We start from the raw sequence: 58168 nt of genomic DNA on the forward strand, positions 1-58168 counted from the left end.
TCTGTACAGGTGGAGGAGGGGCGTGCCGGTCAGGGTTGTAGGATGCCCAAGCCCAGGCGGATGATCCGGTGCTGCAACGCATTATCATTGTTAAGAAGTCTGGGGGGTCCTGTAGCCCAGCTGAGGAGGAATGTCTGCAGCCATTCGCCAATGTGTGGGATCAGCTTAAGCTTCAGGGGTCCAGGCTCGTGCGTGTTGCTCCGGCTTACTCTGATGCTGCCTCCCATGTGCAGGTTGTCCTGCCACAGTCTATGGTGCCTGATGTCCTGAGGCAGTTGCATAATGTCCCCACTGGAGGACATTTGGGAATACAGAAAGGAAGGTGTGGCGTAAAGTACCCTGAAGTGGCTGGAAACGACACTGCAGCTTTAACATGAACTCGTGACAGGAACCTCACCAGGGTTAGGTTAGCAGCACAATGTTCCTCATTTTACATAAACTCACTGATCAAAATCCGACTCAGCCCGCCGAACTTACTGAGTCTCAGGTCTCAGGTTAGAAGTCCAGCGCTCAGCCCTGCAACGCCACATGAAGGCGGACCAATATTTCCTACTCTGGAAGTGGAGAGGGCACGCCTCACCCTGCCATGATGGACGCAACGGCGGCGCCGTGGTTAAGACATTCCACTATTATCTATATCCGGGGCGACGGTGACACAGGAGCTAAGTGCTCACCCCATAATCAGAAGGTTGCAGGTTCGAGTCCTGCTCATTCTGTTGCTGTTGATGTGTCCTTGGGCAAGACACTTAACCCCCCAGTGGTCGGAGGGACCGGTGGCGCCTGTGTACGGCAGCCTCAGTCGATATGGCTGTGGCTTTATCGTAGCTCATCACCACCAGCATGTAAATGTGAGTGAATGACCGATTGTGTTGTAAAGCGCCTTGGGGGGTTCCAGGACTCTAGACGGCGCTATATCAAATACAGGCCATTTACCGTCGAGCTGTACTGTTTCTGTTTACAGAGTGTGCTAAAGCAGTAACATGATGGTAAGATGGATGGTCCGGGTTTTGTTCTGATGCAGTCAGGTGGATCTGAAGTCTTACACAAAAACAGGAAGTGATGTCATGAAGGGTTGGTAAATGGTTCCAGGTTTAAGGCACACCCTCTCTGGTTAGTCTCTGCAGTCTAAATAAAAAAAAGAATAAGCTGGTTTAAAATCAAACGTAAGGAAATAAAAGGTTTGTGAAGTTTCGATATAAAAATCCAAAACGATCCTTTATTTTCTTCTCCGGACAAGTAGAGTCGTTTCATCACAGCAATACATGAATAAATAAACACAATTCAACATGGATGCACCGTCTGCAGCTCACGGTTTCCATCAGCTTGTTTCCTGTTTTAGAAACAAAACCTTAAAACGGGTATGAGTGGGCGGGGCATCAGTCGCACAGTATTACAGTAAAAACACTCCCAGAACACAACACATCAAAACCAAGATGTTCAAGTGAAACAGCAGAACAGCACCCCCTATGGGCCAAACCTCCAGAAAAATAAGGCACAGAAGACCATCAGTGGACAAACGCCGACATATCAACAATAAAAAACATCACAATAACAAAGATGATGAATCCAGCCAATGAGACAGCAGCAGGATGTGTCACAACCAACCAGGTAGCTGTTCCAGAGAGCAAGATTTTCCCAAATCAGGCTTTCTTGTGAGATTCCCGATGTAACCGCCCCAAATCGGTTCGACCAATGTGGCTAGCCTGAAGCCCCTCCCAGTCACCATGGTAACGCATGCTGGCTGGAGAACAAACGTGCTCCGTGGCAGCTAGGCTAGCTAACACTTTGTGAATAAGATTGGATGAGGCAAGTGACGCCACCTTTTTCTTGCCGTGGCTGGCAGCTACGAGGTGGTGAATTAGCGCCGCCACTGGCCCACAGCAGCAGCTGCAGCTTTGTTCTTGATGGATGAGTTATTAATAAATGTGGAGTTTAAACATGAGCTGTAACTGGATTTACATCTTTGTTGTATTTAATGTTCATTTGCAGCGTCTGATTCCACTGATGTCAGCATTATTAATAATTATACATCAGCTTTAGTCTGGAATGGACCCATATCATTAACACGCTGTCCTCTTTATGTTAAATAGCCTTAGACTAGCTTACAGCTGCTAACATAACACATGTAAGCTACTTTACTGGTGTGACTATATATGTGGTCACACATGTCAAATGTCTGATTTTAATGACCTATGTGATGTTTTATCCTCAGCGTGTAATAAGAGAGCTAAACGGTTTCCAGCGCTAACTTTAGGGTCACATGACCACAAACGTATATTCTTAGAGCTCACAGCTGCTCAGCAGAAACCTCCAGACTCTGGAGCAGAACATGAAAACCACATAAATGATGAAACTAACAAAGCAGGTGGAGAAATGAGCTGAAGTGGACTTCTGGCGTTGCCATGGAGACATGTAAACTCTGCAGGCTCTGACTAAACAGCTCCAGCTGCACGTGTCAGATCTTCAGGTATCTACGCCCAGCAACGCTCTGAGGACCTGAGGAAGCAGTCACCTGGTAGAACCGGGTCAGAACTGAACAGGTGAAGCTGCTTTTAGCTACGATGCTGCTCACAGATGGAATCAGCTTCCTCATGACCTCAGACGTCCCGACTCTAGAAACCTTTAATAAAAGTTGTTGTGCTGCACCTTCTGCGCCATAGCTGCTCACCTTTAACTTTTGTTTCTTTTTCATCTGAAACTGTTTTCTGTCACGTTAATGTAAATGTTCCTGCTAGTGGAAGGCACACTGACTTGCCTCTGTGAAGGAAATGTGCTCCAAAAACAGCGCTGCCCTGCCTACACAGCTTTAACCAAGCAGCTCATGGTCTCTGTTCTAGTTCTGATGTCTCCGTAGTCCTCGTAGTCATGAATGCACAATTACTGCTCCATCTGGATGAAGAACGAGGCTCTGTCCTTTCCTTCCATCGTCATTTATCTGCAGTCGATTAACGGGGCTGCCTGTGGACGCGCGTGAGCCTCGCTTCCATTAGAGGGGATTGAATCCACCTGAGAATCTTTCGTGGAACTGACAGTAGGGGTTTATCTGGAGAGCCTCGAAGTTCTAAACTCGCTTCGTGGAACACCCCCTGGTCCGTGACTGCTGACGTTACCACACACTCACATCAGCAGTCACACTCCATTACCCAAAATGCACTGCTACTCAGTCTTCTCAGGAATGTGCTAACAAGCTCTGGCTGTGTCTCAGTCACGGTTGCAAGCCGATTGGTGGTCCCCGTGCTCTGATTGGCTGCTGAGCTCTGAAGGCAGCTGTCAGATGATGGACTTGGAGAAGGAGACCCGAAGGTGCTGGTTGTGGTCCAGTTGGTGGTCATGTAGCTCAATCAGAGCCTCAATGGCCTCCTCCACTGAGGCCACCTGCATCAGAGCCATCCTCCTGTCCTTCCTGTGACATCAAAGGAAGTGACATCATCACACAGGACCACAGAAAACAGCTGTTTTCAAAAGTGTAGTCTGGTTGTTGACCAGCAGGGGGAGACCTAGCTTACAATTTGATTGACTAATACACACACACACACACACACAGACACAGACACACACAGACACACACACAGACACACACACACACACACACACACACACACACTAAGAACTGAGCTGGATGCTGTTAGTCATAATTCTTCATAACTGATGCTTAAGTGGTTCCACGTCTCCATGGTAACATTACTGTCTTCCCAAAGCTCGCACCTCCTTTGGCCGCTCCTCATTCCAGTTTTTCTGCTTCCAATGACTGGAAGTAGCTGCAGGAACCACTGAAGCGCACTGCCTACGTTCATTATCTACCGTCAGTAATCCATGGTGATCATTAGTTTCTGATCGATGTTCTTCTGAGTGTCAAAGACTGTTTCGTCTGTTCTGGTTGCTCGTACATGTTATAAATGAGAACAGTCCTTATATCTAACAGTTTTGTTTTTATCTTGCATGTTTATAACTCACTCACTGCCAATGACGACAAAAGTCGTCATTTTAAATCCACGTGTTAGCTCGTTTTGGGCCGCTGCTGTAAAAAAAGTGGGGCGCGAACCGGAGAAGCTTCTGCCGATAACAAATCGACAACGGATTATGAAAGAATTGATAACGCTCGAGAGGCACGGATCCTTCCTGATGTAAGAGGTGAGTCTCTGCTTTGTTTTGCTAATTTTGGCATTGACATCATCCTAGCACGCAACGTTCTGTGACTCTTAAACACACGCTGGCAGCGAATGAGTTAACCTGCTTTTGATGTCAGTCTAACGATGTGTCTTTGCTGGCAAAGGTTCTCGGTCATCCAGGTCATGGTAATCAGGGAGACGCTTCGCTGCTCATCTGAGGAGCTCCGTCACTTCTGACTGGAATATGGAAATCAGAATCAGAAATCAGAAAAGCTTTATTTGTCCCAGAGGGACATTAGAGTTTCAGTACACACAATTCAACAAGAATTGGTGACTGTGGTCATTCCAGAGTATCTACAGGTTTAAGGGAGCCAAATTTAAGACTTTTTAAGACCTTTTTTAAGGCCACTTTGACCAAATTTAAGCTAATTTTTTTAATTAAATTTCTGCTATAATTTCCAGCTATTGCCTGGAACCGGTGCTAACCTCGTCGTGAACGTGGGATTAGCAATCCATTTACCATTAAACTTGCACTTCCCCATGGCGCAAGCTCCCACTAGCTTAACCAGCTAATGTGCTCATCTAAAAATAGCCCCCTTTCACAACCAACTGAATGTGTACGGTTCTGTTTACGCCAATATCGTACACAAAAAAGCTGAACACTAACTAAAAATTAACAAAAATTTCATAGAAATAAAATAATCTAGTTTATTGGGTCTTTAGTCATTTAAGACCTTTGGAAACTGTATTTAAGGATTATTTGTCATTTTTAAGGATTTTCAAGGCCTTATATTTGGAAAAGTAAATTTAAGACTTTTTAAGACTATTCAAGGACCCGCGGATGTCATTCGCAACCCGAGTCGCACTACCTATGGGAGAGTCTCGCTTATAAGCTGTAGCGGTCTGTTCTCACAGACCCATATTCCCATATTCCAGTCAGAAGTGACAAAGGTCCACAGATGAGCAGCAAAACGTCTTCAAGAAAGCGAAGAAGTCCAGCTGCTTCATGTGCCCCTCTCTCTGGACTAACCGTGTCTGCTGCTGCTGCCTCTGGGCCAGCGAACGAGCTCTCAACTGACGCTTCTGCTTCAATAAATGTTAAAATAAAGAAAAAATAAAACACACACAGAGGCTCACAGCGGCATTGTGACATCATAATGTACCAGCTGACGTCATCGGGTGCCTCTTAGCCAATAGCGATGGCAGATTTAAACTCAAATGCAGTGAAGAAGAAGAAGAAAATATCATTTCTCAAGCGCCTCTCAAGATAAAAATCACGAGGCGCTTCACAAAAACAAAAAACGTAAAAATATAAAAATAATTTAGAAAATGATTGAAAACATACTTAAAATGAGCAAAAAATAGACATTTGTGATTAAAAATGTTAAGAAAGAGAGAGAGTGAATAGGAAAGAGGGAAATCAGTGGATCCTGAGGAAGGTGGGGTAGGTGGGGAGAGCAGAATAAAGAGAGAGTGGTGAAGAAGGTGCAGTGAACGGTGCAGAGTTTGTACCTGAAGATGCAACACTGGCAGTTTCAGGCAGAAATGTAAACTTTTACTAAGATGCACTAAATAATAACTACTCATGTCTACGGCACGATTAGACACTCATTTATTTAGTTTATCAGTAAAACTGTTGATTTGGGGGACTTGCTCTTTAAGCTTGTCCTTCAGAAGTAGGTTTCAGTGATTTTTGAGGTAAAAACTTAACCAAACTCAGATGTGACAGCACTATGCTGACCAGAATCCACGGGTTTGTGGGACTGGTAAGTTCAGTAGGTGGAGCTTCATGACTGTTAGCTGTTTACTCAGCCAATAACTTACGTAAATGCAAGTTGTTAGTTTTTCAGCTCATCAACAAAAAACACAGGAAGAAGTTTTCTGTTGGTAACATGGCAAAGACTGGAAGTAAAAGTAATAAAGTTATGTCCTAGATGTCTGAGACGAAGCAAAGAGCTAAAACCAGAGCGAACATCAGCGCGGACTACACTAGGCTACAAAATCACAGACTGATGGTGACCTGGCTTTGTTGCTGCGGGACTTGTAAGTAATTATAGTCTTGGTACAACAGTATGAACCTTTCACCTCATGGCTTATTTAGTATCAGTTGGCTTGTGTTAGCATTAGTTCGTTGTTAGCATTAGCCACAGCAGGCTGCTGCAGGGTTGTTTACAACAGTTGAAAGTAGGGTGGAAGAGCAGGAAACTCAGTGTGACTTTACAGATACTCAGAGACAAAAACAGCTGTCTCAGGTTTGATGCTTGACCTGAACAACGGTGTTCCTTACCTGAGAATTCCTGTTTAGAAACGTCTGACCTGACCAGTTACCACGCAGTCCAAATTGCCCTAAAGTCCAGGTCCAGGTCCCATTAGCTGAAAACTCAGTTCTAAACTCGTTTTAGTCATTGAGCCACCGAACACGTTGCTGTTCTGAAACTAAAAAAGTCCAAGAGATCCCAAAAGCGGAACGCCGCCTGTACTTACTGGAAAAACTTGAAGGCTTTGACAGTGTACCCTCTGGAGGAGAATAAATCCTTCAGCGCCTCTTCACTGACGGAGGAGCTAGGAGACATGGACAGAAGGACACAGAGACAGTAAGACACAAACCAACAGCCAGCGCAGTGCGACAGGCAGGAAGTGGGCGGTCTTACGAGATGTTGGACAAGTGCAGCGTTGGTGATGGAGGGAAGATGTTGTTGAAGTTTTTCGATCCAGGTTTTTTGAAGCGATGGAGGGCGGAGCCTGAGAAATCCTGAGTCAGCACCTGCTCCTCTTGCCCCGCCCCCCCACGAGGCAGCTGCACCATGGGGTGTTTGGACAGCGTGACGCGGATCACGTTGCCATGGAGACGCTGACCATTCAGGTGACTCATTGCTGCCAGAACATGAACAAAAGATGACATGTTCTAAAATATCACAAAAAAAGTTCCTGTTTTTAAGTGATAAAAGCTGCCCAGGGACATGCTGACACAGGCTGACCACCAGCAGCAGCGGCAGGGGGGTAGTGCCTACCCAAGGACACAGCGACTATGACGGACTGAGCGGGGATCGAACCTGCAACCCGCCGGTCATTGGGCGGGGCCTTAGCTCCTATGCCACCATTACCCTGGGATGACGTGTGAGTGAATAAAGACGTGATTCTGACCGAGCTGGGCTTGCGTGGCGTCGCTCATCTGGACCAGAGCGTTCTCATTCTTGTTGAACAGGATCTTCACTCGCTGCACGTCTCCATAAACACCTGAGAACAAAAACAACAGGTGAAGAACACCAGAGGCCATCTGCAGGAAAACATGCAATTCTGACAGGAATCTTACCAAACAGGATGAAGAGGCACAGTGGTGAAACTCTCTGCAATCAGCAAACACAAGGGATCAAAAGATGCACTCTGATTGGTCAAAAGCTGTCTGAAAGTGTGTGCTTGTGCCCTCTGACCTCTGGGTTCAGGTTGGACACCAGCAGCACTGATTGGACAACAGGGGATGCAACCTGTAGAGCAACACGAGGGGGAGAAACCAAGGAGCCAGGAACAGCTGCCACAGGCACACCTGGGAACGGAAACACCTGTATTTATAACACACCCTTGAATGGAAACAACTGTATTTATAACACACCCAGGAACAGAAACACCTGTATTTATAACACACCAGTGAATGGAAACACCTGTATTTATAACACACCCTTGAATGGAAACACCTGTATTTATAACACACCCAGGAACAGAAACACCTGTATTTATAACACACCCAGGAACAGAAACACCTGTATTTATAACACACCAGTGAATGGAAACACCTGTATTTATAACACACCCTTGAATGGAAACACCTGTATTTATAACACACCAGTGAATGGAAACAACTGTATTTATAACACACCCAGGAACAGAAACACCTGTATTTATAACACACCCTTGAATGGAAACACCTGTATTTATAACACACCCAGGAACAGAAACACCTGTATTTATAACACACCCAGTAAGAGAAACACCTGTATTTATAACACACCCGTGAATGGAAACAACTGTATTTATAACACACCAGGAACAGAAACACCTGTATTTATAACACACCCTTGAATGGAAACACCTGTATTTATAACACACCCAGGAACAGAAACACCTGTATTTATAACACACCCAGTAAGAGAAACACCTGTATTTATAACACACCCGTGAATGGAAACAACTGTATTTATAACACACCAGGAACAGAAACACCTGTATTTATAACACACCAGTGAATGGAAACATCTCTATTTATAACACACCCAGGAACAGAAACACCTGTATTTATAACACACCCTTGAATGGAAACACCTGTATTTATAACACACCCAGGAACAGAAACACCTGTATTTATAACACACCCAGTAAGAGAAACACCTGTATTTATAACACACCAGTGAATGGAAACAACTGTATTTATAACACATCCAGGAACAGAAACACCTGTATTTATAACACACCCAGGAAAAGAAACACCTGTACTTATAACACACCCTTGAATGGAAACACCTGTATTTATAACACACCCTTGAATAGAAAAACCTGTATTTATTTCACACCCCGGAACAGAAACACCTGTATTTATAACACACCAGTGAATGGAAACAACTGTATTTATAACACACCCAGGAACAGAAACACCTGTATTTATAACACACCAGTGAATGGAAACACCTGTATTTATAACACACCCTTGAATGGAAACACCTGTATTTATAACACACACAGGAACAGAAACACCTGTATTTATAACACACCCTTGAATGGAAACACCTGTATTTATAACACACCCAGGAACAGAAACACCTGTATTTATAACACACCAGTGAATGGAAACAACTGTATTTATAACACACCCAGGAACAGAAACACCTGTATTTATAACACACCAGTGAATGGAAACACCTGTATTTATAACACACCAGTGAATGGAAACACCTGTATTTATACCACACCCTTGAATGGAAACACCTGTATTTATAACACACCCAGGAACAGAAACACCTGTATTTATAACACACCAGTGAATGGAAACACCTGTATTTATAACACACCCTTGAATGGAAACACCTGTATTTATAACACACCCAGGAACAGAAACACCTGTATTTATAACACACCCTTGAACAGAAACACCTGTATTTATAACACACCCGTGAATGGAAACACCTGTATTTATAACACACCCAGTAAGAGAAACACCTGTATTTATAACACACCCAGTAAGAGAAACACCTGTATTTATAACACACCCAGTAAGAGAAACACCTGTATTTATAACACACCCGGGAACGGAAACACATACACAAGAATGTGTGTAATGGCCTCTAATTATTGTTGAAATCTACCAGCGATATAATCAATCATTAGTGTAAGCGTATAACCAAAGATACTACAACATGGAACGGAAACACCTTTACTGGTAACACACCTGGAGCACCTATAGTGGCTGTGATCACAAACTTCAGCTGACTGTCAAGCGTCAGACCAGGAAACAGCTGACATGTGGATGGAGTCTTGTGAAGAGAACAGCTGATAACACACCTGTGTGTGTCACACTGGCACCAGCAGAAGCATTCACACTCTGACTCACCTGTGTGTTGGTGGAAAGTGGGTGGAAAAGCTGCTGCTCCATAGGGTGGAAGGGCTACACCTGAAGCGCACACAAGTAACCAGATAAGCTCCACCCCCTCACAATATTACCACAATGCCTGCAGCCATAAGCACCGCCCCTTAGCATACCAAAGGCGGCGGGCTCCAGCTCGCCGGTCGGCAGGTCGGCCCTGGTGAAGTCACGGCTCTTGTCGTTGTTGTATTTGACGTTAAGCGCTGTGAGCTTAGAGAAGTCCACTCGGAGCATGCAGCAGCCGTTGTAGATGTTCTGGCCATCCAGAGTCTGAAAGATGCAACCATCTGATTGGTCTAGACACCTGTCTGTCTGTCTGTCTGTCTGTGTGTGTGTGTGTGTGTGTGTGTGTGTGTGTGTGTGTGTGTGTGTGTGTGTGTGTGTGTGTGTGTGTGTGTGTGTGTGTGTGTGTGTGTGTTGCGTGCGTGCGTGCGTGCGTGTGAGAGAGAAACTCACTGCCTTGGCATGCTGAGCGTGAGCGGTGTCGCTGAACTGCAGCAGAGCCTGAAACTGATTGTTTCTTGTAAAGGTGATGATCTTTAACACAGAGCCAAACTTACTGAAGATCTGAAACAAACAAGTAAACAACAAATAAACAACTAATGTACAATAAAGCCAGAGCTTAATACCAAGTAAACAATAACATGAAAATAAAAATATGTCAGTTACAGACAACATATCAACAAATAAACAAGAGGTTAGCATGTAAACAACAACTAGGGTTGCAACTGACAATGAAATTTCATTCAATTTATTTACATGTTTGTTTATATAATCACAACAATCACTTTGATCATTATATTGCAAAGTTTCTTCAATTCTGCAAAGGCTGTTGGTAAGAAAGATGAACTTGCTGTACCCGTCCCGACAGTTATGGCTTCTCGCTTGAAGCCTTCCTCGTGGGTTTTCATCTGTGGGCGCGGCTCATATCCAGAATCCTCGGTGCACGTCGTGTGGGAGGGATGAGCACATCTGTCCTGCACCACGGATTCCAGATGGCAGCCATGTCCACTGTCGGGGCGGGTACTACAGCACGTTCATCTTTATTAACAACAATACTTCCCGAATAGAAGAAACTTTGCAATAAAAATGTGGAGAAAATACTAGTCTGACCAGCCAGAAGCGCGGGGTCTGGGAACGCTCCTATTCCAATAACCCCACCCTCCGAGAATTCTAACCGGCCCAATCAGCGCTGAGTACGGGTTAGGGTCACACACAACAACGCCAAGTTTGTTATAAACATGGTGTCTGAAGCGGAGCTCGCTGCGGCTCTTTCCTCTGGTCTAAATGACCTGGATGTCTTTAAAACAACAAGTAGAAGCTCTAAAAGCCTTTCTTATAAAGAAAGACGTCCACGCCGTCGCCAGACGCCTGTTTTGACTACAGCTATAAACGACAGCGTCGCGCAGTACGGTCGGCATTTCCGTCTTTTTTTCTGATTGGTTATTTTTGAGCTGCCTAGTCCCGCCCCTCATGTGCCTCTCTGCCTGTGAGGATCCAGACTCGTTCTCTGTGTAGAGGACGAGTCTGGCAGGCCAGGCTAGAGCCACTTCCTGTGGGTTCACCTGCTTCAGGGCTTCAGCCCCACCTGAGCATGTCCACCTGCAGATGCAACCGTTTGTGCTTTCAGAAACAGTCCAGAGGGTTTTACAGAAGAAAAGCCGCGTGTTGAAGTCCACTTAACATTTTTATTCCAGCGAATCTGGGTTAGGGGTTGGGGTCCCTGTGCTCTGGGACAGCTCCTGGATCTCTGGGACTTGGAGCTCCCTCTGTCTCCTACACATCTATGGGGGGCAGATCTGTGGCCCCTCACACTCTCTATTGGACGCTCCTATAGAGAAACCTTACATAAACAAGCGCGTGTACGCTCACAGGTGCTCACATGGTGCTCTCATAAGTATGGACTTGGGCACGTTCAACACATCTTAAGGCTGTGGTTGGCACTAAATGCACTGTGAGTTATTATCGTGATTCTCAGCATAAATAGTTACTTTTATATATCATGATGTTGTTTGCAAAGTGATATTCAGGTTTTGTTGTATTTTTGTCTCCTTTTTCTTTTTTTCTGCAGGCCTAGAAGCAGATTCTTCTTCATCATTTATTGTTTATTTTAGTAAACAATCGTTCAGCCCTAGTTGTCGATTATATCAACAAAACGTGTAAACCATGATGTCAGCAACAACAAGAAGTGGAAACAGCAGAGCTGCTGACCTGCTGGAGAACCTCCAGAGTCACCGGATAAAACAAGTTTTCGACAATGACTCTCAGAACCGGACTTGGAGCAAGAACCAGGCCCCACCCATCTCCTGAAGACATGTTCCCAGGAAGCACTGCTGCTGTGCTGACGGCCTGCAGCGCCGCCTGAGCCCTCTGTCAACAAAGAGACAGAATAACTCAGAGGAGCAGGAAGCTGTAAAGGGTTAGGGTTGGATAACAATGTCATTACAACTGCAGCTCAACCAATTAAAACCTTTGCTAAATGATTATTATAATACTAATAAACTTTATTTATATAGCACAATTAAAATGACCCCACATACCCTGGAATGTAAAAGCATTTTAACAAAACAACAATACCCCCTCATTACACTCGTGTTCCCACACACACACACACACACACACACACACACACACACACACACACACACACACACACACACACACACACACACACACACACACACACACACACACACACACACACACACACACACACACACACACACACACACAGAAAGAATAAAAGAAACATTTCAGAATAATTCTAAGGTGGATTTACCCTGTGAAAACAGAAATTATTCTTTTGAGAGCATTTTGAAACTGTTCCAGGAGTAAGTCTGATATGGGCAGTTTGAAAATGCTTTTATTTTTTAAAGCAAAATCAGAATAACTTGATATTGATACAGTATCACTGTGGGGCTGTATACTGTTGATCTAAAGTGGAATTACCCTGTGGAAACAGCGATTTTCTATTTTAGAGCATTTTGAAATCACTGAAAATTAGGTCAATTGTGGAAAATTTAAAAAGGCCTTTATTTTGGAAGGCAACATCAGAATGACTTGATATTTATATGGTATCACTGTGGAGTTGTATGTTGTTGATCTAAAGTAGATTTACCCTGTGGAAATGGCAATTTGCTATTTTAGAGCATTTTGAAATCGTTAAAAGTAGGTCAAATATGGACAATTTGAAAGGCCTTTATTTTGGAAGGCAACATCAGAATGACTTGATATTGGGGATCCTTGGGATGCAAACAAGCATTCCAGCTCCTGTTGCGACTTGGAGATATCTCTAGACCGGACGGGTCATATCGGAGCTAATCTACGGCTTTGGATACCTTGAGGTCACCTGACTTCCGACAGTCCTGGATCTGCACTGAGGGTCTCCACACGGGTAGTAGACACAACAGATCAGTCGGATGAATTTTATAAATAAACAACTCTCTAATTTATAACAAACAAATTATTTTACACCAGATTTCACAATTTCTCTCAGATACAAAGAACGGTTGCTACAACACCTCACATCCACCACACCACACACATTATTCACACATCTGTCATGTATAAATTATTAGTTTAGGAAAAAGAATTAAACTCATTTTATAAACTACATACTGACTTTCTGCATTAATACGAAGTGTGTTTCTGATCCCTGAAGAAGCAAAGAACCCAAGAATCTTCTGATTAAACATTCAAAGATCAGGTTGATATTTCATATTTATATGGAACCATCACATCTTATTGGTCATAATTAACTTGTAGTTTCACACTACATATCCTATGAATGTTTTCCAATATGAAATCTAATATATTCTTGCACAAAAGCCAATTTGGCTCATCACCTCTAATCGGTTTACTTTCTACTTTTGTGTTTGATTTCTTGGTTTGACACATTGTCTTGAAATAACTTGATTCAATGTTACACCCTAGTGTTATTTTTCACAATGTTGCAAAATTAATGTTGGAAAATGTTTTAAAAAGGTATTCTTAGATTAACTATTTGTTAAATCGAGAATTAACTGGATCATACATATACATCCTTATAAAATGACACAAGACCACTTTATATTTTAACAGGTTTATTGTAATAATGCGGAGCACGAACAACAGATAAAGGTAGAGCAGATGTGTTATAGTCCAGATTATTTGAAAAAGGAGACAACACAAGTCCTGTCTGGCAGTGTGGGTGACCACCCATCTCTCTACTGGTGTCTGAGCCACAGGTACAAGCCCAGCAGAATTACTAGAAGAATGATCAAAAACTCTCAAACACAGGTATCAAAACACAAACCAAGATGTGGGGAACCTCACTACAACCAAGGTGGTGTGTTTGTGGGGGTGAACAGAGCAGACACATCAACATTTGGCTGTAAAAGTGGCTGCAGCAGCCTGGGTGCACCTCCTCTGAGTAAAATGCCCTTAGTTGTCCTCTTTTCCCAGTGCCAACATACCCTGCAATAAGAAATAATTAAATGAAATCAGAGAGAAGAATAGGCTCCAAGCTCATTGCTTACGTTTATTAATAGGCAGACGATACGTTCAAACCAAGCACACCATTGTTTTTCTTGTGGAATTCCCAATCAGTCTGATGTGTCACATGACCCTCTTCCTACTGAAAAAAAACAAAAAATGGATCCACGTTGGCTGACTTCAAAATGGCCACCATGGTGACCACCCATCTAGAAAAGTTTGCCCCCTCACGTATCCTAATGTGCCACAAACAGGACGTTAATGCCAACCATTATTAAGGTGTTTCCATAGAAACGGCCCACGCCTCATGATTCTTATGTTGAGAGGCGCTATATAAAAGATTGAGTATCGGTTCAAGGTATCAGTTAACTAAACTATACGGATACAAGTTCATCAGGACAGTATCGGCCCAGATATCGGTGCATCCCTATCATGAAGTAGCCTAAGAACGAGGCTGCTTATAGACGATCTGGCTGAAGAACACACTAGGCCATTGAATCAGGCCAGAAGAAGTTTTCATTTCTTTAGTGTCAACCTCAATTTGGTTCAGTACTGATCATCTCCAAAACCATCAGGGAGAAGTGAGTCCAAGAGTAGCTGCCTCTCAGCTGCCAATATAGCCTGAAGCAGACATGTTTGCATCATCGACGAAAACATGACGTGTCAACCTGTTCTTTTCTATCAGAGGAAGAAACACAGAGCAAGAAAGACTAAAGCTTGGTTTATGCTTGACGCATTCACTTTCCGCTTGGTGATGCGGCTCGAGGCTGGAACGCGCTTCACAACTCGCAGCGTTTATGGTTCATGCGGCTCGTCTCTGCGGTGAGCCAATATTCTCCCAAACTGTAGGGGGCAGCATGGAGCTCTACGGCATGCATCCAACACTACACCATAGTAGAAGTAGAAATTACTGTTTACAACATGGCATTTCAGCATTTTTAACAGCGTCCTTGTCTTTTCCGACAGCGCGAGTTATTTCTCTCCAAGAATTATTAACAACATGTTGATCACGGTGATCTTTGAGAGCTGAATCATACAAATGTCTGTATTTACGAACCTCTGCCATACTAGTTCTTGCCGGTCCGCCATGTTTTTCCGCGTCCGACCGTCCGCGTGGTTAGAAAATTTCCTAGGTGCGCGTTGCGGAAATTTTGAGCCGTGCGGAGACGCGGTGGAGGGGCGTGGTTGTTAAAATGACGCAATTTCGCCGCGCGGAACCGTGCAGACCTCGCGGATGCGTCAAGCATAAACCAACCTTAAGGCCACTCACACAGAGCAGATGATGTCAGCCTCACATGCCTGCTGACTCCATGCTGGAAAAAGCAGGATGTCCTTGGACCTAAAGCTTCCCTACGGGTATTGGCACCAATTAGTAAACATGCACACGCAGGAGTAAAACCAACAAGAACGTACCAGCAGGCGAGGCCTTTCAGGCGGCCACGACGTAGAGGTCAGCAATGTGAACGTCGTTTCCCTACAGAAAACACACCAAAAACCCAAAATCAACACACAACCACTCACAGCTATAACCAAAGGAAAGGTGTACCAGTATGACACGTCCGTGCAGCTTCCCCCACGATCTTCAGACAAGCGTTTCCTATGGCGTTTAAAGCGTGCCACAACCCGTGCACGCGCATTGGGTCCACAGCGCGCGTGTGAACGGGACTCGCGAGCGAAAATATACATGGCAGCGCGCGTGTGAACGGGACTCGCGAGCGGAAATATACATGGCGAGAGGTCATTTGTGCACTGAGAGGGAGCAAACTGTGTCTGTGAGCGCACAAGGATGTGCACAAGTGACAAACCTGCGTGCGCGCGTTGTCAACGAGCACACGGCAGAGGAAAACGTGCGCGCGCGGCAGCCTCTCTGCGCGCTCGGTTTCTGACTCCTGCTCGCTCGGCTGTAAGGGCTTTTGGCACTCTGGAGGCGTGGCCTGTGGCAGATCTTCTCTGTCCTCTGATTGGTTAGTGTACCCCGCACTTTACCCTCTACCCATCTATATAAAAAAGTCTGATATTCAGTAGTTGCTGGCATAGCTCAGCTGGGAGAGCGGGTGACTCTCGCCCCGGAGGATCCAGGTTCGAGTCCGGGCAAGGAAAATGCAGTAGATGTCATGCTAATTTTTCTTAATTTCAGGTATTTTACAGTTGTGACCGTTCAACTGTTATTAAACGTCCGAATGTTTGCTGGGCAGTGTTTTAAAAAGTGCACATAAGCTAGATGGTTTTAACCATATAAAATTACATTTTTTGTGATACTGGAAAAATACATACTGAAATAAAACTACTGATTGAAAACTTTATGACTGTGGTTGTACAATATATGACTCACTAATACACTTCAAACTCCCTTAGAGTGGGGCTTCCAGAGAGAGAGAGAGAGAGAGAAAGAGAGAAAGAGAGAAAGAGAGAAAGAGAGAAAGAGAGAGAGAGTGAGAGAGAGAGAGAGAGAGAGAGAGAGAGAGAGAGAGAGAGAAAGAAAAGTTCTTGCCTCATTAATGAATTGTTTATTTTTTTTCAGTATTTAATTGACAAATTATCCTTTCAAATAATTAATTGATGAGTTACATTAATGTCCATTTAGAATTGTTGAATGGACTGAGTCAAGTTTGGTGCACTTTATATATTTCAAAACATGTTTTTTTTATTTTAATGATGCATATAAATAATTTAAATGTTAATTTAATGAAATATTTCTATTTTTTCATTACCTCACCCTTGTTTTGACAAAAACGGGACCTTGCTGGATAATATCATGGAGAAACTATTTGTTCACAGTACATGGCTCAGTGAGGATCTGTGTACCAAAGGAGGAGATACTCAGAAATCTGTCTGCAGATTGTTACAACCCAGACTGGAAGTGGTGGGCTGTAATAAGAAAGGAGACCAAACAGAGGAGTGGGGGGTTCAACAACTGATTTATTTAACAAAAGTAAGGATTTACTAAAGCAAGTTAGTGAACAGAAAATGGCCATCTCAAGGTTTTACTCGGATGTCCCTCAGCAGGGACCTCACTTACTTTGGTTAAATAAATCAGTTGTTGAACCCCCCACTCCTCTGTTTGGTCTCCTTTCTTATTACAGCCCACCACTTCCAGTCTGGGTTGTAACAATCTGCAGACAGATTTCTGAGTATCTCCTCCTTTGGTATACAGTTCCTCACTGAGCCATGTACTGTGAACAAATAGTTTCTCCGTGATATTATCCAGCAAGGTCTTGTTTTTGTCAAAACAAGGGTGAGGTAATGAAAAAATAGAAATATTTCAATAAATTAACATTAAAATTATTTATATGCATAATTAAAATAAAAAAACATGTTTTGAAATATATAAAGTGCACCAAACTTGACTCAGTCCATTCAACAATTCTAAATGGACAATTATGTAACTCATCAATTAATTATTTGAAAGGATAATTTGTCAATTAAATGCTGAAAAAAATAAACAATTCATTAATGAGGCAAGAACTTTTTAAACTTGAGCATACCTACACCCACAAGTCTATTTTTACCTGGTTAAAACCATCTAGCTTATGTGCACTTTTTAAAACACTGCCCAGCAAACATTCGGACGTTTAATGACAGTTGAACGGTCACAACTGTAAAATAATATCACAGGAATTAGGAAAGAATAATGACATCAACTCTATGTTCCTTGGCCGGACTCGAACCTGAATCCTCCAGAGTGAGAGTCACCCGCTCTCGCAGCCGAGCTATGACAGCAACAGCTGAATCTCAGATTTTTTTATATAGATAGGTAGAGAGTAAAGTGCGGGGTAAACTAACCAATCAGAGGACAGGGAAGATCTGCCACAGGCCACGCCTCCAGAGTGCCAAAAGCCCTCACAGCCGAGCGAGCGGAATTAGAAACCGAGCGCGCAGAGGCTGCCGAGCGCGCAGAGAGGCTGCCGCGCGCGCACGTTTTCCTCTGCCGTGTGCTCGTTGGCAACGCGCGCACGCAGGTTTGTCACTTGTGCACATTCTTGTGCGCTCACAGACACAGTTTGCTCCCTCTCAGTGCACAAATGACCTCTCGCCATGTATATTTTCGCTCGCGAGTCCCGTTCACGCGCGCGCTGCCATGTATATTTTCGCTCGCGAGTCCCGTTCACACGCGCGCTGTGGACCCAATGCGCGTGCACGGATTGTGGCACGGGTCTGACGCGATAGTTTCCAATCAGAAACAGCAACAAGCAACAGAATACAGTTTCAGTTATAATATTAAAGTCTTAAATTCTATTATATTTTTTTGCCGTGCGTTAGACTAAATACGATATATTTACAGATCTGGGTCTAGGAAATTAATCGCAATAAAATAAATGGAAGTGACTGAAATGATATAGCCAACAGATGTTTTAGAAAACAATTATGAAGGCTCTGACTTATCTTCTTAACTCCAATAAGGCCTTACCCATTCACTGGTGTCCTGGTTGAATGTTGGCCAGTAACAGCCCTGTTCAGGTACGACATCACTGTGGTGACCGGTAACGGGTCATTGTGGTATTCCATTAAAACGGACCTCTCCCCCTCTGACATGACTACCAGGCACATGCTCTGCATACTGGGGCCAGTGTAGAAGAGTCTGTCCGGTACGAGATGAAAATTAGACAAGGTGAGAGTTGCTGACTGAAGTCAATTAAAATGTCTGCCAGATGATAATAAAGTCTGGGATGATAAATCTGCACCAATATGGCACATTTACCTTAAATTGCAATCATCTCTAAAAATAAATAGGCTATAGTGTATTTACGACTGTATTCAACTAAAAGAAGCCCACACACCAAGGTATAGATCTATCTGTCATTGTCAGGAATAAACTTCTGAGGGAAGCTAGAGTAGTACCGTAATTTCCGGACCATAGAGCGCACCTCGATATAAGCCGCACCGGGCTTAAAGCCGCAGATATCTACTGAATTTAAAACGTAGTTTAACTGGACGTAACTGATCAGTATCAAACAAAACAGAAAAGTTATTGATTAGTTTATTCATCGTCCTCCTGCGCACTGAAACCACTGCAGTCCTCTTCTTCAGTGTCGGAGTTGAACAGCCTCAGAAGAGCTTCGCCACACACCTTTTCTGTGGCGATGTCGGTGTCGCTGTCCGTGTTGCTGTCGTCATCCCCGGGTGAAGCCGGGAAAACAAGCAGCGCCGTTTTACGGTGAAAAAAATCCTCCTGGGCGCTTGTCGTAGCGCTCCTTTAACCATTCCTTCATTAGACTTTCCAGCATCCATCCTTTCTGGCCGACTAAAGCCGCACCTCATTATAAGCCGCATGGTTCAAAGCGTGGGAAAAATTAGCGGCTTATAGTCCGGAAAATACGGCATTCACTTTTTTGCCATCTTGTGAGGATAGCATGGCAGCCCTTCAAACAGCAGGAGTGGACCATTTTCTGCAGGTTATAAGCTCACGACACACAAAGCAACCGGTGCGTCCTTTGTTTATACACCTAGCTATCCCAGCATGCAACGCGCTAAGCACCCGATACGCCACCTGACAGGGACCGATAAGGAGAGAGAGCGTCGATATTAAAAATAAAAGATCAACATTAATTTTCGTACTTACCTCTTAGGCTGTGATTAGAAGCCATGCTTCTCATTTTACGGTGCTGTTGTTCGGTCGGGGGGAGCTCTTCGTTGAGGAGACAAGTGTGGATTTGTTGGTATGTGGAGGTTTCCATTGTTCAAATGTCCCGGACAGTCAAAAAGAAGGCAGATTGGCACATGCATGGTACAGACTGGGTAGCGACCCGCTCTGTTGGGAAGTCAAAAGGCGGATCCAGGGGTTTGTGAAGCAGTTTGATACTACCTGCACACTCAGAACCTGTACAGGTCCAGGTTCCACCTGGGTCAGATCTGTGCTGTTCGCATCCGGGTCACGTTTGGACAAAAAGTTGTATCTGATGTGCTTTTGCCTGCCGTGCGCACGTCGCCATTGACTTCTATATCCACCTGTTCTATGGATCCGCCCACTTGTCATCTTGATACTGGATTAAGCATCAACCAAAGGAAAGTGTGGGGCTTGAATGGCTCCTAACCTGATTATTCATGTTGTCGGTTTTCAGCTCTCGGTGGGTGGAATACTGAATGAAGACTGGCTGGTTCCTGACGGTGGGCGGGACCGAGGCGTAGAAGTTCACCATGGTAACAGCAGCTTCTTCTGACGCCATCTCTAAAAATGCCTGAACACAAACAAGAAAGCTAAAAGTAAGATTAGGAGTGTACACCCACTGTCCCTTTAGGCGGGGCTCAGCCACGGCCAGAACCTAAGCCACGCCCATCTCCTTCTGAACAATAGGTACTGCCAAAAAATAATAGCAATGAATGTCTACAGCCCTTTTTACAAGAAACACCGTGCCGGCAAATCAGCGTGATATTACTGCAATGGTGTGTCTCATTAACACGCCATGCCGGTGTTGTAACAAACTAGTTAACCCGGTAGAATTTGTTTCCCCTGAGTCAGGCGCCAGTTTTATGTCTGTTTGAGCTCCCCCGCTCCCAAAAACTAACCCTCACTCTAACGCTTACGCTAACCGTAACCACCACTAAAAATGTTTGATTTGCAGAGTCATATTTTATAAATAACGCTGTTGGGGATGATTTTTATGTTTGTTATAGGGTTAGGGTCATTGCCATGACAATGTTCAGCTAAACAGTGGCCCCAAATGGATCAGGGTGGGACCATGTCCCCTACTCTGGCATTCGCTCATCCAGAATTTTTTATACATTTTGGCCATTTGGCGTTCTGCTTTCAATGACCTCAAAATACTCTGGGGGGCGCTGTAGATCACATTTTCCCCCAATGTCCAACTACTTTAATGGCAGTGGGCAAACATTTTGACCAAAGTAAAAGTATTGCAAATTCCTATTTTAGCATGCTCCTCATATACACCTAGCCTTATCAGCTAGTGGCCGTCGCCCACTGGACTCACTCTGTCAGTGCCTAGAACAAGTAAACGACTGGATGCAGTCAAACTTCCTTCAGCTAAACAAAGACGAGACTGAAGTTATTGTCTTTGGCAACAAGAAGGATAGGATGGATGTTAATGCTCAGCAGGACTCCAGAGGAATGAAGACAAAAACCCAGATTAGAAGTTAAATTGAAGTACAACTTATGTGCGATTCAGGGCGTGAGTGTAGCCCCGTTAGGGGACCCATGAGCCGACCAAAAGGGGAGGAGCCTTAGACTCCACATAGAGGTTGCTACTGGTTCATACCTGGTGTTTGGTCCTAACTGTGACCAGTTTGGTGACTCTGCCAAAGGGAAGTGCCAGAGCGAGGAGTTCCTGTTCAGAGACATCCACGGGTAGCTGGCGCAGGTGAAGGACCTGGGACGGAATGTGCTGAGCACACCCAGAAACACACAGCCTTTCAGGGCCATCCACTGCACACAGGAAACACACAGGTGGGATCCAGGCAACAACCAACACCTTGACTGCGCCTGTACATGCGATCAGCCAGTAGACACCACTGTGGGTGGGACTTCAACACTGTGACACTTCAGACACTGGGTCGAACTGAACAGAAATGTGCAAGTGTAGAGGTGGGACTCACCTGTAGACAGGTGGGCGGAGCTCATGTTTGTACAGCAGCTGCCTGGCTATCTGAAGACCTGCAGAATAAAAGGATCAGTTCCCACAGTCAGCTGATCATATTGTGATGGAGATAAAAAAAAAGTCTGACTTGATGGGCAGGTGCACCCTGTGCACGGCCACAGTAACATTCTCAAAGTGTCACCACCCCGAAAACAAATAACACGATCATTTATGTCGGCCCATTTTCTTTGGTGCTTTCCGTCTTTTTTTTTTTTTTTTTTTTTGCAGTCCGTAGATTCGAAGTCCCGTAATCAGGAGAGGATTTCAAAATAAAAGAATAACTGTACGTCCAACAGAATGTGTTCCTGTATGGAATCAGCCACAACATGAACCACGGAGATGAGTGGAAAACGTGACCAACAGGAATCATATTCCTCTTCTTCACTCTGGGGAAAAGATTCCCACGCCGGACCTAGATTGGAAACAATTTACCAACGCGGAGCTGAACTTCCTATTTCGCTGAAAGGGACTATAGGGATCTTAAGCCACGCCCATCTACTTCCGGACCACGGGTCCCCAGAAGAACCAAAAAATGAATGCAAGCCAACGGGGCTAAAAACGCTATTTTCTAATCCCACTTGTTATGTGCCATGAATTTCACATATGATGTCCGTGAATTTTAAAGACATATTTAAAACCAAGAACGCGCTTATTTTCGAAGAGGAACGATATTTTAGGTTTTGTGTGAAAATATGTCCAGGACTACAAACACGCTTCACAAAAGTGACGTCATCGACCCAGACACGGAGAAAACTGAGGGAAAATGGATGTAAGTTCAGCAAACTTCTCATCCTTCCCACAGGAGGAAAGAACCACCATAAATCTGGTCATGTGGTAAGTAGCAGCTACCCTAGGGGAGGGGCTTATGTGGTGATGTCACATATGGGACATGCCGATTTCTAGTTTGTAGACATGCTAATTAATCTCAAAGTACTTGACTAGTGTGGTCGAACCACCCATCATTAGTTTTCATTTTAACTGCAGCACAACATGCGTGTGATCCAGGGATTAAGGCGGCACAGCGGGTTAGAAAATAGCGTTTTTAGCCTCATTCAGGGACCCGTGTGCCGACCGCAGAGGGAGGAGACTTAGGCTCCCCGTAGGACATAGCTCAGACCTCCTGCTCTCCTCCTCCTCCTTGTAAAGCACATTGAATTTGCCTGTGTTTGAAATGTGCTAGAGAAATAAAGCTGCCTAGCCTCATTCTCGCAGACTCTCCGTCACGTTTGTACATTAACAGCATTTTCTTGAACAGCTGCTTCACCCCTTCTCCACTCCTCTGTTGTGCTTTCTCTCCATCTAGATCTTGATAATAACCCCCATGCTCTGACATGTGTTGTGAGCTGCAAGGTCTTATAGACAGGCATGTGGCTTTCCTAATCAGGTCCAATGAGTAGAATCAAACATCGCTGGACTCCAGTGAAGGTGTAGGACCATCTCAAGGATGATCAGAAGAAATAGAAAGCACCTGAGTTAAATATATAAATAAATTAGGGCTGATGGTCTAGATTCTAATCTAGTTCAACAAATCATTTACATTAATATTTACTATTTCATTTACTATTTCATATAATCATACAGTGCAAACATGCATCGTTCCACATGACCTACCACGCACTACCAGAACAGGGGCTTTCTTTTCAATGTTCAACAAACTCCTGAAGACCCTGCTCTTCAGAGAGCATCTTCTAAACTAGCACCCTCCCCTCCTCTCTACTGTCCACTCCTTGTTCCCTCTTCTCCATGATTCATCATGCTGCCTCACTGCCACCTACGACTGACTGGAAATTAGTTGTTGTTATTGTTGTTGTTGTTAGCCTCAAGGGCAACACGCCGATTATCAGTTGTAAGTCGCGTCTGCTAAATACATAAACATAACACGTAATAAATAACAAAAGCACAGTTTTCCTGCGTTACCGCGGCAGGCTGAAGCCGTCTGATACTTTTTCCTCACTGACGTCAGCTCCGTGAGAGAGACGCACGCATTCTGACACCTTAGCTTGTCTGAGCTAACGTGTGCCGTCAGAAACATTCAAACCATTTTTAAAATACAAGTTGAGCTTTCAAGTCAACTAAAGTGCGCGACTCCATTCTCGCGCTGATGAAGAATAAACCAAATCAGCCTGAACCTGCTGGTGTGGGAGGAGTCTCTCTCTAACGCCAGCTTTTAGCCACGCCCCCTGCTCCATCGATCTGCTCTCGTCTGTTTTCCAGGCGAGGCGCTGCTCATCACTCTGAGACATCGCGAGATTTCAACCAGTCACGCCCAGCTGTTTGCTGACTGATTTCTAACCCAAAACTAAAGCGCGTACAGAAAGTCGAGCACGTGCAACAGTAACAGGTAAACAAAAGCAAACGCAATAAGTAAACAACCACTGAGCCTAACATGCGGGGGGCTCGCGCAGGTGTCGAACAGCCACCAGGGAAACGCTAGGCGGGAAGGTTCTGCACACTCACCGGTCCATGGTCCGGCTGAGGGAGGCAACAGCTGATGAGAATGATGATGGTTTGTTTTCGGTTCGCCAGCCCAGCGAGCCCAGCAGCGCCCACAGCGAACAATGAGCTCACTTCCTGTTTGTTTACGTCACAAAATAAGGCGGCTTGTAGACACGCCCAGATTACCCACAAATTTTAAAAAACGTAAGACATTAAATAAAAACTGAAATGTTTATAGAAACACATCTCAATGAGTATTAAATAAATAGAGTAATTATGTCAAATGTAAATAATAGAATAGATGCCAAATTCTGGCATCAAAACAGAGTGAATAGAACAATGAATAAATAAACCAATAAATGTGAGTAAAAACGAGATGTTTCAGTAAATATAAAAACTCAGATCATTACATTTTTAAATACAGTACATAAAGGGGAGATGTTATGACTAGACCGAGGTGGAGGAGTCTGACTGCCCTAGCGATGGGAGCTAGCTGTCTGTGGACATTTTCCATTGGCCATGAAGGAATTCTGTCCACACACTGGCCGTGTTCCAGATGAGCCAATTCTGTGCAGATTAGATCAACGGTGATCAGCGCACAGTGCTTGCCGGTTAGATTTGTGTCCGACTTGACACAGACTTGCTCTGACGTCATGCATACGTAGGCAACGATATCCTCATGAGATCAAGGCGGCCGCAGATTTTGGAGCAAGGCTGTGCAGTTGCTCTCCACCGGCTGCTAAACCTAGGGCATGACGGGAAACGCCTGGCTCTCACCTGAGTTCTGATTGGTTCACATTTTGATCCGAACATCCGGTGGTAGAACATAGTTAGTCACATGTATTCTGTAAATCATGTTATGTTGATGATGACAACTATATAGGCCATAAAGGATATAGGCTGCATGGTGGCACAGTGGTTAGCACTGTTGCCTCGCAGCACGAAGGGTTGCAGGTTCGAAACTCGGCTGCGGCCTTTCTGCGTGGAGTTGCGTGTTCTTCCCATGCATGTGTGGGTTTCCTGCGGGTACTCCGGTTTCCCCCACAGATCACAACATGCCCTATAGGTTTGAAACTGTAAGTCGCTTTGGATAAAAGCGTCTGTTAAATGAATAAACATAAAGGGAAAGGTGATTTATATTCTTTTCTCACGTTACCTATGAGCACACTAAAGCTACAGCTTCTTGTGCTGCTACACATCTTCGCCTAGCCTATGGGACGCTCCTAGAGAAACCTTACATATACAAGCGCGTGTACGCACACAGGTGCTCACATAAGGATGGACTTGGGCACGTTCAACACATGTCTTAAGGCTGTGGTTGGCACTAAATGCACTGTGATTTATTATTGTGTGATTGTTCAGTTAAACAATGTTGATTTTATATTTCATCATCAAGTTGATGCAGGGATAGCTTGCTCCTGTTGTATTGTTGTGTGTTGTTTTTCTGCATGGCTAGAAGCAGACTCTTGTTCATCATTGATTGTTCATTTTTGTGCCCCCCCCCCCCCCCCTCTCTCTCTTCCTTTCTGTTTCACGGTTTCACCTCTGTCTCTGTTTGGAATTATAAAACATTAAAAAATATATATATAAAGTTTTAACCCCTTAAGCCCTAGGCCTCTTTTGAAGCCTATTCCTCGAAAAATTGTATTTAATGGTAAAAAATAGTTTAACCTTGTAAAGAAGAGAGAAAGACCCGCACTTGTACAGCGCCTCTCAGAGTAAAGACTCCAATGCGCTTTACACTACAGTATATCATTCATCCATTCACGCACACATTCACACGCTGGTGGGGATGAGCTACGATGTGGCCAGAGCTGCCCTGGGGCGCTCTGACAGGGGCGAGGCTGCCGAGTACGGGCGCCACCACCAGGCAAGGTGGGTTAGGTGTCTTGCCCAAGGACACAACAGCACAACAACCCACTCAACCTGTTGAGCTACTGCTGCCCCAGCAGTGCTGGGTTTGATTAATTTGATGGGAATTATTACTATTTCTTCTGTAGTGTGAGGGTTTTTTGGTCCCCACCTGGGGGGACCCTGTGATGTTAGTTCTGTCTCTGATTATCCTGTCATGTCTGGTGGCAGATGCGGGATCTAGTTCTCCAGAAAAAACGCTGCCTGGCCACGGCCGTGGAGCTCGGGTGATGAGCGCAGCCACGAACAAAAGACAGAAAGTACCAAAGCAGTTCTGAACGATCGTGTGTTACATTTATTTTGGTGGTGCCGCTTTGACAATGCCGTGGCCGCGCGCAAGACGCAGAAGCCGCTGGAGCGCATGAGCGCTCTGCCCGGTTCATCGTCTCCGCTCAGAAGACGCCTACGTCCTCGCCACAGAGACCTTCGATTTCAGACAGAGGAAAGCACCTTCTTGATCAGCGGAGATCTTTGTCTGAACACCGGAAGTTAGTTAACTACAACTTCCGGTCCTATCTCTGCGTGAAAGTGGGTGAAAGGTGAAAAAGACGAGTTGCTGAAAACATTGATCTCGGTTTGTTTGACCTCTGCCCTCTCACGTGAAGCTACGATGCTGCAGAACACGGGGTGAGTTTCTCTGCCGTGAAACTGTTTTCTTAAAGATTAATAATGGAAGTCTGGAGTTCTCTGCTGCCGAGCTGAAAACTAAATGTTTGTTTGTCCCGTCTTTCTAATCTCGATTTGAACGTTTAAACCCGTCAGAAGTTTCAGTGAGAGCTCGGTGACAGCTCCATCGTCATTGGCTCGTTTTTAGCTCCCTAGCTAACGGCACTTCCGGTGTGTTGAGGCAGACTGATCAAATCAAATCAAATCAAAGCTTTATTTATAAAGCGCCTTCGGCAACCCTGTCAGGAAGCCCAAGGCGCTGATGCTCGTTCAGATGAAGATTTAGGATTAGATTTATGTTCCAGACTGGTTTGTGTTCTTTAGAAACATGTAATGTCTGAACAGAAGGCTCGACATGGTCACATAAGACCACCGGCTTCAAAATAAAACATAACATTGGGGTTTTCAATGTGGGGCTTTTATTTTGAAAACCGAAGTGGTTACTTTTAATGAATGATCAATAAGATGTGATATTCCATATTCATATGAATTATCAATATTCTATATCTTTTGATATTTGCTTTAAGACGAAACCATGTCTTTTTGGTAGTTCAGGGAAATCACACCTGCTTCTTCCCTTCAGTCTGGTTTACTTCATCATGTCCCGTTCCTCACCATCCAGGTATTCTAGTCTGGATCCTTCCTCCTATTGACTGTGAACACTAACACCCAGCCCAGGGGGGCTGTGAGGGTCCTGAGGTGGGGGAGAGCCAGGTGCTCAGATGACTTCATGAACATAGATGTCAGAGCACATGTGTTTCTCACCAGCATCAGCTGATGGAGGGCTCTAGTTTCGTTGCGCCATTCGTGTCAGTGGACACGGTAGGGTCAGGGAGGGGGGCGGGGCACGACGCTTAGCCCGGCGGGCCGCCAGGCTTGTAAAGCTTTCGGGGAAACCCTCCAGTCAGACTGATTTTACAACGAGACGCCACAAGTTTCTACGACACTTAATCAGGTTCTGCTACAAACTTCTAAGCTTACATCCCATCATCTCATTCATTGTCTCGGTTTTTTTGTTCCACCCATCATTCATCACCATTAATTTAGAAATACAGTACCACATTGACTTTAATAAACAAAATTTTAGCCTCTGTCTCAAAGTATTACGAAGGTGTGGTTTCCCCGGCGCTACCCAAAGTACCTAGTTTCATCAGCAATTGAATATTAAAGGCTCAATATTATTGATAGTCCATATTTTTATGGGATATTACATTTTATTGATTACCGTTTATATTCTATTGACAGTTGATTAAAAGTAACCACCTATGTCTCGTTATCACTGATTTGTGTCTCTCAGGAAGCTAGCCGGCCGCACGCTCTTCATCACTGGAGCTAGTCGAGGAATTGGTAAAGCCATAGCTCTAAAGGCAGCGAGAGATGGAGCCAACATTGTGATTGCAGCCAAGACGTCTGAGCCCCACCCCAAGCTGCCTGGAACCATCTACACTGCTGCAGATGAAGGTAGGCTAACAGACTAACAACTGAGGCAAATTTGATTAGCTTAATGGGTGGAGCTGGAAGGTTGGTGGTTTGGTGCTGGCATCTCCACCATGACCACCTAACCCTGGCTAGGACATTAGGCGTGTTTCCACTATAAGAAGTTCAGGGTAGATCTACAGGAACCTCTCAACATGTGCGTGTGTCCACCTGACCGGGCCGTTGTCAGGAACCTTCTGAGTGCCTGCTCCGGAGCGGGTCCTCCGAATGGTCCGATGGAGTCGCTGAGCAGAACCTCCAGTTGACTCTTGCTGATTGGTTGCAACTCAGTAGGAAATGACATCAGCAGGTGTCCAAAACAACCGGCATCAGTACAATTGGAAGAGTAGCTGGTGAAGCAGAATGGAAGCAAGAAAAAGCACCGATCACATTCAAAATCTAACTCCCGACACCGGAAAACTCAGTCGGTGGAAAAATGGGGAATTCCCCCACAGACCAGTGTAAAGGGGCTCTTGTCCTCTGAATGGATTAAATTATGATGTACTTCTATAAAATAAATGCTTTTAATATTATTAATGTAGCTTTTGGGGGGCTGATCGGTGACATCACTCACTGCCAAAGCAGTCGTGATACGCTGACGTCTGCGTAAGCTCTGAAAGAGCCAGATTAGAATGGAGACAACAGCTGAGGACTGGGACGTCCCATCTGCTGGTCACGTTCCCATCCCAGGAACTACCCTGGAGTTCTGGCAATGGAAACGTGCCTAGTGAACCGCATAAGGTTCTGCCAATCAGGTGTGTGTGAGTGGATGAGTGCACCTTGTACGTTTAAGACTAACGGTAGCATATAATCCAGTCCATCAAACTCCTGCTGTGGGCGGACCCCACGGACGACGCATCAGGCGCTGTAGCGGGTTAGGATGTGTGTACTGTGGGGGGTTAGGGTGTGTGTGCTGTAGGGTTAGGGTTAGGGTGTGTGTGCTGTAGGGTTAGGGTTAGGGTTAGGGTGTGTGTGCTGTAGGGTTAGGGTTAGGGTGTGTGTGTTGTAGCGGGTTACGGTTAGTTCGGGACTAGTTTGTTCAGAGCGTAACGAGAACGCCGTGGAGCGGCTCTCACGTGATCGCTTTAGACCAATGCTGTGCGTGAATTTAGTAAACAGAGATCCAATATGCCGGTTGGAAAGTAGCAGCAATTATGATTTAAATGCCTTAAAACATTTAAATTCATGAACAAAATAAATAAATAAATACTTCTTCTTCCTGCTCTTGGAGAGTACAGACGCTTTTTTCTCCTCTCCCTCCTTCCTCATCCCAAGGCTCTGTCCTTTCTGCCTGTGCACGGCACTTTCTGCATTTATTCTGGAAACAGGAAATTACTAAAATGGACCTGGTCAGTTGGTCTCTCAACGCGATTGACAAAATGTTTTCAACGATGAGAACGGGAGAAGGGGCTCCCGGGTGCCCCTCTGGGACGGAGCCAGCTGGGTCTATCATGGACTCCTGGAAACAGTGGAACCTGATCTGCCTCTCTCAACTGTCTGTAGAGGATTCTGAAGATGTTTGGATATTCGTCGTTTTGGTGTCGGGATTCCTGCTGTTTGGCCTGAGTGGTTACCTGGCTTACCGGAAAAATAACGAGCTTTCGAGGAATATTGGCTCAATCCCGGAGCTCAGGGATGGAATGCATCGCGCTGTGAACGCACAAACTCATATAATTGTCGAGATGAGTCGTAAGCTTGGAACTTTGGCTGAGATTCAGGCTCTGGCACAGAAGGTGGATTCCATCAAGGAGAGAGTTGACGGATCAGCACGGATTGCAAATAGATTAATTTACGCCATTATTGGATCTAGAGGGGTTGAAGACCAACAGAACTCTAAGGCAGAGAGGAAATTATCCGTCTGTCCCCAAAACAGTACTTATCTGAATGTGGTGCCCTTGGAGCCTGTGAGGCTGAAGTGAAAACTCCCCCCTTAGAAGAAATGTGGAATGCTGCCGTTGCTATGGAAACCCTTTCTCCCTATCCCAGCCTGGGCGGGACCGCGACCGGTGAAGGCCGTGGAACCGTATCTAGGAGTCACTGTGCCCTCTAACCCATTAGCCAAACCCCCCCCCCCCCACCCCCCCGCGGTGATGAGCGCTGCTCTTGCGGCTGCACGCACTGAAGTGACGAGAGTCCCAACCCTACCTCCCTTCCTAGTGGACACTTATGTTGTGTGATGTCTGAAGTCTGTGTGCATATCTGTCTGAGGTGTTTTTTTGCAGAGCAAAGCTACCCTCTCTGTGGAGGGTAACTCTGAAGTGCCTTTTTTCCCTCCCCCTGACTCTATCCTCATACAAACCCTCTTGATCTATAACGGTAGCGCGACTCGTGTTGCGTTCTTGTCATGTATGTCTGATCTCAGAATTGTGTGTACTGAAACAATTGAATTCCCTTTGGGATTAATGAAGTATTTCTCAGTTTGAAATAAACAATGGAAACGTGGAGCTAACATTAGAGCGATCCCATGTCACTGCTCAGGCCTCTAGTGTACTAACACGATATCTGCTCTGCGGTGTTTATACACTATTGTACCAACACTACGAGAAACACCAACACCGTAACAGTGAAATGAAATGATGAGAGCAGTACGGTTATATTCCATAAACATAAACTCATGTTGTGTGGGCTCCATGATGTCTTCCTGTCTTACTTTTCGAAAGCAAACGCTCGTCTAGTTCAATTCAAGTTTATTTATATGGCGCCAAATCACAACAAGAGTCGTCTCAAGGCACTTCACATAATAAACATTCCAATTCACAGTTCATTAAGCCAATCAGAAATAATGTTTCCTATATAAGGAACCCAGCAAATTGCATCAAGTCACTGACTAGTGTCAGAGTCTTTACAGCAATCCTCATACTAAGCAAGCATGCAGCGACAGTGGAGAGGAAAACTCCCTTTTAACAGGAAGAAACCTCCAGAGAATCCTGGCTCAGTATAAGCAGCCATCCTCCACGACTCACTGGGGATCGAGAAGACAGAGCAGGCAGACAAAGACAGACACACACACACACACACACAACACACACACACACACACACACACACACACACACGTAATGTGTCTATAGTTATATTGTGATGTCTTAGTAAATATTGTATTTGGTGAAAGATAAACTTTATTGTATTTATCCTAGTGGATCTATAATTAAACGGATAAACTAGTATTAGCACATCAAAAGTCAATGAAAACAAAAAGTTATTATCAGGTCTAGTAATGACTAGGTTTGGATGAGATGATGTGATTATTTACCAGAGTGTAATGAATGCATGTTAATGAAACTATCGTATTCAGATGTGTTAGTTTATTACAATATGTGGACGTAACAGGTCACTGAGACATCCCCTTTACATCAGTCTGTCCATCAAACATCAAAACACACGTCAAACTCAACCAATCAGAATGTGTGTTAAAGAAAGAATATTAGAACAATTACATGAGCGTGGTCCACATCTGCACAGAGAAGACGTGAGTGTGCAGCATCCTTCACCACTGAGCCGTGGTCACGTGCAACTCTTCAGCAGCCTGAGGATGACAGTCCTGATGACGTAGGACCACCTTTCTGTCTCGCATGTGCCCCTCCTACATCTACAGTGTTACCTGCATCACACACACACACATGTGACATGTGGGATTTCTCCGGTGTGTGTTTCAGTGGAGGCCGCCGGGGGCCGGGCGTTGCCTTGTGTTGTTGACATCCGAGATGAGCAGCAGATAGGAGCAGCTGTTCAGAGAGCAGTGGAAACCTTTGGAGGTATGACACACCTTTCATACTGAAGTCATGTGACCTCTGCTCCGATTTGTTGGGGCGTTTTACAGCAGGTTGAACCTGTCAACGTGGAGGAAACTGATTTCATCTCCTGTACTGGGAACGTCTGATTCACAGGTATCGACATCCTGGTGAACAATGCCAGTGCCATCAGTCTCACTGGAACGCTGGAAACCCCGATGAAGAAGGTCGACCTGATGCTTGGAATCAACCTGAGAGGAACGTATCTCACGTACGACCCACGAGCCTGAGCACATGCTGCTGAATGCTGAAGACGGTGTTAAACACTCGCTCGTCACTTCATGGGGCATGCCTGTCCAGCTGTTTAACCTAAAGTAGTAGTCAGCCAATCACATGGTGGCAACTCAGTGCACTTATGCGTGTCGACGTGGTCGAGGCGAGCTGACGCAGTTCAAAGCGAGCTTCGGGACGGGGGAGAAAGGGGATGTAATGGGCCATTCCCATCTGTACCGGGTCGGCCCGGGCCGGGTAGCGTAGGTTGTTTACATATCTGGGTGGCCTGGTATTTTTCCGGGCCAACCAAGGCTCATTCTTAGCCCTCTTCTCGAGGGGGTCTGCTTCAGGCCGACCAGGGCCAACACACCCACTGCTGACAGCAAATTCACACCTTCCATTAGAGCAAGCCTCTGATTGGTGGGTAGAATCAGCCCACATGGGCTTAAGGCAAGGATGTGTGGAATCAACCGGGCCAGGCTGGGGCCGACTGGGGCTACCCGGCCCGGGCCGACCCGGTACAGATGGGAATGGCCCATTAGTGACTCTGAACATGGCGTGGTGTTGGTATCAGGTGGGCTGGTCTGGGTATTTCAGAAGCGGCTGATCTTCTGGGATTATCACACACAACCATCTCTAGGGTCTACAGAGAACGGTCCGAAAAGGTAAAACCTCCAGTAGGTGGGAATGCCTTGTTGGTGCCAGAGGTCAGGGGAAGGGCCAGGTTGGTTTGAGTTGATAGAAAGGCAACTCAAATAACCGCTCGCCACAACCAAACACTCATGCTGCTGAACCCACACTCGTGTTAGCATCAGCGGCCCTTGGTGGTCAGAAAGCTGCTCACAGGTTCAGCTCAGCACAACGATTCTGTGCTTCAATAAAATTAGACACCGCCTCTCTCTCTCTGTCAGCTTAAAATTTTATGCAAGCTCCAATCTCTTCTGCACAAATGCGGTGTACTCGTTATTTTTCTCTTGCTGTTGTGTGTGTGTTTGCGCACGCACGCATGTGTGTGTGTGTTTTATGCTGGTTCGCTAACAACGTGTGCTTCTGTGTGTGCAGAATCAGGTGTCTTTGGGCTGCCTTGAACCTTTGAGCAGAGGGTCAGGGTTAGAGCATGTTTTCCCCTGGACTGGATGTATGTAGCTGCTTTATAAACCGTGACATAATTGTCTTCGTCAGGTCGAAGATGGTTATTCCTCACCTGCTGAAGAGCCGCAGTCCTCACATTCTGAACCTGTCCCCTCCCCTGAACCTGAACCCCATCTGGTTCAAGAACCACACAGGTAACCATGGCGACGAGCCGACTCCTCTCCCCAAGATGTTTTACTAACACGTTCGTCTTTTGGTGTCTGTTAGCATACACGATGGCCAAGTACGGAATGTCCATGTGTGTCCTGGGAATGGCCGAAGAGTTCAGAGGCCAAATAGCCATCAATGCCCTCTGGCCAAAAACTGGTCAGTGGCTAACAGTTAGCGCACTAACATGCGCCGACCCTCACACGCTAACGGCTGCGACTGCGTTTTGTAGCGATCCAGACGGCAGCCATGGACATGCTGGGTGGAGAGGGTGTTGGCAGACAGTGTCGTAAAGCAGACATCATTGCTGACGCCGCCTACGCCGTCCTATCCAAACCCAAGGACTACACAGGTCACTTCCTGGTGGATGAGGATGTCCTCCGAGCACATGGTGTTCAAGACTTTGATCAGTACGCCGTCCAGCCAGGTGACTGCTGAGCCCACACCCACCTGGGTACATACATTTCAGTGTGATATTCACAGAGGCTTCTGATTGGTCCACAGGTCACCCCCTTCTGCCAGATTTCTTCCTGGACGAAGCTCCAGAGATGCTGGCCAAACAGATGGAGCAGCACGGTGAGTCCTCTAGGATTTAGTAGTAGAGGAGTTTTCTGGTGGCGTTCTTACTTCCCGCCTTTTTCTATCTGATGTCTGCTTCGCTTCTGCGTCATTTGTGGTTGCCAGGAGCAACGCCGGCCTTCAAACCCTCGTCGACCACGCCCAACTCTGGTGGACCAATAGAAAGCACCTTTGACGTTATTAAAGCGGTTATCAACAACGATGTTGTCAACGCCACTCAGGCCATGTACAGGTTTGATCTGTCAGGTGAGGAGATCATCGCTGTCCTTGTGAGGACATTCGTCCCGCTGGCATGTCTCACCACCATGTTTGTTTCCATGTAAGGAGAGCACAGTGGTGTTTGGTTCCTGGACTTGAAGAGTGGTTCTGGTAGTGCAGGTCAAGGTGAGCCACCCTCCAAAGCAGATGTTGTCATGACGATGGACTCCAGTGACTTCAGCAAGATGTTTGCAGGTGAGCGTTCCCGCGGGAAATAATTCCTTAAAAAAGCCTCGACTTTGGACCACTGGGTCTTAGTATTTGTGCGGTGTGTAAACTCTCCATACTGTTTTTGCCCTCTTAACGTTTCATTTGTCAACCACAATCATTCCTATTAAATAACGTCGCGTAAATAAAGAGTGGCGGAACCAATAACTGAGAAGGCAGCGCAGCCGCGGGTCAAATACTACGAACACGTGACGTATTCAGCTCCAGCGCTACAGACGCGATGCTAAATGGTAAACAACACCGACCTCCAGCAGAGGACGAACGAGGAAAACGTCAGCCCACCGCGAGAAAGGCTGACTGGTGCCAGAACTCTGGACCTCTTTGGGACGGCGTGGAAACGTACAGTAGGTACCGATATCAGAACAAAAAGTGTTAAAATGTCCCGATAAATGTGCCACCGCAGGTCACATGACTGATCCCGAGTCATGTTATGAGTGGAGGAGACGCGTCTGCTCCTCTCATAACGTGACTCGGGATCATTAATGCTAAAACTCAAACGTTTAGGTGCATTTAGCTAAAGTTAGCAGCAGCTAAATGAAACACCAGCAAGAAGATTTGTGCTGTGAAAATCAGGAGTAGCAGCACCAAAGCACCTGGTGGTGCAGGCACCATCCTGAGAGCTGAAACATGGAGAGTCTCTGACTGCAGAAAGGTAAGCCGAGTCCCTCAGCCTCCAACACAGAGGATAGAGGCTGATGAACGCCGTCTTTGTCACGGTTACCCTGGCAGCATTAGTGGAAGCTATTTTTACACATATATTTCAGTTTGATGCCTTTACTGTTTGCACTGTAGCTTTGCTCCGTTTTGCTTCGGAAAAATGTAAATAAATTATAAACTGAACAGAAGAAAAATGCAACACTTTTGTTTTTGATCCCGTTTTTCATTTCAACAAGTGGGCAAACGCTCACATTCGATGGCGTTTGGCCCGCTGGAGAGGCATTCTGTTCACAGACGAGTCCCGGTTTTCACGGTTTATGGAAAGATGGTAGACGTGGCGCCGTGTGGGTGAGCGGTTCGCTGATGTCGTCATTGTGGAACGAGTGGCCCACGGTGGCGGTGGGGTACTGGTATGGGCAGGTGTATGTTATGGACAATGAACACGGGTGTATTTTGTTGATGGCATTGTGAATGCACAGAGGTACCGTGACGAGATCCTGAGGCCCGTTGTTCTGCCATTCATCCACAACAATCACCTCATGTTGCAGCATGATAACACACGGCCCCATGTCACAAGGATCTGGACACGTTTCCTGGAAGCTGAAAACATCCCAGTAGTTGCATGGCCAGCATCCTCACCAGACAAGTCACCCACTGAGCATGTTTGGGATGCTCTGGATCGGCGTATACGACAGCGTGTTCCACTTCCTGCCGATGTTCAGCATCTTCACACAGCTATTGAAGAGGAGTGGACCAACGTTCCACAGGCCACAATCACCAACCTGGTCAACTCTATGGTGATGCAGATGTGTTAGCCTGCGTTAAGCAAACGGCGGCCACACCACCCCCCCATAAAGCAAACCTCACAGGTCAGGGTGTCCTTTTATTGTGGGCAGGCTAAGGCACACCTGTAAGTTATTCATGCTGTCATCAGCCCCTTGATACGCCACACCTGTGAGGTGGGATGGGTTATCTTGGTGCTCACTAACACACATGTAGACACATTTCTGATGTTTGAGTTCAGCTGGGAGCAAAAACAAAAGTGCTGCATTTATATTTGTATTCAGTGTAAATATAATAAAATAATATAAACGGTAAGATTAAAACCTTTAGGTAGCTTTTTATCCTCTCATAAAATAAAAAATATAGATTTCAACAAAAGTGTTGTTAAAGTACTGCCATCAAAATGAGTGTACTAATATGAAGTATCTCCTGGTACCCAGCCCTACTGACGCTGTTATATTTGAACATGCTACGTTACCTAAAGCTCAAACCGCTCTGCTGCTGTTCTCTAACCAGTGTTTCGGCTAAATATAATAAAAAGGAAAGATAAATAAATGATTTAGTTTTTGCCGCCAGGGCTTTGAAATCCTTAAATTTTTACATAAGTGGTCTTGAAAAGGTCTTGAAAGTCTGGAATTTTACTTGATGAAACGTGTTGGAACCACATGAACAATAATGGACAGAAGTTCTGGTAACAGCAGAATAACTACACTCAGTCAGAGCAGTGTAGTTTCCATGGTAACGGTTGTTTCTCTGTCACTTCAGGGAAGCTGAAGCCCACTTTGGCCTTCATGTCAGGGAAGCTGCGGATCAAAGGCGACATGACACTTGCCATCAAACTGGAGAAGTTGATGAGTCGCATGAATAAGGCCAAACTGTGACACAGAAGCTCCGCCCTCAGCGCCAGTCCCCGCCCATTTGCCTTCAGAAGCAACTGAAACAGATGTCAGCCGTAGTCCTGCTGATGGGCTGGATGTAGAAGTCCAGAGCGTTACCTGAACATGACACTACATCTGGCCTGGTCCAGCCCGATCAGCTGGTGTTGACAGGAAGCTCGTTACATCTCAGCGTTGTCTTTGTAGATGCTCTGATGTCATCGTTTTCACTAGCTGTTGCTGTGGTAATAATAAACTGGTCTGTCTCATGTAGGATTCTGGTCTAAATGGGTACATTAGACTTGATGATGACGAGGTCCTGGCTCATCCCTTTAGTGGTTCTCAAGCACTCGTCCATGTCTTCACAGAAATAAGGTCAAATAAAAAAAGTTCCGTAGGATTGGTAAATGGCCTGTATTCCATATAACGTCTTCTAGAGAGACCCCCAAGGTGCTTTCAGGGTATCCGTGGATCCTTAAAAAGTCTTAAATTAGCTTTTCCAAAATAAGGCCTTAAAAATCCTTAAAAATGACAAATAATCCTTAAATACAGTTTCCAGAGGTCTTAAATTACCAAAGACCCAATAAACAAGATTCTTTTATTTCTATGAAATTTTCGTGAATTTCTAGTTAGTGTTCAGCATTTTTTGTGTACGACATTGGCATAAATGGAACCGTACATGTTCAGTTGGTTGATATGGAAAAGTGAAGCCTATGCATTTCATAACGAGTGTATTTCTTTCTCCAAAGCACTTAACTTTATGAAAAGTAAACGTGCAATAAAACTCCTTAACCTTTTTGAAAAGTATGATTTGAAAACAAAGCCCTAGCTCTTTGTCTCTTTTTTGTTTGTTTCTTTCACAAATATTCTTTGCTTTCTATGCAAAGTCTCTTTTGTTATTCTTTGCACCTGATCCTTGGAAATGCCAAACAAATGAATTAATGCCTTATTGTTTGTAAATGAAAAAGTTCAAATAAAAAATAAATAAAATAAAATAATATTAAATTAAATGAAATAAAAAAAATAAAGCTGGCCAGATGGCCAATCGCAGCACAGAGCAACTGGTCTCCATGGTAACGATGGTTTGTTTGGGGAGGAGGCGGAGCACCATCGGTGTGAAGAAGAGAATACATCCGTTAAAAGGTGGTGCTGGAGCGTTAAACGGTGAGTTTGGCCGGTAGCTACTTCCGGTTTGTTGTTGTTTGTTTGTTTTTGTTTTTTTTTTCCTGGTGGCTGATGTTTGTGAGCACGCGACCGCCGCTGCTTCCTGCTTCGGTCTGTAAACACGCGTCCCTTCAGGCCCCGGGAGCGTTATTTGGAATCGTAGGACGTCCAAGGAAGGGCCAACATTTTCTCGCCTCTGATTGGCTGGAAGGGCTCTCCTATGATTGACTATTTCGTGCAACAGTAAACTGCTGCAGGTGTTTACGTCTGCAGATCTTCACCAGAACCATTCAGGCCTGTTTTGCAACAGAGCGTTTTCCGTTTTGTTCATAAAGAAGAAAGCTGAAAAACATCAAATGTGTGTTTGTGATAAAAAAACTGCTGCATGTGTCTCACGTGAGGTCACTGTTAGACTGACCTAGGCACAGGGCTAGTTCGAGTTGAGCAGCGCCTCGCCTGGAAAACAGACGGACGCAGCAGGGAGCGGAGGTCCATCATATGTACTGTTTACCCCCCCCCCCCCCCCACCACCACCACCACCACCCCAGCTGAGTCTAGCTGACCTGGAGTCAGTAACAATCCTCTTTCTGCTCTCAGTGATGGCTGGAACATCGAGACACGACACAGCGATGGCCATGAAGGCCAAGCAGCAGCTGATGAGCTGCTCCGACCCTTTGGAGAGGCTCCGGCTGCAGTGTCTCACCCGAGGATCGTCTGGGATCAAAGGGCTGGGCAGGTAAGGGCCACCTATCAAACACACCTTTTCACCACAATCTCTGCCTCCTTCTGTTGGTGACAAATGGAGCCATGAGTCCCAGTTTCATGGAGTCACATGGTAAAAAGATCAGGGCAGCGTGAGGTATCAGTATGCTATGGCACGCTCCTGGTCTGTCCACACAAGGGCGCTAAACAGTTTGTGTGGACAGAGGCTCCAAAAGGTGTGGGCGGAGCCTGAAGATGTTAGCGAGCTGTTTCTGCTCACTGCAATATTTCAGTTTTATGGTTTTTAATTTTCATTTGTGAACGTGAAGCTCCTGGTGGAGAGGGAGGACGGGTCTCCTTAACCCGAGTGTCCAGACTGGACTCAGGAGGACGTCTCTTCATTTCAGGTCTTGCTCACCTGCTGGTGGTGGTCGGAAGGGCCGGTGGTCCCAGAGCAGCTGCGGCTACGATGCAGCTCATCACCACCAGCGTGTGAATGAGTGAATGACTAGTGTAAAGTGTTCTGGAGTCCTCTGACTCAGGAAGACGCAACGCGAGAGCAGAGATCATTCATCATTTACACGAAGAACTCGGAGTGCACTTGGTTGTGATTCTGTCCAGTCAGGATTCTCCATCCCGTGTGACCCATGTCCACGAGTGGATCCTGGTCCAATGAAGTTATTTAGATGGGCTGGGCTGTCCGTCTATGACGTCATTAACAGAAAACACATAAATAGCAGGTGTCCTGAAACTCTCGGTTTTCCAGTCCATCTACGTTCCTCCCCTCACTAATCGCCACGAGCTTTGGAGACAAAAAGAACGAGGTCACAGACAAACGGCTGGAATGACTTTTCTCCGCAGGGTGTCTGGGTTCTCCGTTAGAACCCTTTTCCAACAGCCTTAGTCGGATTTCCCCAACCTTTTCAACACCTGCATCATTTTGTTTCCAAGATGTTCCAACAACGTGATGCTGGCCACTGATTGGCCGGGCGGCAGAGTCTTTCCGCCTGCTGCTGGTTCTGGGTTCAGAGTCTGACAAAATGTGCAGAGTCATGTTTTTGTGTGACATTCGGGTCACCAGCCCCCCCCCCCCCCCCCCCCCCCCCAATAATGACCCATACTTACAAACCCAGAATGTCCTGAGTCTGGGTTCTGGTCCAGTACAGGTCCCTGGAGGAAACAGCAGCAGTTTTCAGGGTCAAAGGTCGGCTGGTTGAGCAATGCTGAAGCTCGAGTCCCTGTGGTTTTTCTGTCAGAGCTGCTGAGCTGGCGCTACAGCAGGATGTTGTATTTGTGTTGTTCTGCGGGTTTACTCACAGCTGCAGGTTCTGTTTCACTAACATCCTTCTGCAGCTCCAGGTCCTTCTGCAGGTCCAGGTCCTTCTGCAGCTCCAGGTCCTTCTGCAGGTCCAGGTCCTTCTGCAGGTCCAGGTCCTTCTGCAGCTCCAGGCCTTCTGCAGGTCCAGGTCCTTCAGGAGGGAAGCCCTAACCCACCAATCAGAACATCTGATCTGGCTGCAATAGCAAGTTTAGAAAACAAATGAGCTTAAAATCGGTTTTCATGTCTCCTAACGGCGTTCTAGCATAGTCCAGCTACGAATATGTTGTAGAGATGAAAGAAAAGAAAGAAAGTGGTTCTATCGTATTCGTCGGAACAAATCTGACAATCTAAGCAGCATCTGAGTCAGCGCCGTACGTTACCAGTCAAAGGTGTGGAAACCCTGGAATGAACGTCTTTTTCTCTTTTAGATCACTGGGAGTTCCTGTAAATGATACTGTCTTTTCTCACTGCTGTTTTGTTCTCGTGGTTATTTTGGCTCCAGTGTGTCGGATTGTACTCATTTCATTCATCTTACTTGTACAATGTTTTCTACTTCTGTGAATTGGACTAAAGCCTAATTTATACGTCTCCGTCAGCTCCACGAGGCAGAGACGCACGGATGGACAGAGACGTTTTGTCCTCATATGTCTCCGTCTCCTGGGGAGTGTTGCAAAGCACTTCCCCTCCAGGACACCAGAGGGCGTAGCGCTGTTCTGTGGTATCCGGTCCAAGATGGCGTATTTATATTGTGTTTTTTTGTATTTGAGACTTTTTAAAACGGACAGATTTGTCCCTCATCCTCCTCCACCTCTTAACTCACGTTTCCCGTCGTTTTCATCCACGAATCGAACGCTTGCTGCGTATCTTTTCACTCCTCCAGTCACGGGGGAATAAAACGTTCATTTTTTTTCTGAGAGGTATTCTTCAAGCTTCTTCGTGTCTGCCACTAGAGGTCTTCGGCTCTTTTGAGAGCACAATGGCGGCATCCAGACCAATCACAAGCTCGCGTTGTTCGTCTTGTTGGATGGACGTTTAGTAAAGAAAGCTTGACTCCGTCCGTCTTTGTGTGCCTGCCGCGGAGAGCCCTCGAAAGGACGCATAATGGTGTTGCGTGGGTCCGTCCCGACACAGACAGAGACGTATAAATTAGGCTTAAGAGTCCAGAATAAATTCTGAAAAATCTCCACTAACAACACTTATCAGACCAAAACTAACCATTGGACCGTCCGGTTGTTGGTCTCACCAAACCGCCGCACTTCCCTGGGTCCTCCGCTCATCACACAGTTTACAGTCCAGCGAACTACACCTTCTTTGGCCATCTCTCCAACCACCGCTCCAAATAACATCACCCCTACAGTCCTGCAACGCAACCGTCCTCTGTGTGTCTTCCAAAGGTCACAATCCCCCAAATGTTGTCTTCTGCTGACAAATCCCAAAGTCTTCTTATTCCAGTTCATTTATCAACCAGCAAAGACGTAAACTGTATTTATGGTTGGAGAACCCAGAACACCAGATGTTTACGACCCATCCCTCTCCAACAGGTTAAGAAGACAAATGTTCTCCAGGATGCAGTTACGTGTGCCGCGTTAAACGCCCGCTCCATCGCAATGGTCCTTGGAAATGATTGTCTTGTGTTTATTCCAGTTCAGTAATAACTGATAAAACGAGGAAGCGGCTATAGGGTGCAACTAAAAGGAACAGAAGATCAATGAGAAGGAAATTAAAGGCTTTTGATACCTGCTGAGGTTTGTTTATGGTGACATTTAAAATATGTCATTTGTAAATTTCTTGGAAAAACTTCTTTCAGTTTGATCAAGTCAACCTTTTAAAAAAAATTATTAAATAATTTTCCATTTAAACAAGACCCGTCTCAGGTTTTCTTAGAGGTGTGTGAAGCGAGATCAAGCTAAATGAAGGCATTTCTATGACTTCACTAAAGCATTAACAGCATTTATGGACAGGAATAATGAATATGATTTACCACACTGGACCATCAGAAACTTAACAAGTTAACAAGACAGCGTTTGTCCTGCAGCTGCAGCTTGTTGTGGAGATATTTATAGTAACGGAGTCACCAACGGGATCGCTGAACGTTAGCTTTAGCAACATGCTAACAAGCGTTTGTGCTACACAACAGCAGATACTGGTCCACAGCAGCAGACAAAATATCTAGTTTGGTCAAATTGGGATAGTGAAAAACACAAGATGTCTTTTCAGTAAATAAATCATTAACAAAATGAACTTTCTGTCACAAACTCACACTTTTATAAGAAGTAGGTGTGTGGTGTCGCATCTAAGTGGGTCCAGGCTGAAAAAATTCTCACTCTTTCTGTTAGTAAATTACTTTGGTCAGGGAAAAAAAGCTAAACAAGTGAAAATAAGGTTGGAAGCTTACATAAATGAACTTACATTTTCTGTCTGAGACAAGTGGTGCAAAATAGGGCCGCGTGAAAAAGAAAGAGTAGCTTGAAAAGCAGCATTTATGACTCACATAAGCAGTTTTGTTGTCATTTGTGTTTGTGATAAGGAATAAAATGACAAAATCACATGTCTGTGGGAAGATGTTAATGCAAGTTTGAATTAGTTATTCTCCATATGTGCTGGACTAAGTGGAGCAAAATCATTAAAGCAGGAATTCCATATCCTGTAACTTGCAGTAACACATTTGTGTACCTGCGATGAAGGATTTGGTGCAACGTGGTTTGAAAATTCTCATAACACACCTGGAGAGTGAACGCTGGCGTGTCTGACTGCCGATGCTCACCGGTTGTTACTTCTTCTACGCTATTTTCTACTTTTTTACGCTAAGCTATGCTTTTTTGTTTCTGTGCGCCTATCTGAGCTGTCATTTGGACCTTCTCGAAATTCTCGTTAGGCTGGCGGAAAATGACTACCTGTCTGAGGTGCTTAAACACGCTTGCTCAGCATCATCAGTCTAACCCCAAAATTCCACTACCTCTGCTCCGCCCCCGCTTTCCGCTGCCGCTCGCTTCCGAACTCAATTTTTACTGGTACCCGCTCTACAACGGCTCCGCTCCGGTGCGGAGACCTGAGGTGCGCAAACAGGCATACGCGGGATTTTCGAGATCTTGCGATACAGTCCGAGCAATAAACGCGGAAGTTAGATCCAAACACCCGTTGTGTGGGAGAAGCATCGAAATGAACTGTTCAATCTGCCCATCATTTGTGTTGAGATACCAGCAGTGTTTGGATCAACAAAGGGTGACTACTTTGATAGTGGAAACTGTATTTATGGCTTATTTTTGTGCATTTAAACTTCAGCCACCATTGATAGTTGTTAAAAGTTGTTAAACCTGTGCATATGAAACAAAAAATGCTTTTTGTTTATCGATTTATTGTGAAATAACGGAAGCTGTGCTTGCTCCCTTTCCTGTTGGGTGGTTGTGATTTCTGTCCATTGACTGCGGAGGTGCTCCGGCGTCCGGCAAAAATAGAATCAATCCTATTTTTGCCGGATGGCGGAACGCCGGGTGGCGCACTGCGCCGCACGGCCGCAGTAGTTGAACAGCTCTGATCGACTACAACGGGACCGATTTTGCTGCGGAGTTCGTGCTGGAGTGGAGTGGAGGTAGTGGAATTTTGGGGTAACAGAGATGTGGATCCACGGCATATGGGTGTGGTCCGTGCTTACCTGGGTCATTTTGTCCTCTGTCCACTACCCAGTGACTGCTCTTCTTCAATACTCCGCTGACAAACTTTTATGGCTGCTCTTTTACCTGCCAGTTCCTCCCACCAGCAGCCCTTCACCTCCATCCAGACATCGCCTTCCAGCCGCGCAGCAGATACATTCATTAAGGATCCTGACGAAGGCCTGGCGATAATTCACCAAAAGTGGTGGGAAGTCTCTCCAGTCTCTGCTCCACCCTTCCGCTCATTTGAATACAGAGCACTACAACTCCCATCATAAGTACTGTTTACCGCCCACCTAAGCAAAATAAGGATTTTTAAAATGACTTTACTGCTCTCCGCACTCATCTTTCCATACTTTCTCCCAATCTGATAATCGCTGGTGATTTCAACATTCACATGGATGAAGCTAATCTTCTTACCAGAGATTTTACCTCCTGTCTGACAGTTTTGGACTCCAACAGCATATAAACTTCCCCACTCACTCCAAAGGCCATATTCTGGACCTGGTCTGCTGTTCGGGTATTACCCCAGCCCAATGCAAAGCTAGTTCTTTTCCTCTTTCACATCATAAGTTAATCTTGTTTCATGTAACTGTAAAGGCTTCTAAACCCCTCATCCCTCGCAACATTGCATTTAGAAAAATCAGCATCATAAATCGTGACGCATTCTGTGCTGCAATATCTGATTTACAGCCTGCTCACACTTCCCCATCACCTGATGATCTTGTTTTAAACTACAATTTTAAATTAATTTAATTTAAACATAGATCTGTCTCATTTAACCGCTCAGCTTGGTTTACCCGCGACCCACACTGTCTCATATCCGATGGACGCACATTGGAACGTCTGTGTAAGAAAACTGTCCTTAAAGATCTATAGAAGAATCATTTGTCGCATTGTAAAGACTCCATTCACACAGCTAAATCACTTTATTATTCTAAATGAATCAGCTCGAGTGAAGGTAACTCCAAGACCCTCTTTTCCAAAATGACAAAGCAACCAGATGCATTGACTAACAGTATGGTTTCCTCTGACTATTGTAACTCCCTCATGTCCTTCTTTACATCTAAAATCTCAAACATCCACCAACAACTCCACACTGCTGGAGATTCTCATCCAGAGGCTGAGCCCATCCGGATAACCTCAGGTCATTTATTCTCAAGGTTCACTCTCCGCTCTGCAGCTGAGATAGCAAATATCATCAGGGAATCTAAATCATCCTCCTGTCAGCTTGACGCTCTCCCCACAGTGCTACTTAAAGCTTGACTTCCATCACTGGTCCCTCTCCTATCTACTATCAAACACTCCTCCCTCAGTACCGGTGTTATTCCATCAGCACTGAAAACTGCCTGTATCACTCCCAATTCTCAAAGAGCCCGGTATGGATCCCACCCATTTTGATAATCTTTGTCCAATATCTAAATGACCGTTTATCTCAAAAATTCTTGAAAAAGTTCTTGCTTCTTAGCTTCACTCTTACCTCAAGTCTCATAGCCTCTATGAACAGTTCCAATCTGGTTTCAGACCACTACATAGCGCAGAGACAGCACTGGTAAAATCACTAATGGTCTAGTAATCGCAGCCGACTCAGGCCTTCTCTCCATTCTTGTTCTACTAGATCTCAGTGCTGCATTCGGTACGATCTCTCATAACATACTTTTCAAAAGATTAGCGTCTATCGGCATTAGTCCCACCCCCCAGCCTGGTTCATCTCATACATCTCTGATCGTACTCAGTTCGTTCAACTTCAATCTCATTCTGCGACTTCATTCCCGGTTACAGCATGAGTTCCCCAAGGCTCGGTTTTGGGCCCCCTCTTATTTATCATCTATCTGCTTCCTCTTGGTTACACTGTCCACAAATACAACATCGATTTTCACCGTTATGCTGACGACACCCAGCTGTACATTTCCTCTAATCCAAATTCCTTCCTTCCACCAATCTCCCTCTCTAAAGCCAATATGTGTGGACAATTCAGTCCGGGTTTTAACCAGAACCGTGTTTTCAGAGACACCACTTTTGTACCGGAACTTGTCCTTTCGGCTGCCTTCACACAGCAGGGAAAAGTTCCAGATCTCTGACGGGGGGTGGCGGGACATAGTGCGGCGGGCGTACATGCATCATTTACCCAAACAAAGCCATTCAGTCAAACATGGCAGAAGAGATAGAATTCCTCTCACTGATCGGACTTATGTTGAGCATAATTCTGCGCACACGAAGACGCATAAGAGACCAGGATGATGAAGCTCAATGGTTAAAAGGAATCACGGAAGTGGTGTGATGCGCTCCATCGAGCGTCTAGGAGATGGTACCGTAGGAGGTGAGCTGCCATGGTTCACCACATGCTACAGGAGCGAGCTATCTAGGTGCGCACAGCGTCGCCCGGTCCCCTCCTCCTCCACCTCCTCCCTGTCCGGAACTCGACCACACCAGTCTGAAGCAGCTACCCTGTCTGTGACAAGTCCGGACCTGTTACTAGAGGCGTCGTCCGGTTTAATTACGGAAAAGGTTATCCGGATGTTTGTATTCAGACACAAAGGTCTTACGGACAGAGTCCCGAACATTTCCCTTTTTCATGGCCTGTCTGAAGGGGGCTTAACTGTCTATCAGAGATTAGATCTTGGCTCTCTCGTAATCTACTTCAACTAAATAGCAATGAAACAGAACTCCTACTCATTGGCACTGCTTCGGTTTTAAACAATGCTCCCAATCCCTCTATCATTATTGACAACTGCACTGTTCACCCATCTCTACAGGTAGAAAGTCTTGGTGTCTTACTAGATGGTACACTTTCATTCAAATCTCACATTAACCGCGTTACTCGGGCCGCATATTTCCACCTTTGCAATATCAACAAACTCACGCCTCATGCTGCTGCAATCCTCGTTCACAGCCTCATCACTTCTTGCATCGACTATCGTAACGCCCTTCTGTTTGGTCTCCCGACTAAATCCCTTCATAAACTCCAACTTCTCCAGAACTCTGCAGCACGCATCACTACTGGGACCCCCTCAAGAAATCACATCACTCCTATTCTTAAAAAACTACACTGGTTGCCAATAGAAACCAGAGTCATATACAAGATCCTAAAACTCACGTTTAAATCTATCCATAGCATGGCCCAACTTTATCTGTGTGATTTATGAACTATTGCAACCACTTCCCGGTCTCTTAGATCCTCATCCGCACTTCACCTGGTTCAACCTCGAGCTCGCCTTACCGCCGTGGGGAGAAGAGCTTTCAGTTGCTCTGCTCCGTGGCTCTGGATCACACTCCTCTCTGCCATTAGAAACACTGACTCATTTACATTATTCGAAGCACACCTCCAAACTCACGTATTCGAGCAACCCTATTCCCTTTAGACTTGGATCTTAAAATGTTCGAATTCTTCTGTATCTTATTTGCTCTTATAGCTCTATCAACCTCTGTTTCTGTTTTTAATGTCAGCTTTAGCTGTAAGGTGTCCTTGAGTTTTAAAATGTGTGATTATAAATGAGTTATAACACGTGTAGTGTGACGGTAGTTTTGTGTTTGTGAGTGCCAGTAAAGAAGGCACAAGTTATTCCTTTCATACACAAGTATGCGGATGTGTTTTGCACCATTTGTTTTGGCTCAACTGGGGCAAAACTGCAACTGAACAACGTTTTTTGATGTGCGACTAAACAATTACGATTTTTGTACGTGTAACAAACGTTTTGAATAGGTGAAGCTGCTGTTTTGTACCTTTGAAAAGTATATTTTTTCTGGATTTTCTCCGTGATTTCAAGTTCCCAGAGTTGAGACGCAAATGTTTTTGCACCAGATATTGTGGATCAACTGGGGCAAAATTAACTGTAAGATTTTTTTAATGTGCGACTCAAAGAATGCATTTTGTGTACTCGTACCCAACATCTGGAATAGGTGCAGCTGTTGTTTGTTCCTGTGAAAGAGGATTTTTCAGAATTTTTCTCCGTGACTTCAAGTTCCCAGGAACAAAGCAAAAATGTTATTGCACCAAACATACCTCCATAGCTAACTGAGACAATGAATGAGATGACGGGATGTAAGCTTAGATGTTATGTAGCAGAACCTGAGTAAGTGTCTTAGAAACTTGTGATGCCTGGTTATAAAATCAGGCTGACTGTCTGTCTCCATAGCACGGAGTCAGCTCATCTTCGTGTTTTTAATTACATTTTATTAACCCTTGACTCTGGTTCTAATGTATTGCTGGTTTTGTTGGATCTATCGGCTGCTTTCGATACGGTTGATCACGCTATTCTGCTGACTCGGCTGAACCAGCTGGTTGGCATTCAGGGGACTGCCTTAGATTGGTTTAGGTCCTACTTCTGTGACCGCGCCTTTAATGTTATGATGGGTAGTGCTGCCTCCCCCTCTGCAGCTTTGACTTGTGGTGTTCCTCAGGGCTCTATTCTTGGACCCCTTTTATTTAATTTATATATTTTGCCCCTGGGTGACATTTTTAAAAAACACCACATTGATTACCATTTTTATGCAGACGATTGCCAATTATATGCCTCTGTGAAGCCTAATGACTCCTTACAGCCCCTTGTTGAATGCTGCAATGATGTGAAGAGCTGGCTGTCAGAAAACTTTCTTTTGCTGAACGACGCTAAGACAGAGGCCATCATTTTCAGCCCTGACTTCTCAAAGTCCCCAACTGACCCTTCCATTTATCACAAGTGGGTTGAAAAACCGTGTCACAAACTTAGGGGTCGTGATGGATGCTAAACTAAAAATGGACATTCATGTCAACCAGGTAGTTAAGACCTGTTATTACCACCTGAGGCGTCTCTCTAAAGTTAAGCCCATTTTAAAAAGGCGTCATCTCCATTCAGTTGTCCATGCATTCATTACTTCCCATCTAGACTACTCTAACTCAGTGCTATATGGTATCTCCTCCTCCACTCTCGCTCGACTTCAGCTTGTGCAGAACGCAGCAGCTCGTTTCTTGACTGGCACCAGGCAGCGGGAACACATCACACCGGTTTTAGCTAGTCTCCATTGGCTCCCCATCCATCTCCAGATAGAGTTTAAGATCCTGGTTTTTGTGTTTAAATCCCTCAATAACTTAGCACCTGGCTACTTGTCTGAGCTCATTCACCCATATGTCCCTACAAGATCCCTCCGATCAGCTGACCAACACCTCCTACATGTCCCTAGCTCTTGCTGTAAGTCCCGCGGGGAGCGCGCCTTTTCAGTTTGTGCACCGAAGCTCTGGAACCACTTGCCCCTCCCGATCAGACTCTCTTCCTCTCTTTCCCTTTTTAAGTCTCGTTTAAAAACTCACTTTTATTCTCTGGCTTTTAATTCAGTATAACTTATTCCCTTTCTCCTTTTCTTTTTGAGTTGGATTACTTGATTTTAATAGATTTAGTTTTTATTTTTGATTGTTTTTATTGTGTGTTTTTGTTCAGCACTTTGGTCGGCTCTCATGCCGTGTTTAAATGTGCTATATAAATAAAATTGGTATGGTATGGTATGGTTTCACACACCATCATTAATAAAACCGTCCCACGCCGTGGTGCAGATCTACCAACCCCTGTAGGGAAGGCTCTCGGTGATCCAGGGGCCGGAGAAGTCAGTACCAACAGGCTGCCGATGGAATTGACTTCTCTGGTGTTTGAAGCTCGTAGGTCCACCTGGAATACAGTGAGATACCCTCGGGGTGAATGCTGGTGGTCAGATGAAGTTCTACATCTGATGGAGCTTTACAGTCTGGCAAAGAAGTTGGACCTTGAAGGATGGTTCCTTATGCTTTACTGACTCAGCTTGGCCGGCTGAGCAGATGGCAGGACTGACTTTAGAGGATGTGTCGACTCTTTAATAACTATTGTTTACCAATCTGGACAAATCAGAGATCACAAGTTTAATGTGGGCATTTACCAAAGTCCCTCAGACACCACCTCATTCCTCACTTAGAGAGCTTTTAGTAAATAAGGTAAACATTCATAATAATATACAAATATTAATATGTGAATGTACTGATAAATAATTAATTATTAAATTCAACAAGTAGACTCATTCAGTGTAACTTAAGATCTAATAAGTACAAGAATAGACATTTACAGTATGTGGATTCATTCATTACCGTGGTGCAGCCAGGTCACTTCTGATGACACGTTCATTGTTAAAGGAAGTTGTTCTGAAGCTGTAAAGTAGAGAATCCTTTTATGAGACAAATATAAGATTTCTTTTATTAAAAGGAAACAGATAAAAAGTCTCGTGTCCCCAGATGGACAAGTTAAGAGACATTCCTGATGGACCTGCTGGTGTCAGGCCGTCCCAGCCTGTGTCCTGGTGGAAAGTTAACCCAACACGCGGCCTCGGCCACGCTACGTATCTCAGCTCCAATAGATCAACACATGTGGTATTGTGTGGCCACACAGGGCGGGGGGTGGCGGTGGCGGGGCTGGCCTTCCATGAACCTGTAAAAAGCCATTTTAGCACAAACTGGCTCAAGAAAATAAGTTCAAAATATGAAAACGTTGAAAAGTGTCTCTTTAAAGTTTTCCATATGAAAAGTACAACTTGTTGTTGATCAACCGCTGCTGGCTGAGCTCTTCCTGCTAATATTCATCAGGAGCTTTAGTTGACTTTAATGACGGGAATCTTCTCAAAACTAACTTGACTCAGGAGTAATTATGGCAGTAACAGTAATGTAATGAGATTACTGATCAAACACAAGCTAGAACTGAAGCAGGCCCCGCCCCTCCCCGCCCCCATCAAAGCAACGGTGGCACAGGAGTTAAGTGCTCGCCCCGCAATCGGAAGGTTGCAGGTTCGAGCCCCGCTCAGTCTGTCGCTGTCGTTGTGTCCTTGGGCAAGACACTTAACCCACGTTGCCTGCTGGTGGTGGTCAGAGGGACCGGTGGCGCCTGTGCTCGGCAGCCTCGCCTCTGTCAGTGCGCCCCAGGGCAGCTGTGGCTACATCGTAGCTCATCACCACCAGTGTGTGAATGTGTGAATGACTGACTGTGTTGTAAAGCGCCTTGGGGGTTCCAGGACTCTAGAAGGTGCTATATCAAATACAGGCCATTTACCATTTTACCATCAAGTCAACATTCCCATGTCTCCAAATCAAACGCTTCTTCAGTAAAAATCTCAATGATTAGTCAAACACATTGGCTGCTGTAGCTGGAAGCTGAAGCTCATGATGTCCACCTGAGTTGTTTTTTCTACTAAACACACGTGTTTCCACACCTGCTCCATGTTATCCACCTGGTGATGCCAGGACTGACCTCGCAGCCCGAATCCGTACCTGTGTCTGAGCTGTACAGGTGTGGAAACCAGGTGGAGCAGATTCACTATCTTTGGTTCGTCGTTGAACAGAGCGATGCGGGTTTGACGTTAACTTCAATTCGACGTTCACCGGCGCCTTCGTCAGAGCAACCGCTGGGGATGTCGATGGCGTCGCTTCCTTTCCATCGAAACAATAACGGTAAACAAACCCTTCGTGTGCAACGAGGAACTAAAGACGACGAAATAGAATCACCAACACAACGTAACAGACGAGTGAGCACATCCGCACGGGTTCGTTGGGAGATGAGCGTTGCTGATAGTCATTTTTGTTTTTGAGTAAAAATGTAACTTCCTCTCAGTTAAGGTGTAGAACCATCAACTCTACACTCGTCACCTTCCTGTGACCACAAGGTTTGTTGATCTAGGATGACTTCCGCTTTTGCTGTCAGAACTTTCAGGATCATGGACGACAACGAGAACCGGTCTCTGGATTTCAAAGAGTTCCTGAAGGGTCTAAACGACTACGGTCTGCTGATGGAGAAGGACGAGGCCTCTGCTCTGTTTCAGCTCTTCGACCGCGACAGCAGCGGAACCATCGACTTTGATGAGTTCCTCATCACTTTAAGGGTAAGCACTCAAACCCCGCCCACTCCAACATCTCCTAGGATCAGACTAAACCGTACCTCTGGTATGGGATGGCAAACTTCTCCCTTTGGCCCCTGCAGCCACCCATGTCCAAAGCCCGGAAGGAGGTGGTCATGCAGGCATTTCGGAAGCTGGACAGAACTGGAGATGGGGTGATCACTGTCGAGGACCTGCAGGGCGTTTACAATGCCAAGTACCACCCCAAGTACCAGAACGGTGACTGGACAGAGGAGCAGGTCTTCAGGACCTTCCTGGACAGCTTCGACTCTCCATATGACAAAGATGGAAAGGTGCTTGAGGACCAGAGGATCTGAGCCTGATGTAGACGCCATGCTCTGATGACTCACTGCGTCTCTCTTCTGATTGGCAGGTGACCCAGGAGGAGTTCCTCAACTACTACAGTGGCGTTAGTGCCTCCATCGACAGTGACGTCTACTTCATCCTGATGATGAGAAATGCCTGGAAGCTCTGAGTGTAACGTAGGTCCAGAGCACGGGAGTGTTCGTCCTCGAGACCCATTTTCTTCCTTTGGTTTGTTTTTATAATGCTTGTTCTGTTTTTAATGTTGTGATGTGAATGAGAACAGGATGGATCCTAGTAAATACACATGTACGTATATATACTTTATTACATGTACGTATATTTACTTTATTACATGTACGTATATTTACTTTATTACATGTACTTTTATATACTTTATTACATGTACGTATATATACTTTATTACATGTACGTATATATACTTTATTACATGTATGTATATTTAATTTATTACATGTACGTATATATACTTTATTACATGTACGTATATATACTTTATTACATGTACGTATATTTACTTTATTACATGTACGTATATTTACTTTATTGCATGTACGTATATTTACTTTATTGCATGTACGTACATTTACTTTATTGCATGTACGTACATTTACTTTACTACATGTAATAAATTATATATATATAAAATTTGTTACATGTAGGTCATATATATATATATATATATATATATATATATATATATATATATATATATACATGTATATGCGAACATGTAATACATTTTATATATATATGTATATACATATATATGTATATACATATATATATGTATATATATATATATATATATATAATTTATTACATGTACGTATATTTACTTTATTACATGTACATATATATAAATACTTTATTGTAATTAAAAGCAAGCTGTGGTTAAATGACAAACGTGTGTTCAGATCAGTGTTCATGTACGGATGGACTTCAACCAGCTACATAAAAAAGGTCCTGTCTGAGACTTTAGCAGCAGTGATGTGTCTGGTGTCTCTGTGGCAACCAACTAAATACAAGATTCATTTAGCGAGTGTTGCCATGGCAACACATCAGAAGCAGCACTGCAGATGACTCAGCAGCTTCAAGAGGTCCGTCTGATGACTTCAGAAATGAGCAGCATGAAGAACCGTTCACAGAGGAGATGGGAGTTCTTTCCGGTGGTTCTAGTGGGGGTACAGGGCCTTGGGTGGTTTCTGTCTTACAAACGTGTCCTCGATGTTCTTCATGTTCATCAGAAGGACTCGCATGTGTTTGGGTTGGTGCTGGAGGTGATTACCAAGACCTGGATGTCTGACAACCTTCACCAACGGTACTGTAGGAAGTTCTGACCTGCCTTTGGGTTAGGGTTAGTTACACACAGGCCCTTGAGGGAGCTTCAATATTCGTAAGTGTGTGTGTGTGTGTGTGTGTGTGTGTGCGTGCGTGCGTGCGTGCGTGTCTGCTCTGTCTTCTCCATCCCCAGTGAGTCGTGGAGGATGGCTGCTTATTCTGAGCCAGTATCCTCTGGAGGTTTCTTCCTGTTAAAAGGGAGTTTTCCTCTCCACTGTCGCTGCATGCTTGCTTAGTATGAGGATTGCTGACAAGACTGTCACTAGTCAATGACTCGATGCAACCTGCTGGGTCCCTTATACAGGAAACTTGTTACTGATTGGCTTAATGACCTGACTTATACTGGAATGTTTACTGTGTGAAGGTCCTGACGTGATGCTTTAGAAATAAACTTGAATGGGAAGTAAAACCCGAAGCAGAACCATCCCAACACTGCAGACTGATGGGAATAACTTGAAGTTCAAAGACTTATTTCTTTATCAAGGTCCTAGGTTGTGGACAGGAGGTGGGCAGGGCTGACAGATGTTAGGATGTCTATCTACTACAGATGTCTTAGGAAGCATCGTGGAAGACCATGCAGAGGAACAAAGACATGGTGAGGGGTGCAGAAGTGTCCTGAAGCTCTTTTTTGTTTTAGTTTAGACTGGAAGGACCCAAATGTTCTCACTCTTAGGCTTCAGAAAGTCTAAACAACCATGGTTCAGGATCAGCGGGATCAAAGTCCTGCGTTCCTTAACCTGGTCAACAGGAACTCCACGGAAAAGCTCAAATAAATGTTTCCAACCTCTTCCACCTTCACTAGCATCCATCCAGCAGCTTAACAGGTGAGGGACGTCTACCTGCAGGTAGCTCCCAGACTCGGGGTCCAGTCGTAGTCCGCTGCTGCTACTTGATCTGGGAAAAGCTGGACATGGTGACGTACGCCTCCTCCTGCTGATTGATTCCACACTCCACTCTGTTTTCCACCATGCTCTGTTCAGACTGAGATGTAGAAGGTGCCTCCTCCTGATGCAGGAAGCTGGACACAGGTGGGGTTTGGAGGCTGTCCTCACCATCAGAGCCGCTCCTCCTCAGCAGGGCTGAAACCTCCAGCTCCTCCGTACTGACACTAGTGGTGCTCGTGCAGTCGGAGCTCTGGCTGGAGCCCGCTTCATCCGTTTTCTCCAGAGGGTAGACCTTCAGAGAACTGAACACCTCAGGGTTCAGGTTCAGCAGGAAACCCTGAAAAACAACCGCAGTTTGGCGTTGGGGCCTCATTAGATGTTGACCTGTAAGTGAGATGATGATGGCGCCAGGCAGCTCCAGTAGAACTCACTTTGTTTGGCCTGCAGATCTGCACCAGAGTCTGCTTGGGATGAGGGATGTTTGGCCACATGTAGGTGAATATTCTGAGAAGAAAGAATGGATCCATCAGTAGGCAGAGACCTCCTGGACCTCAACAAACAAAAGGTCCTACCTGTTTTTCCACAAGACGGCGAGGATGGACATCACGACCCCAAGGGCGATAAAACACACGCTGTACACCGGCGCCTGCCATTTATCCATCCTCGTTGGCTCCTCGTCCTCTGAAAAACAGGAAACAGGTCGTCACGCCTTGTTTATGTTTATGTTTATTTATTTGCAGACGCTTTTATCTGAAGTGACGCACAACTGTTAACCTACAGGGTGTGTTTGATCTGTGGGGAAACCGGAGTACCGGAGGAAACACGCATGCACGGAGAGAACAGGCAGCTCCGCAGAAAGACCGCAACCGAGTTTTGAACCAGCAACCTTCTTGCTGCGAGGCAACAGTGCCAACAACCACGCAGCAGCTTCAGCTTGTTTCACAGCTGCAGCTGCTGCAGGGTTGCACTGATGTTCTCACCAGGAAGAGTGAGGCTCGACGTCTCACTCCACTCGCTCCAGGTCCCCTGCAGATAACCCTGAGGGATTGCTCGGACTTTCACGTGATACGGTGACCTCTGGTGCAGATGTTGCGTGCTGATCTGGATGACATTCTGCGATGAGATGTTCTGAATCTGGACGGAAAAACGGCAAAGTTATTTCCAAACATCTGTAACGGTGGAGAAAAGCTGAACTACGTTTCTGATCCTTACCAGAGCGAACCCATCGGTCCAGATGTGCATCTGAAAGAAGAGTTTTTCCAACGTCAGGTAGTCTTCCTGAAGAATCGCGATATAAATCACAACCTGGTTCGACTCTGAATCAAGGGTGAAGTTCCAGACTCGAGGACTTGTAGGTTTGACTAGAAACAACAAGAAAAGAGCCCAAAGTGAACTTCCTGGTCTCAGTTAGGAAAAGTAAACCAGCAGCTAGAGCTTCAGGGTGAACCTGCTCTACGTGGAATCATCCACATTCATGCATCTGTGTGTGTACTGGTCCAACTGGGACGTTACTCGAGGTGAACCGTAAGCTGGACAATGTCCTCGCGGCGTTGCCTGTGTTAGTGCGCAAGATGGATTTCATCTCGGAGAAGGTCACCGGACGATGTGGGGATGTTTAGAACGTATAATTGGCTTCACTGGTGGACATGAATGACCACTTAGAGACTCCAAGGCAGAGAGGAAAATTATCTCTGCCTGCCCCAAAGTCATGTTTATCCTTATCTGACGCCAAGGCAGCCTCTCAAGGCTGCTCAACACTCCCCCACGAAAGGAGGAATGCTCACAGATGCTGTGTCCCGACCTTCCCCCCCGGCCTTCAGATTGTGACTCCTGCTGAGGTCAGCGACCTGTGGGAAACTCAATGTGCTCTCTGTTCCTTATCACTCCCTCCCACTTGTTGGTCTGCAGCTGGTTGATGCGCCGTACTGGCAGCTCCCGTTGGAGGCGTCAGGATCCCGCCCAACCCTGCCTCCCCATCGGACTCTGATGTTTTGTATCTGTGCTGTTTGTGCTTCTATGTTGAGGAGTTTTTTTTTTTGTATAATAGAGTTACTCCCCGCTGGGTCTAACTCTGCTATGCCTTTTTTTTACCTTACCCCCAATTATCCTCATGTAACACCCTTTTCATCTATCTATTAAGGTAGCGCGACTCATGTTGCGAATGACCGCAGTCACCAATTCTTGTCATGTGTCTTACCCATGTATGTCTGATCTCTGAATTGCGTGTACTGAAACTCAATTTCATTTCTCTGTATGTCCTGCACATGTGGTAGAAATGACAATAAAATGACTTTGACTTTGAACTGGTGTACATTCACTGGCCCAGATGAGCTGCTCTATGCACTAGATCTATATGAACCTGTCTAGGTCTGTAGACATGAGTTCCTGCAGTATCTACGATGGGACCAGGTGGGTGTGAGTTTGGATGTTCTCGTCTCCGTGTGGAGCTGAATTTACCGATTTTCTGCAGTTTGACAGTAGTGGACACCTGTCCTCCCGTCTTCAGGTGGACAGTCACATCGGTATCAGGCAAAGCTTGCAGGTCTTTGGATGTGATGGAGGGTCCTTCAACCTTCAGACATTTATTCGTTTCTTTGTTTTTGACCCACCACCGTTGGCTGAGCAGGAAACAGGGAATTCTGTTAGTTTCTGATTGTTTGACCTGCAGAACAACGATGAATCAGGTGCGGTGTATTTACCACACGACCATCATCTCAATGCCATCTCCTTTATCATCCTCATCATCCTCATTGGTGCCGTCTCCGAGCAGCTGACAAGTCAGACTGCAGTCTGTAAAGCTGATGTGAGAGAAGCAGCTCAGCCGGAGAGCTGAAAATAAACGCACAACAGCATCACCCCCAGTGAAACACAAACAAACAAACAAACAAACAAACAACACCTGAGTTATTTATCCAGGACAACATCAGTAACATCACCGAGTTCAGACATGCAAAGCTGATAGACTGTGTGTGTGTGTGTGTGTGTGTGTGTGTGAGTGAGTGAGTGAGCGAGAGAGAGAAAGAGGGGGGGGGGGGCTTTTATGCTCGTCCAGCTGGTTGAGCTCCATCTGCTGGTTTGAGTCTAACTGCTGGTTTAGGTCCACCTGCTGGTTTAGGTCCAGCTGCTGGTTTAGCTCCACCAGCTGGTTTAGGTCTAGCTGCTGGTTTAGGTGCAGCTGCTGGTTTAGGTCCAGCTGCTGGTTTAGGTCCACCTGCTAGTTTAGGTGCAGCTGCTGGTTTAGGTCTAGCCGCTGGTTTAGGTCCAGCTGCTGATTTAGGTCCAGCTGCTGGTTTAGGTCTACCTGCTGGTTTAGGTCCAGCTGCTGATTTAGGTCTATCTGCCGAGTTAGGTCCAGCTGCTGGTTTAGGTCTACCTGCCGGTTTAGGTCCAGCTGCTGGTTTAGGTCTACCAGCCGGTTTAGGTCCAGCTGCTGGTTTAGGTCTACCAGCCGGTTTAGGTCCAGCTGCTGGTTTAGGTCTACCTGCTGGGTTAGGTCCAGCTGCTGGTTTAGGTCTACCTGCTGGTTTAGGTCCAGCTGCTGGTTTAGGTCTACCTGCTGGTTTAGGTCCAGCTGCGGGTTCTGTGTTGGATGTTTGGGTGTTCAGGTGAGCAGCTCACCTGTGTCCGAGTCTCTGTCTCCACTCTGAGCTTCAGATCCAGCTGCCAACAGCAGCACAGTCAGGCTGCACACAAACATCTTCTCTCAGGTCTCCATTCAGTTGCAGACAAACTCACCTGCTCTCTCCTCACTCACAACAGCCAGTCTCGACAGCTGAGCACGCTTCTTCTCAGCAGCAGGAGGAGGAAGGGGGCGTGGCCAGGCTGCAGAGGAAGGGGGGTTGGGTGGTGGCTGAGGTTTCTGCTCACAGGATGTTTGTAGATCAGAAAACATCTCTGATCAGCAGAACAATGCCTGGATCAGCAGCA

At 45.5% G+C, this 58168-nt stretch overlaps 4 protein-coding genes across 8 annotated transcripts; 2 read left to right on the forward strand and 2 right to left on the reverse strand.

Moving 5' to 3' along the window:
- Positions 1-1001: 1001 nt before the first annotated feature.
- On the reverse strand, positions 1002-24383 carry ptbp3 (polypyrimidine tract binding protein 3). Of its 4 annotated transcripts, none has more exons than XM_070552493.1 (14): positions 24261-24383; positions 21763-21820; positions 21426-21592; positions 20247-20390; positions 11953-12111; positions 10198-10308; positions 9858-10011; positions 9709-9768; positions 7541-7653; positions 7423-7456; positions 7254-7346; positions 6761-6983; positions 6594-6671; positions 1002-1125 (listed from the first exon to the last, which is right to left on the reverse strand). In XM_070552493.1, the coding sequence occupies exons 2-14, from the start codon at positions 21785-21787 to the stop codon at positions 1092-1094; spliced, it is 1395 nt and encodes a 464-aa protein (XP_070408594.1). In that variant the 5' UTR covers positions 21788-21820; positions 24261-24383; the 3' UTR covers positions 1002-1091. The 4 variants fall into 4 exon arrangements, with proteins under 4 accessions (XP_070408594.1, XP_015798790.3, XP_054600605.2 ...); XM_015943304.3 differs by lacking the exon at positions 1002-1125 and adding an exon at positions 3094-3403; XM_054744630.2 differs by lacking the exon at positions 1002-1125 and adding an exon at positions 6199-6496.
- A 2185-nt stretch (positions 24384-26568) lies between these two features.
- Positions 26569-37247, forward strand: hsdl2 (hydroxysteroid dehydrogenase like 2). The gene is made up of 11 exons (XM_015943306.3): positions 26569-26777; positions 28114-28277; positions 31948-32046; positions 32179-32293; positions 33478-33581; positions 33655-33753; positions 33827-34021; positions 34099-34170; positions 34279-34419; positions 34498-34626; positions 36865-37247. The coding sequence occupies exons 1-11, from the start codon at positions 26761-26763 to the stop codon at positions 36978-36980; spliced, it is 1251 nt and encodes a 416-aa protein (XP_015798792.1). The 5' UTR covers positions 26569-26760; the 3' UTR covers positions 36981-37247.
- A 636-nt stretch (positions 37248-37883) lies between these two features.
- capslb (calcyphosine-like b) lies at positions 37884-52308 on the forward strand. 2 transcript variants are annotated; one of them, XM_070552810.1, is made up of 6 exons: positions 37884-38138; positions 38736-38874; positions 51500-51677; positions 51776-51985; positions 52066-52174; positions 52282-52308. In XM_070552810.1, exons 1-5 carry the CDS (start codon positions 38012-38014, stop codon positions 52165-52167), a joined length of 756 nt encoding a protein of 251 aa, XP_070408911.1. In that variant the 5' UTR covers positions 37884-38011; the 3' UTR covers positions 52168-52174; positions 52282-52308. The 2 variants fall into 2 exon arrangements, with proteins under 2 accessions (XP_070408911.1, XP_015798794.1); XM_015943308.3 differs by having other exon boundaries at positions 52066-52302.
- A 1806-nt stretch (positions 52309-54114) lies between these two features.
- Positions 54115-58025, reverse strand: il7r (interleukin 7 receptor). The gene is made up of 8 exons (XM_015943309.3): positions 57860-58025; positions 56941-57070; positions 56699-56859; positions 55454-55602; positions 55222-55375; positions 54814-54922; positions 54673-54745; positions 54115-54578 (listed from the first exon to the last, which is right to left on the reverse strand). Exons 1-8 carry the CDS (start codon positions 57936-57938, stop codon positions 54243-54245), a joined length of 1191 nt encoding a protein of 396 aa, XP_015798795.3. The 5' UTR covers positions 57939-58025; the 3' UTR covers positions 54115-54242.
- Positions 58026-58168: the final 143 nt, after the last annotated feature.

Source organism: Nothobranchius furzeri, chromosome 6, assembly GCF_043380555.1.
Source record: "Nothobranchius furzeri strain GRZ-AD chromosome 6, NfurGRZ-RIMD1, whole genome shotgun sequence".
Taxonomy (NCBI): domain Eukaryota; kingdom Metazoa; phylum Chordata; class Actinopteri; order Cyprinodontiformes; family Nothobranchiidae; genus Nothobranchius; species Nothobranchius furzeri.

Coding starts and splice junctions, on each gene's coding strand:
- ptbp3 (XM_054744630.2), bottom strand. CDS start 21,787: ATGAGCTCCGCCCACCTGTCTACAG. Junction 6,672..6,760: donor CTGCACTTGTCCAACATCTC/GTAAGACCGCCC, acceptor CATGTCTCCTAG/CTCCTCCGTCAGTGAAGAGG. Junction 6,497..6,593: donor AAAGCCTTCAAGTTTTTCCA/GTAAGTACAGGC, acceptor AAACGAGTTTAG/AACTGAGTTTTCAGCTAATG.
- hsdl2 (XM_015943306.3), top strand. Junction 32,047..32,178: donor AGCAGTGGAAACCTTTGGAG/GTATGACACACC, acceptor TCTGATTCACAG/GTATCGACATCCTGGTGAAC. Junction 33,754..33,826: donor TGCCCTCTGGCCAAAAACTG/GTCAGTGGCTAA, acceptor TGCGTTTTGTAG/CGATCCAGACGGCAGCCATG.
- capslb (XM_070552810.1), top strand. CDS start 38,012: ATGGCCAATCGCAGCACAGAGCAACTGGTCTCCATGGTAACGATGGTT. Junction 51,678..51,775: donor AGTTCCTCATCACTTTAAGG/GTAAGCACTCAA, acceptor TGGCCCCTGCAG/CCACCCATGTCCAAAGCCCG. Junction 51,986..52,065: donor CATATGACAAAGATGGAAAG/GTGCTTGAGGAC, acceptor TCTGATTGGCAG/GTGACCCAGGAGGAGTTCCT.
- il7r (XM_015943309.3), bottom strand. CDS start 57,938: ATGTTTGTGTGCAGCCTGACTGTGCTGCTGTTGGCAGCTGGATCTGAA. Junction 55,603..56,698: donor TGTCAAACTGCAGAAAATCG/GTAAATTCAGCT, acceptor TGTTGTTTCTAG/TCAAACCTACAAGTCCTCGA. Junction 54,579..54,672: donor AGATCTGCAGGCCAAACAAA/GTGAGTTCTACT, acceptor GTTGTTTTTCAG/GGTTTCCTGCTGAACCTGAA.